The sequence below is a fragment of the Nomascus leucogenys genome, chromosome 4 (assembly GCF_006542625.1).
Source record: "Nomascus leucogenys isolate Asia chromosome 4, Asia_NLE_v1, whole genome shotgun sequence".
Classification (NCBI taxonomy): Eukaryota; Metazoa; Chordata; class Mammalia; order Primates; family Hylobatidae; genus Nomascus; species Nomascus leucogenys.
Genome location: NC_044384.1, coordinates 73,562,060 through 73,634,148, shown reverse-complemented (window position 1 = coordinate 73,634,148; position 72,089 = coordinate 73,562,060). Strand labels below are relative to the sequence as shown.

The 72,089-nt window shown below is 42.4% G+C and overlaps 1 protein-coding gene and 1 pseudogene across 1 annotated transcript; both read left to right on the top strand.

The window, feature by feature from the left end:
- The first annotated feature begins 8,433 nt into the window (after positions 1-8,433).
- LOC100587221 lies at positions 8,434-16,261 on the top strand (annotated as a pseudogene).
- Positions 16,262-29,352: 13,091 nt separating this feature from the next.
- Positions 29,353-63,865, top strand: ZNF519 (zinc finger protein 519). Its single transcript, XM_003276712.4, has 3 exons — positions 29,353-29,521; positions 37,108-37,234; positions 61,320-63,865. The coding sequence occupies exons 1-3, from the start codon at positions 29,519-29,521 to the stop codon at positions 62,810-62,812; spliced, it is 1,623 nt and encodes a 540-aa protein (XP_003276760.2). The 5' UTR covers positions 29,353-29,518; the 3' UTR covers positions 62,813-63,865.
- The last annotated feature ends 8,224 nt before the right edge of the window (positions 63,866-72,089 follow it).

Genomic DNA, 72,089 nt, shown 5'->3' with positions numbered 1-72,089 from the left:
CTTTTAGTATGCTCATTTGTGTGTGTGTGTGAGGTAAACTTGGTTGGCTATTGAAAAATGTATTGGGTAGCTACTTGATAAAACATTTCCTTCCAGTGCTTCAGCTTTCTGATGCTTAGAAAATGTGTATATTTAACATAATATGCATTATCACTTTTGAAAGTAACTAGTTATTCTAACACTTATTTGTGCTAAATTAGTAATAGGAATTTAGGAACTATCAGTCTTTTCTATGGCCTGGAGTAATTTAAATAATAGAAATTATCCGATTAGATAGAAATTCATTGTAAAATCATCAAGGTTAAAAGCTCTTCAGATTTCCTTTGACTTTTGTTTATCATTAGTTTTAAAGAAAAAAATAAATTGACATAATGGAAATTTTCACTATACATCAGGAAGGGAATTCAGTGGAAAACTAAGTGTCCTACTCCCTCTTGACCTTCAGTTTATACTTTTCTTCCTAAGTCAAGTACTACCACTAGTTTCTTAGGCTATTTCTAGAACTAGCCTATCTATCTATTGTCTATTTAAAATAACTCATTATTCACCTTTTATTTGAGCTACCTTATGGATCTATGCAGTTTTTCTGTCTCTTTTTAAAATGTTTTATGTGGTAGAATACGCATAACATAAAATTTACCATCTTAACCATTTTTCAGTGTACAGTTTAGTAGCACTATCTTTCACACTGTTGTGCAACCAATCTCCAAAAGCTTTTCATCCTGCAAAAGAAACTCTGTATCTATTCAACAGCTCTCCATTCTTCCCTACCTGCGACTCCTGGCAACCATCCTTCTATTTCTGTCTCTCTGAATTCCACTACCTCACATAAGTATTTGTCTTTTTGACATGGGCTTATTTTACTTAGCATAATGTCCTCCAGTTCCATTCATGTTGCCTTGAAAGGCAGGATTTCATTCTTTCTTTATGGGTGAAATAGTATTCATCCGTGTTGTAGCATGTCAGGATTCCCTTCCTCTTTAAGGCTGAATGATATTTCATTGTATGTATATACCAATATTCTATTTATCTAAATTTATCTGCCAATGGATTTTTCAGTTTCCACCTTTTGGCTATTATAAATAATGCTACTGTGAACATGGGTGTACAAATAACTTCAAGGTCCTGCTTTTAATTCTTCTACATATATATCCAGAAGTGGAATTGCTGGATCATATGGTTATTCTATTTTTAATTTTTTGAAGAATTTCTTTTTTAAGTCACTTTAAATGGTTTGTTCTTTGCTAGAAAATATATTTTTCGATTTTAGTGCAGAATTGTATATAATATTTATATATTTTACTTGTACAATTATATAAAGGTTGTATTATACTTCTATTTTCTCATATAATTATCTTCAGCATCCATGTTTATAACTGTTTCCTCGTATCTTTTTCCTCGTTCGTGTTTACTATTTTATTGGTCTTTAAAACCTAGACTTTGCTTTTTTTTTTTTTTTTTTTGAGATAGAGTCTTGCTCTGTCACCCAGGCTGGAGTGCAGTGGCATAATTTCAGCTCACTGCAACCTCCGCCTCCCGGGTTCAAGTAATTCTCCTGCCTCAGCCTCCTGAGTAGCTGGGATTACAGGTGCCTGACACCACACCCAGCTAATTTTTGTATTTTTAGTAGAGACGGGGTTTCACCATGTTGGTCAGGCTGGTCTCAAACTCCTGACCTTGTGATCCACCCATCTGAGCCTCCCAAAGTGCTGGGATTACAGGCATGAGCCACCGCGTCTGGCCATTTCCTAGCATTTACATTTTTCTGTTTCATTAATTTTAGCTTTCATTTTATTTATATTGTTATTTCTTGAGGCAATGGCTTGGTTCGTCTATTTTCAGTTTTTTAAAGAAAACTGTAAAGTGTAAGACTCTAAATTTTATTTTTTTAGTTATCTTTTAGAAATATTTGCCAAATCCAGTGTTGGAAATATTTCTTTCCTATGTTTTCTTCTAGGAGTTTTATAGCTTTATTGTTAAGTTTTGGTCTTTGATCTATTTTGAGTTAATTTTTGTATATGATGTAAGAGAAGGGTCCATCTTCATTCTTTTGCATCTGGATAATCAGTTTTCCTAGCATCATTTGTTGAAAAGACTGTTCTTTCTCCATTGAATGGTCTTACCACCTTTGTCAAAAATTGTTTGGTCATATGTATGAGGTTTCTTTCTAGGCTCTCTATTCCATTGGTCTGCATGACTGTGACTATCCTAGTACCACATTGTTTTGATTACTGTAGCTTTGTATAGTAAGTTTTCAAATAAGAAACTGTGAGTTCTCCAAATTTATTCTTTCTCAAGATAGTTTTGACTATTATGCAGTTCTTTGAGATTCATATGAATTTTAGGATGGGTTTTCTTTTTTTTTTTTTTTGCAAAAAATACCATTAGGATTTTGATAAGGGTTGCATTGAATCTGTATATTGCTTTGGGTAATATTGTTACTTTAACAATCTAGCAATGTGGGATATCTTTCCATTTATTTATGTTTAATTTCATTCAGCAATGTTTTGTAGTTTTTTATTGGGTAAGTTTTTCACCTCATTAATTAATTCCTAAATATTTTCTTTTTGATGCTATCATAAGTGGAATTGTTTTCTTAATTTCCTTTTTGTATTTTTCATTGCAAATGTATAGAAATCCAGCTGATTTTTGTGTGCTGATTTTGTATTCTATGACTTTGAATTTATTAGCTCCAACAGTTTGTTTTTGGTGTGTATGTGTCATCTTTAGGGATTTCTACATATATATCATCTGTGAATAGACACAATTTTGCTTCTTTCTGTCCAACTTGGATGACTTTTCCATCTTTTTCTTGCCTAATTGCTCTGTCTAGAATTTCTAGTATTATGCTGAATAGAAGTAGAAAACGTGGGCATCCTCATCCTGTTCCTGATATTAAGGGGAAAAGTTTTAGTCTTTCACTACTGAGTATGTTGTTAGCTATTGGTTTATAATATATGGCTTTTATTATGTTGAGGAAATTTCCTTTTATTCCTAGCTTGAGAATTTTTTTTACCAGGAAAGGTGTTGAACTTTGTCAAGTGGTTTTTCTGTATCGATTCAGATGATCATGTGGAGTTTCTTCTTCATTCTATTAATGTGGTGTATTCCATTGATTTTTTGCTGTTGTTGAAGCATCTTGTGCTCCTGGAGTAAGTTTCACTTCATCATGGTGTGTCATCATTTTAATAGGCTGCTGATTTTGTTGAGTTTTTCATCAATATTCCTAAGGTATATTGGCCTATAGTTTTCTTGTAGTATTTTTGTCTGGCTTTGGTATCAGAGTAATGTTGGACTCATAGAACTAAGGGGGAGAAGTGTTCCCTTCTCTTTAATTTTTTGGAAGTGTTTGAGAAGCATTCTTCTTAAATTTTGGGTAGAATCAACTAGTGAAAGTTATCTGGTCCTGGCCTTGCCTTTGGGAGCTTTTTGATTACTGATTTGATCCCCTTACTAGTTATAGTTCTATTTAGATTTTCTATTTCCTTATGAGTTAGTTTTGGTCGATTGTGTGTTTGTAGGCATTTGTCCATTTTGTCCAGGTTATTCAAATTGTTGGCATACAGTTTTAAATGGTATCATCTCATCATCCTTTTTAGTTTTGTAAATCAGTAGTGTCACCAATTTTTTTTTTTTTTTGATGGAGTCTTGTTCTTTCATCCAGTCTGGAGTACAGTGACATGATCTTGGCTTACTGCACCTTCCACCTCCTGGGTTCAAGCAATACTCCTGCCTCAGCATCCCTAGTAGCTGGGACTACAGGCATGCACCACCATGCTTGTGTAATTTTTGTCTTCTTAGTAGAGACAGGGGCTTTACCACATTGGTTAGGCTGGTCTTAAACTCCTGACCTCAAGTGATTCACCTGCCTCAGCTTCCCAAAGTGCTGGGATTACAGGCATGAGCCACTGCGCCTGGCTGTGTCACCACTTTCCTATATTTAGTAATTTGGTGTTCTTTCTCTCTGTCTCTCTTTATTTAATTATTTATTTATTTATTTATTTATTAATCAAACTAGCTAGAGTTTTCTCAACTTTTTCAAAGAATCAGCTTCTGGCTTTGTAATTTGTCTCCATTGTTTTTCTGTTCTCTGTTTTCACTCTAATCTTTACTATTTTCTTCCTTCTGCTAACTTTACTCTTTTTCTGGGTTCTTGTGGTGTATGGTTAGGTTATTGAGTTGAGAATTTTCTTATTTTTTTAATGTAAGTGTTTACAGCTTTAATTTTTTCTTTTAGCCCTGCATTCACTGCATCCTGTAAGTTTTAGTGTGTTGTGTTTTCATTTTCATTTGTCTCAAGATGGTTTTTAATTTCCTGTGTGATTGTTTCCTTTGATCTATTGGTTAAGATTCACAAATTTTCCCATATTTGTGAATTTTTTAGTTTTTCATCTGCTGTTGGTTTTTCATTTCCATTGTGATCAGAAAACATACTTTGTATGATTTCAATTTCTTTAAATGTATTAAGACTTATTTGTAGCCTAATATGTGGTCTGTTTTGGAGAATGTTCCATGTACACTTGAGAAGAACATATTGTGCTGGTGTTGGGTGAGTTTAGTTGTTAACATGTTACATTTGTGCATACGTATGGGTGGAGATGTAGATATTCATTTAGGAGAAAACCCAAAGGAAGAAATTTGTTAATGAACTGTAAAGAGGGATCAACATTCACAAGAGTATGTAATTTTTTTTTCTGAGAAACAAATTTAGAGCAATAGAGCAGCCTTGAATATATTCTTATTTAGAAGGCTGAAGTTTGAATATAGCCTGGAGTGTTAGAAAAGGATGGAACAGTTTATCATAGACCAGAGCCAAGAGAGTATAATATTTAGATTTTAAATATCGAAAAGAAGATACGATCAGCTGAATTCAAAGTTAAGCCTAGGCATGGTGGCTCATGCCTGTAATCCCAGCACTTTGGGAGGCTGAGGCAGAAGGATCACTTGAGCCCAGGGGTTCAAGACCAGGCTGGCCAACATGGCGAAACCCTGTCTCTACTAAAAATACAAAAATTAGCCAGGCGTGGTGGTAGGCACCTGTGATCCCAGCTACTCTGTAGGCTGAGGCAGGAGAATTGCTTGACCCCAGGAGGCAGAGGTTGCAAAGAGCTGAGATGGTGCCTCTGCACTCCAACCTGGGCGACAGAGGAAGACTCCATCTCAGAAAAAAAAAAAAGTTCAGAAAACAGCTCCCTTGTTTGGGAAGGACTGTTTTTGATATACCCTTAAAAATTCAATAAAGAAAATTAAAAAAAAAAGATTTTTTTAATTTGAGAAACATTTAAATGATGACCACTACTTAAATTATAAAATTGAAAACCAGAAATATAAATTATGCACTCTTTATAGTATGAGTTTTAGAGGTTGTTAATTTGCTATCATATTAGGTAAATCTGGAATAGAAGAAACTTCATATATTATCTTATCGCTATATTTGAATTCTGTAGAAGTTGTTTCTGGACAGTCTACGAAAAGCTCTTGCTGGCCATGGAGGAAGTAGGCAGCTGACAGAAAGTGCTGCAATTGCCTGTGCCACACTGTGTAAAGCAAGTACTTACATCAATTGGGAAGATAACTCTGTCATTTTCCTACTTGTTCAGTCCATGGTGGTTGATCTTAAGGTAACATGCTTATTCTTTCTCTACTACAAAGTTTAAGAAAATTAAATTAATTTTCTAACATAAGTATTATGTCAAAGAGAATTGCTAACATTAAAGTTCTGATTCTTCTTTGATAAGTTCATAGGACTTGCTTTTGTTGTTAGTGTTCATCAGTCTAAATGGACTGAGAATATGAAGAAAACACAGTTTTCTTAAATGAGCATAAATATACAGACTTGGGTTTAAAATAATGTGGCAATCAGGGCCTGAAAGGAACCTATATATGGTATAGGAAGAATTGTATCAGACTGATGAACCACAGTGTGGGTGCTTTGTGCTGCTTCTGGCAACTGAATTTTACTGCCATCTATGTGGATAATGTGTTGATGTTATTACATATTAGTAAAGAAATACTGCATGGGTATTTAAAGGCTTTTGTTTTCTGTTGGGGTTTTTATAGAACCTGCTTTTTAATCCAAGTAAGCCATTCTCAAGAGGCAGTCAGCCTGCAGATGTGGATCTTATGATTGACTGCCTTGTTTCTTGCTTTCGTGTAAGCCCTCACAACAACCAACCATTTAAGGTGAGGGCATTGGTTTTTATCTAACTATGTTTACTGGTGCTGTTATCCTTTATAAATGGAAAGACTAGAGAGATAAACAGGTTCACCTTTATCGGTATTTCTCACTATTATGTATTGATGTTCATTTCAAGACCTTAAAAACTTAATGTTTTTTAAAAAACTTTCTATTTGCTGTTCTTTTTGTCTTCATTTGTATTACTATTTTTCTCATAGAAATAATCTGCTTTTTTTCTTTTTCTATAGATCTGCCTGGTGCAGAATTCACATTCTACATTTCACTATGTGCTGGTAAATTCACTCCATCAAATCATCACCACTGTAAGTCCAATAGGCATTGCTAAACTACTATAAAAATTTTTTTCTCATTATTTTCTTTGCATATTTCTTTTTACGAAACGCACTTTTGATTTTCAAAAAGGTTCTGAATTTGGATGTATGGAATAGGAAAATTTCTCCACGGTGATTATATTTGATAATTGATAAATACTTGTATTTTTCATAGTAAGCCTTGACCGAAGGGCCCATATTAAGGAAGATGGAGTTAATAAGATGCTTTGGAAAGATAAATCTAAAGCGTTTTATTCAGATCAAAAGCCCTAGAGAAAAATGGCACTGGAAATGTAATATAAAATTTTCATCCCGAAGCTTTTCAAACATATTATTTGAATACTCTGAGCCCTTTCACAGCATTTGATACATTGACTTGCCACCTTACCATTTAAGTTAAAAGTAATAGCATTTGTGTTGTAGTCCAGTATAGCACACTGACAAAATGATGGGACTATATTTGATGGTACTTTTAAACCTTTTGATCTTAAATTTATTCATATTGTAAAATTTCATTTTTCTTAAACAAAATGAAATATTAACATACTTTAAAAGAGGTATTCACAAGATACAAAAGCATATCAAACAAAATAAGTGAAATCATTAAAAGGTACTTGGGAAACCTTCAACTCTGATGTGGCAACATTAAATAGAGAGCAAAACTTTATCAGATTTGGACTGTGGATTTTTAAAATTCTAATTATGAACAACCCAGTTTTGAAAGTTCTCAGGTGTTGGCCGGGTGCAGTGGCTCATTCCTGTAATCCCAGCACTTTGGGAGGCTGAAGTGGGTGAATCACGAGGTCAGGAGTTCAAGCCTGGCCAAGATGGTGAAACCCCATCTCAACTAAAAATACAAAAAATTAGCCGGGTGCGGTGGCAGGTGCCTGTAATCCCAGCTACTCAGGAGGCTGAGGCAGGAGAATTACTTGAACCCGGGAGGCACAGGTTGCAGTTGGCTGATATCATGCTATTGCACTCCAGCCTGGAAGACAAGAGCATGACTTCATCTCAAAAAAAAAAAAAAAATGGTTTAGTCCTTATTATGTAGTCATTGCTTCCATATTTGTGTACATTGCTATTGGTCCCATAAATTGATACATTTCTTGCAGTCTTTTTGGAAGGCTATTTGGCAGGATCTGACAGGAAGCAGTCCCATCCCCACCAGGCACCTGCTCTGGCCCCTGCCCAGGCTGGCTTGCCTAGGCTTTGCCCTCTTGCGGGTCCCCTGTCCATTCCTGATCTTCCCCAAGAACTCGGGTGCTCTGTCAGCACTCACACATGGGGATGTGTTATTTGGTCTTTCCGTGTCTTCTGCTTAATGGGTGCTCCCTCTGGTCAGGACACGTGCCCTGCTTATTGTCCTGGACCCAAAGCCATCCCCACCCATTCATTGTCCTGCTGGGAACTGTCTGGCTCTGGGCGATATGAGGAGGGACTCACTGGAGCTGGGAGGGGTTTGAGTGTAGCTGTGGGGAAGCAGAGGCTGAGCTGGGCTGCACAGCATGGAGGTCCCGCCTGACCCTCCCCGCAGGGTGCTGAGCCTGAGCTTTGTAGCTGACAGCGTGGGCTCAGCTCCTGCGCCACTGCTGCCACCAGTGGGGCTTAGGCCACACCATGGCCTTTCTGCCTCCGTTTCCCTGTCTATAAAATGGGATGAGAGCAGTGTCTGTCTCCATGTCTGTCTCAGTGGTACTTTTGGTAGTGAGGTTGGGGTGAGCCTGCTGCACATGGCAGGTGCTGCTCAAACAGAAGTGTCCTGGGGGCAGGGCCGGGGGCATGGACCCTGGGCAAGGGCCGGGCACTTGCTCTGGAGGTGAACCTGGAGGCCTGTGCCACTTGGCTCACCGGGTCATGGGTCTGGCAAGGTTGGGGCCAGGCGGCCACCCTGATGGTGACTGTGGCTTTTAGGGCGCCCGTGGCATGAGGCGTGGGAACATAGGCCACCTCACGCAGATCGCCAACGTGCTGGTGCAGAACCTGGAGCGGGGCTCTGTGCAGACGCACATCAGCAAGGTCATGTGAGGTGAGCCCCTGACCCGGTCATCCTTTTGCTGGTCATGGGCACCAGGGCTCTGAAAGAGCTGCCACCTGAGGCTCCCCTCTGCCCATCAGCAGGTGCTGATTACACTGACAGTGAAAGACCCCACGGCCATCTCTGTCCTCTCACTTCCCATGTCAGATCTGTCCTCAGGGGGACCCGGGTCTCATATGTCAGTTCTGTTGGGCAGACTTCTGTGGAGACTCTACCAGGCATCAGCATGTGGCACAAGAGACAATCCCTGCTGGGGGCAGTTGGTGACTCCGGAGCTGGTGCTCCGAAGCCATTAGCGCCGCCAGGCTCCTTGCAGCTCATGGAGTCCTGCCTGGGTGCCTACAGTCCTGGCCATGTGCCAGCTTTGCTCTGCATTCAGGTGGTTGGAGAGTCTCACATTCTCACTCAGGTGTGAGACTTCACAGCACAAGTCTCAGGGGAACAGGTAGCACCCTGTTTCTTAAGAGCACAGTGGGTTAGGTGGACACGGGAACAGCACATGTGTGGCAGAGGCAGGCCCAGCCGTGACCCCTCCTCCCTATACCGGTACAAGGTGAGGAAGCTCTGGATGGTCCTTCCCGCACCCCAGGACCATAGGGTGAGGGGTCTCCTGGGTTGGGCCCCATTAGCCCCTAGCAGGGTCAGGCCTGCGGGCCACCATCACAAATAATAAGAGCAGGGCAAGAGGAGGGCAAAAGAGATGGGTGGAGGTGGAGGCCAGGGACGGCTCCCCAGGGTGGGGGCAGTTGAGGGAGGCGAGGGGCAAGCAGGAAACTCTTGGATCATCCCACACAGTCTCCAGATTGTGAATCCTTCCAGGGTTCTGACCTCTCCGGAAAAGCAGACACGACACACCCAGGCCTGTAGGCTGCTGCTGAGTTTGGGTCTGTGAGGCAGGGTGAAGGAAGCTTGCTGCTTTCTCAGATTCTGTTCCACAGCTTCTGCGTTTCTGGGACTTTCTCAGAATGGGCTTCCACACCAACAGACTTGGAACTCGGTTGCCTACTGGGGTCTCTGTAGGGGCAGAAGTGCCCACCACCCTGCCCACGGTTGCTGCACCTCAATCTCACTGTGGCCCCAGGCCCCTCCGGACACCTGGCTATGCTGCTTCCTTCCCATCCAGCAAAGCCCCTGCTTCAGGCCCTCAGATGGGCTGATCACAGTAGCACCGCCCCATCCTCCTGGACCCAGGATGCACCTGCCGGAGCTCCTGGGTGCCCTGAGCCATGTGCACAGGGTCTCCCAGGGCTCACCAGGCAGCACTTCCCTTGCAGGGCTGCCTGTGGATTGCCATGGCTGCTAGGAGAGCTTCATGGAGGAGACGCTGACGGAGACCAACCGCAGGAACACTGTGGACTTGGTGAGGAGGCTCGGGGCTGCCCCTTCAGCGCCCGCATGGTGCTGGGACGCTGTCAGACGCTCCGTCTTTGCCCCGAGGCAGAGGCCAAGAGAGGCACAAGGGCTGCACACCTGCCTGCTCCTCTTGGACGCGGGTGCCTGAGCATACCCTGCAAGTGTGCAGTCTGTCTTCCAGGCTGATGTCTGCAACACAGACCCTGTCCTGTGCCACACCCAGGGCTGGTCTCTGAGGATCTCTGTGCAGAGCCGGTGTTGGCCCCAGGTCCCTTCCCTCCCACTCCAGGAGCTGTAGCTTGTTGGCAGAGGGCTCCATATGCCTGAGACCAACCTGCCCCCTGCACATGGATGTTGGGCTGTCACGGGGCCTTGGCCTCACCTGGGCACCTCCTTACACAGCAAGGCCTCTGGGGCCCAGAGATCTGATGAGTGACATGCTGGGTGGGGTCTGGGAGCCCTGGGCTGGGCAGGGTCTGGGGCACTGGGCTGGCTCACACACCCACCCCATCTGGCCTGTGTTTTAGGCGAGCACTCACTACCTTCACTCCTCGAGTGAGGACATTAAGGGTGCTTTCCCTAATGAGCTGTCCCTTCAGCAGGTGAGGGCGTGGCCGGCCCCTGCACCCTGCCAGACCCTTCCCGGCACCTGTGTGCTCTGCGCTTGGTCCTCCAGACTAATCTCTGATGGCATCTCACTAGCAAAGGGGAGAGGGGACTCGTCTCCGAGCACGTATGGGGCGGGGTGGGTCTGAGAGGAGAACCCGAAGTCACTCCACCTTGATGAGAGCACTGAGGACACAGCAGATAAACTCGAAAGTCAAAGAATATGGGACGTATCTCAGATGTGACCGCAGTGAGCACGCAGCCTGAGTTTTGGTAGAATCGTGAGCCCTGAACAGTCAGAGTTTACTGCCCACTTTTGCTGGAGGAGAAGCTCCTGAATAACTAGAGAGACTGTGGTTCCCAAAGACTGCACAGCCTCTAGGCCTGAGGACTGCTCTATGACCTGCATCAGTCCCTGCCTCCTTCCCTCCCTCCCTCCCTCCCTCCGTCCCTCCTTCTCTCCCAGGCCTTCTCTGACTACCAGATCCAGCAGATGATGGCCAACTTTGTGGATCAGTTTGGCTTCAATGATGAGGAGTTTGCAGAATATGATGACAACATCAAGTGAGTCCACTTGGATGCCCCCTGCACGAGACTCCCCCTCCTCGTTCCTCAAGTCCCATGGGGGCAGCTCCCTGAGGCCTTGCCGGGAAATAACAGGTGTTTCCAGTTGCGTGAGGGTACTGAGGCCCCCAGTGAGCACCAGGGGAGGAGCACTGAGGCCCCCAGATGAGCACCGGGGGAGGAGCGCCGAGGCCCCAGATGAGCACCGGGGGAGGAGCGCCGAGGCCCCCAGATGAGCACCGGGGGAGGAGCGCCGAGGCCCCAGATGAGCACCGGGGGAGGAGCGCTGAGGCCCCAGATGAGCACCGGGGGAGGAGCGCTGAGGCCCCAGATGAGCAGTGGGCGGGGCGGGGAGCGTCGAGGTCATCCCCCTTGCTCTTGCAGCGCCCCATTTCCATTTGACAGGATCACGGAGATCAGCTTCAGCATTGACACTGACGAGGACAGTATGAGCAAGCGGGGCTGTGCGGGGCCACGCAGGCACCCTTTTCCCAGGCAGCTCAGGCTGCGCCCATGGCTCGGTCTGTCGTGGGCCTGTGCGGTGGGGTCTGGGAGAAGCCCCTCTGTGGAGCTAGGAACAGTCACTTTTCTTGCCCCTCCCCGTCATGCCCTCCAGCCCATGGCGCCCACATCCTGAACTAAGCCCTTCTGGGAGCCCTGTGGGGAAAGCGCCTCCTGTCTCCCCCAGACCCTCTGGAAACTGACCTTGGCATTTTACTCTGCAGCCCAGCACAGCTCTGAGGCCTGCTGCAGCGACCACGTCCAGCACTTTGATGAGGATGAGGACATCCGGGAGGACAGTGACACTTGCTGTGCTGCCCAGGTGAAGGCCAGAGCCAGGTGCCAGGCCTGCCCATCCCCCCAAAGCCGCTGACGAGGAGGTGCAGCCCCCAGAACACCTGTCAGATGCCCAGATGCCCTGCTGTTTGTTATGCCGGCTCGCAGAGCAAGCACACCTGTCCTGCAAGCACTGGTGCCCAATGCAGTGGGTGACCCTCAGGAGCCCAGAGCTGAGGCCTGGAGCGACTCGTGCTCCTCACTCAGGACATTCTGTGCTCACCCTCAGCCCGGAGCCTGGTGGTGTCACTGACCCTCAGTGTTAGGCATCTGTCCTGGGCCACCAGGCATCTGACTCTGCATCTCCCGGAGGTTTGGAGCCCCCCATACTTCAGAGAGCTGCTCAAAGAATGGCCCCGAGTGCGGAGGCCAGGATGGGAAGGCGAGCTTGGAAGCAGACGGCGATGCGCCTGGGGCAGGTGTCCCCCAGCCCCTGGAAAGAACAAAGCCCCTCCTCTGGAGGGTGACTCAGAAGGTGCCGCTGTGGGCTAGGAGCTGGGGACGTGTGTTGGGGACAGGACATGGTACCCTGGCCTAGGGGTGTGGAGGCTTCATTTGGAGCTGAGGCATTTGGGGCTCACTGTGGCCTGAAACCCGCATCCCCAGCTCTTTCCCAACCATCCTGAGTACGGGTCTGTGCTGCCCTGTGCCTGGCACAAGCTGGTCTCCTGCCCCTGCCTCTCAGTTGTTGTCACTCAGCCACTGTCGCCAAGGCTGGTGGGTGGTGTCCACCTAGTCTCCATCGTCCACCCGGCCCCCACACAATCGGGCACAGGCCTGACGCCCACCCCAGCACGGCAGCACAGGCTGGCCTCCACCCTCACGGCTGACATCTAGGGCAGGAGCCAGTCCATCCCGAAGGCTGCACGGCTGATAAGACCCCTCTCCTTACCCCTGCCCTGGGGGAAGCACGGACGCACTCAGGACTTTGGGGAGGGGGCAGGGATCTCTGTTAGGAGATGCTGAGCTCTTAGCTGAGGGCAAAAGACAGAGCAAGGGCAACACCCTGGTGAAGCAGGAACGTCCCAGGTAGGAGGAAGGTGCCTCATCCTTGAGGCCAGGGAGGGCCCAGTGGTGCTCGGTGAGCTGCCGTCTCTGTTGGATGTGGTCCTGGGTTGGACAGGGCAGTGGCATCACCTCCACACTGTCAGCATCAGCCATGCTGGAGGCCTAGGGGCCCTCAGGTGCCTGGCTGAGCCCCGGATCATGGAGGGCAGTGGCATCACCTCCACACTGTCAGTGTCAGCCCTGCTGGAGGCCTGGGGGCCCTCAGGCGCCTGGCTGAGCCCCGGTTCACATGCCCCATGGGTGTTGGCAGCTTGTCAGGACCCTCGAGCTATCCCCTGTTATTTTCTGAGGGGCTGAGGGGCACTGCCTGGGCCTCCCTCCTGGAGCAGCCCCATGTTCCTGTCAACCTCTGTGGGGCCCCCGGTGCGGGGTGCACTGCCTCCCCTTTGCCTGCAGCACCCCAGGCAGGCCTGCCCACACCTGACCACTGTGTCTGTCCCCCAGCAGGCGCCATGTGGATGGCAGTGTTTGATGAGCCAGCGAACTCGACGCCCATAGCCCCGGGAGTGGTGAGGGACATGGGTTCCAGCATGTGGGCAGCTGGCACCTCAGCTCCAGAGGAGAAAGGCTGGGCCAGTTCACCGAATTCCAACCTTTCTACTGGTAACAAATCCATTGGCAGGAGGGGGCCGTGCCAGGAATTGCTTGTCAGGGTCAGGAGGCGCCCGTCCCCCGGGACTGACCCTGTCCTCGTCCTTGTCTGTAGCTCCTAGTCAGGGCCCAGGTGCAGCTCTCTGGTGGACATAGAACACAGCCAGGCTGAGGCAGACAGAGCCAAGGCCCCGAGAAAGCCTGTGAGTAGCAGCAGTGCAGGCGGCACCCAGCCTCCTGCAGAGGCCTAGCCTTGCCCAGTTTAAGGCCTGAGGCCAGGTGGCCCCCCTCCTTGGGGTCAGTGGGAGGAGGTGGCCAGAGCCCCGCATGCTGCTAGGTCTCTGGTGACATTGGGGTTTGATACAGCAGTGGGACTGCAGCAGCCACGTGCAGATTGGGAGGCCCCCAGCCCCCAGAGGGGAGGCAGCAAGGCCATTGGGCTGGCCCTGAGCCCCGTCTGAGCAGGTGGCACAGCCCAGGTCTGCACCCTTGGTTCTAGACAGCAGCACTGGGCCCCCAGCATTGAGATGTGTGTGGGTGGGTTGTTGGCAGGAAGCCGTTCTGAGGCCTGATCAGAGCCCCTGGCCCCCAGGCTCCTAGTAAGGCCCAGAAGCTCCCCCAGACAAGGCTGAGAGCTCCAGGCGAGCGACAGCTGGCTCCCAACACTGGTGTCTTGGGTGCTTGAAGGAGCTGTGGCAGGACCACACAAGGAAGAGTGGGCCCCTTCCTGAGCCTCTGTGTCCTCATGTGAGATTAGGGCACGTTGCCCTGTATCATGGGGGAGGCAACAGTGTTGCTTGTGTGGAGACCGCATGGAAGGTGTGTGAGCCTGTTTGCCTCGTCATGCGGTTTCCACACAGGTACTCATGTGCAGGCAACAGGCTGCATGTGAGAAGGCTACACCCTGTGGCCCCTCCTGCCTCACTGGACAGCACAGGCCTCCTACTTTGCAGTCAGCCCAGCTTCTCCATGTACCTCCGTGTACCTCCACGTGTGTCACCAGGAAGGCCCCCCTGCTGGCCTCTGACAGCAGCTCCTGTGGGGGCTCCAACAGCGATAGATGATGACCAGAAGGCAGTGAATGCCATGGATGCTGTGAACAGGGGTCCGGGATGGGAGGCCCCCCACCGCTGCCCACAGTGGCCAGGACAGAGTAGGCTGTTGGCAGGTGTGTGGGGCATGGGGGGTAGGTGGACAAGCCTGCCTGGGTGCAAAGGCTGTGGCTTCCAGGCTCTGTCCCCAGCTCTTAGCTCCCTTGGGAGCAGGCTGAGGCCAGGCCAGGGGTCTTCTCCACACTGCGTCCCTGATGGCCCTGTGACCCTTTAGAGGCTGGCTTGGGGTGGTGATGCCCAGGCATTTAAATAGAGGCAGGATGGGAAGAGTGTTGGGGCTTCCTTCTTGGACAGAACATCTGTGTTCTCTGTTGTGAGTGGTTAAGACAAGAAGACAGGGCCTGGATGTTCCACACAGTCCCCCAGGGACTTGGTGGGGGCAGCCCCTACCCCAGATCCCAGTTAGAGAGAACAGCCCAGCTCTTGGGGCTTTGGGCCTGGCTGAGCTGCCTGGGATCTGGGTACCCTGGTGGTCAGGGAGGGGCACAGACTTTAAGTCCAGCAGGTGAGCAGGCATCTGTGGGGCTCATGCAGACCTCACCTGCTGCTCCCCTTCCATGGGAGGCCTATGATTTCCAGATGCCTCAGAAGCCAGGACAGTAGGATGGGGGGCGGGGGCTTCAGGACTGCACTTGGGGCACCCAAACCCTGACCGAGAGTTGGAGGCAGCTTGCAGATGGGCAGAGGCTCAGGCTCCCTTGAGCCCCCAAGAGCCATTCCTGGGGAGAGAGTGGAGAGGGAGGCGCTACCTGTGAGGAGGCTGGAGTCTAGCTAGCCCCTCCAGCAAGCTGAACCCCATCCATCCCCCAACAGGAAGAAGGTCCCTGGCATTCTTCAGTGAACAGATACCTCTTCTGGCCTTTGGGGTCAGGGGTTGGGAGTTTACCAGGAGGGCAGGACAGCTGGGGTAGATGCCAGGGCCAGGTAAACCTGAGGGGGAAGGTAGGACTGGGCTTGAAGTGGGGAGGAGGGTGCACCCAGCAAGGGCAAAGCTGTGCAGAGGCCCTGGGGCCTGAGCTCCCAGTAGGTCCAGGCAACAATGGGGAAGTCCTTGGGCCGGATTCCTCTAGGAGGGAACAAGGTGCCTTTCACACCTGGCGGTGCATCCCAGTCACTCCTGTTTCCATGCTTGTGAAGGGCCTGCCTGGAGTGGGGTGAGGGTCCCCCAGCCTCACCCCCCCAGTGCAGCTCAGCCTGCAAGCGTCCCACCTGTCCTACCCTCCCTCCACAGGTGGGGCAGGTCTGACACCTCAGAGGACCCTGCTCACTGACCCCCAGCAGTCCTGGAGGGTCTGTGTGGTACTGGGGCTCCGGGCATCTCCCCCAGCCAGGCTGCAAGCTCAGCACCAGGCTGGCTCTCCCTGCCCTGTTGACCAACAGGCCATGTCTGTGCTCACAGCTCCTCCCCTTGTTTGGCCACGCTGCCCTCAGGGCATCTGCAGCAATTTGGGGGCACAACACGGGAAATGGGGCCAAGGCCACAGCAGTGGATGTCCCGATGCTGCAAGTCACTGGGAAGCCCAGGCCAGAGCCCCTCAGGTTGAAAGTCATACAGAGTTCCTGCGTGGGCTTCATTCCTTCTTAAAGTTTAGTCACTGAAATTCTTAAAAATCTTTATCCAGCCAGGCACGGTGGCTCACGCCTGTAATCCCAGCACTTTGGGAGGCCGAGGCAGGTGGATCACGAGGTCAGAAGTTGGAGACCAGCCTGGCCAATATGGTAAAACCCGTCTCTACTAAAAATACAAAAATTAGCGGAGCGTGGTGGCGCATGCCTGTAGTCCCAGCTACTCAGGAAGCTGAGGCAGGAGAATCACTTGAACCTGGGAGGTGGAGGTTGCAGTGAGCCAAGATCATGCCACTGCACTCCGGCCTGGGCATCAGAGTGAGACTCCATTTCAAAAAAAAAAAAAATCTTTACCCTCGGCTGAGCATGATGGCTCACAGCTGTAATCCCAGCACTTTTGGGAGGCCGAGGTGGGCGGATTGCCCGAGCTCAGGAGTTTGAGACCACCCTGGGCAACATAGCGAAACCCCACGTCTACTAAAATACAAAAAATTAGGCAGGCCCGTCTGGGAAGTGAGGAGCTCCCCTGCCCGGCCACCCATCGTCTGGGAAGTGAGGAGCGCCTCGGCCCGGCCGCCCGTCTGGGAAGAAGTGAGGAGCGCCTCGGCCCGGCCCCGCGGAAGTGAGGAGCCCTCGGCCCGGCCACCCATCGTCTGGGAAGTGAGGAGCGCCTCTGCCCGGCCACCCATCGTCTGGGAAGTGAGGAGCCCTCTGCCCGGCCACCCATCGTCTGGGAAGTGAGGAGCACCTCTGCCCCGCCACCCATCGTCTGGGAAGTGAGGAGCGCCTCTGCCCGGCCGCCCCGTCTGGGAAGAAGTGAGGAGCGCCTCTGCCCGGCCGCCCCGTCTGGGAAGAAGTGAGGAGCGCCTCGGCCCGGCCGCCCCGTCTGGGAAGAAGTGAGGAGCGCCTCGGCCCCGCCACCCATCGTCTGGGAAGTGAGGAGCGCCTCTGCCCGGCCCCGTCTGGGAAGTGAGGAGCGCCTCTGCCCGGCCAACCATCGTCTGGGAAGTGAGGAGCGCCTCTGCCCGGCTGCCCGTCTGGGAAGTGAGGAGCGCCTCTGCCCGGCCACCATCGTCTGGGAAGTAAGGAGCGCCTCTGCCTGGCCGCCCCGTCCGGGAAGAAGTGAGGAGCGCCTCTGCCCGGCCGCCCCGTCCGGAAGAAGTGAGGAGTGCCTCTGCCCGGCCGCCCCGTCCGGGAGGAAGTGAGGAGCGCCTCTGCCCGGCCACCCATCGTCTGGGAAATGAGGAGCGCCTCTGCCCGGCCACCCATCGTCTGGGAAGTGAGGAGCGCCTCTGCCCAGCTGCCCCGTCTGGGAAGAAGTGAGGAGCGCCTCTGCCCAGCCGCCCCGTCTGGGAAGAAGTGAGGAGCGCCTCGGCCCCCCACCCATCGTCTGGGAAGTGAGGAGCGCCTCTGCCCAGCTGCCCCGTCTGGGAAGAATTGAGGAGCGCCTCTGCCCAGCCGCCCCGTCTGGGAAGAAGTGAGGAGCGCCTCTGCCCGGCCGCCCCATCCGGGAAGAAGTGAGGAGTGCCTTGGCCCCGCCACCCATCGTCTGGGAAGTGAGGAGCGCCTCTGCCCGGCCACCCATCATCTGGGAAGTGAGGAGCGCCTCTGCCCGCCACCCATCATCTGGGAAGTGAGGAGCGCCTCTGCCCGGCCGCCCGTCTGGGAAGTGAGGAGCGCCTCTGCCCGGCCACCCATCGTCTGGGAAGTGAGGAGCGCCTCTGCCCGGCCACCCATCGTCTGGGAAGTGAGGAGCCCTCTGCCCAGCCGCCCCGCCTGGAAGAAGTGAGGAGCGTCTCTGCCCGGCCGCCCCATCTGGGAAGAAATGAGCAGCGCGTCTGCCCGGCTGCCCCGTCTGGGAAGAAATGAGGAGCACCTCTACCTGGCCGCCCCGTCTGGGAAGAAGTGAGGAGCGCCTCTGCCCGGCCGACCCATCTGGGAAGAAATGAGCAGCGCGTCTGCCCGGCTGCCCCGTCTGGGAAGAAATGAGGAGCACCTCTGCCCGGCCGCCCCATCTGGGAAGAAGTGAGGAGCACCTCTGCCCGGCCGCCCCGTCTGGGGAAGTGAGGAGCGCTCTGCCCGGCCGCCCGTCTGGGAGTGGGGCGCCTGCCGGCCCGTCTGGGATGTGGGGAGTGCTTCTGCCCGACCGCCCCATCTGGGAGGTCTAGCATGGAGGCCAGAAGCAATGTGGGGGCTGGACGTGGTGGCTCACGCCTGTGGTCCCAGCACTCTGGGGGGCCGAGGCGGGTTGATCACTTTAGGCTAGGAGTTCGAGACCAGCCTGGCCAACATGGCGAAACATATGAAAAATACAACAGACAAACCAACCAACCCACCCAGTGACAACAAAATAGGTCTACCCTGGAGTCATACTCTAATTTTTTCTATTTTCCTCCCTTTCTGATCCTTTATCCCACTTTCTTTTTCTTCCTCTTCCTTCTCCTTCTTCTTTGTCAAATAGAGGATTGAGTTATTATCACTGATCCAAAAAAAAAAAAAAATTAGGCAGGCATGATGACACATGCCTGTAGTCCCAGCTACTCGGGAGGCTGAGGCAGGAGAATTACTTGAACCTGGGAGCCAGAGGTTGCAGTGAGCAGAGATGGCACCACTGCACTCCAGGCTGGGCAATAGAGCGAGACTCTGTCTGCGAAAACCAAACCGAAACAAACCTTTACCCACTTTTCCTAAACAACCCCTAAAAAACTTTGCTCTGAAAAGCAGGGAATATCACTGTGCAAAGTAAGTTGCTTTTCTCCACGGGGCTATCTGTGTAAAACTTGCCACTGAGAGCTCTTCCTGCTCCGTTGTGACAGCCCAGCCTTCAGGTGAGCTTGCTTGCACTCCCACCTGATCAGAGCACGCCTCCCTGGGTCAGACACTCAATATCCTCGCCCTGCAGGAGGCCAGAGGGCCCGTCTGCTGCTCGTGGCCAGGCTGGGCCTTGGGGTGCCTGGCCCCCTCCAGAGCAAGCCCCTTAGATGCCTAGCAGAATCCTCTCTCCCCTCCTGTACCTTGGGAGGTTTCCCCACACTATGCCCAGTGGCAGGCTGAAGTTGGGATCATGGCACAGGAGCCTCTGCGGCCCTCGGAGAATGAGGTGCTTGATGATGAGCAGGGTCTGAGCGCTGCCTGGATGGAGGTTTGAGGTCATCAATGGACAGACAGCTTGTCCCAGCACTTAGAACTCAGGACAGCAGACCTGCCTAGCTGGGCACAACCTGGGCCACCCCACAGAGGGCAGGAGTGGGAGAGGCCAAAGGTGGTGATCCCAGGACATTTTTGTATTTTAGTAGAGACAGGGTTTCCCCATGTTGGCCAGGCTGGTCTGGAACTCCTGACCTCAGGTGATCCACCCACCTCGGCCTCCCAAAGTGCTGGCATTACAGGCGAGAGCCACCACACCCAGCCTATTTTTCTTTCTTTCTTTCTTTTTTTTAAATTTAAGACAGTCTCACTCTGCCATTCAGGCTTGAGTGCAGTGACAGTTTCAGCTCACTGCAATCTCCGCCTCCTGGGTTCATGGGATTCTCCTGCCTCGGCCTCCTGAGCAGCTGGGATTACAGGTGTGCACCACCACAGCCAGTTAATTTTTTTTTTTTTTGTATTTTAGTAGAGACAGTGTTTCAGCATGTTGGCCAGGCTGGTCTCAAACTCCTGACCTCAGGTGATCTGCCCACCTTGGCCTCCAAAAGTGCTGGGATTACAAGTGTGAGCCACCATGCCCAGCCCAGAGTGCAGTTTAAACCACCATTTCTGTGAAGCTTTCTCTGCCTGTTACCAGATACTACCCATACATACACTACCCACGAACAAAGAAATATGCTTTGTTCTGTGCTGCACACCACCATTGTAACAATTGTGATGATTTGCTTTACGAGTTTATCTCCCCTCTAGACTGTTGGCTCTTACATTTTTACATCTTTATATCATTTCATGAGTATTTAGCATGGTGTCGCCTTGCAGTGAACACTTCATAAATATTTGTTAAATGAATGAATTTTAACTGATTATCTTTTTCTAAGCCACATGTTAAGATGTTCTTGTCTGTCTTTCAGTTAGGACTTTATTTTTACTTTTAAGTTCAGAGCTTCTTAATGGTTGTTCTTTCTAAATAATTATTATTTAGCAACTGACTGTCATAAGAGATCCAAAATACATCAAATGTCTAACACAAAATATAAAATATGCAGTAATCTTAGCCCTCAAGGAAACCCAGATTTCCCAATTCTGAGTATATTGTTCAAGTTCCTTTTCCAGGACAGTGCAAGATTCTGCCATTTATTTTTGTCTTTGTTTTTGTTTTGAGATAGTTTCACTCTGCCATCAAGGCTGCAGTGCAGTGGTGTGATCATGACTCACTGCAGCCTCAACTTTCTGTGCTTAAGTGATCCTCCTGCCTCTGCCTCCAGAGTAGCTGAAACTATAGGCACACATCATCATGCTCCACCTAATTAATTTTTTTTGAGACAGGATCTCACTATATTCCTCAGGCTGGTCTCCAAATCCTGAGTTCAAGCAGTCTTCCCACTTGACCTCCCAAAGTGTTAGGATTACAGGTATGAACCACTGCACCTGGCCAATTTTTTTATTTATTAACAAAGTGTGTCTAAAATTCTCACTGCTGGTCGTTTGGAAGAATCTGAGAAGTAGCAGCTCTTTTCTTGTTTCCAGAACTGCATCCTCTGCTGAATAGGTCTGGGTGCCCCCAGCGCAAGCCTCACCTTATTCACTTATTGACTCAGTTATATCCTGACTAGAGAAGGGGCGGACCCATCTCCATCCTAGGAGGAGCTCTTAGTTCCTCCGAATAGGGATATCTCCCTGGGACCAGGCAGTGTGGCCGGGATGAGCCATTCATCATCAGGGAAGACACAGGCTACCTGGGTAGTCATGGTGTGGAATGCCTCCAGCACAGTGCACAGAAGCCCCTGAATCTGGGAAGAAAGCTACGTCCACATCAGGTGAAAATGCACCTCTGCCCATACCTGGACTGGGTCTTGATAACACCCTCAGAAATAGCATGCAGGGAGTCACCAGTCTTTTGAAGTGGTGGTGGTTGGTCTCTTGGTAACCAAGATCTGGGCTGCTTGCTGTGCCCAGTGGCACCCCTTGAGGGTCTCTTATGGTACGCATCACTGGTCTTCTTAATTTGCTGCTGTGTCCATCCTTGGAGTCCTTTACTTTCTTTTTCAAAGTCAAGCTGTGCTCGTATCCTAGACTCTTTCCTGTGGAGAAAGCAAGTGAGTTAAAGATGCACCACAGTAGTTCACACAGAAGCTCATTCCAGAACCTTCCCATGCACATTCAGGTGATCCCCACTTGTCTCACCTCCCGCTTGCCAGCTCCCTCAGCCTGCCTAATAAAGTGAGATTGAGTTCGCTCCTGGGTCCCCAAATGCTCTCTGAATGCCAGGATCTCTAAAATTCTTTCAACCACCAAGAAGACCCCTTCTTACCCAAGCCTTGCTTGTCTTGCTTGTCTGTTAGGATAAAAAAGCAAGACTCTACCTGCTCTATCTTGTCAGGTGTCCTTGAAATTATTTTTTTCTTCATTTTTTCTGCTCATCTGAACTGGACTCTGATTCTGTTGATAAAAAGAGTGTGTGTGAGTGCCTCCAACTGAACACCTTGGAAGCCTTAGTCCATTTCTGATACACTAGAGATGAGGTTTCCACAAAAACTCAGCTCTCCTCTGTTCTCCTGCGCCCAGAATCTGTAAAGTGCTGCATTCAAAAACGCTCTCAGTTTCTTTCCCAGGGGAGACTGTGTTAATCTATATCCTGTCCCTTCTCACCTTGGAAGAGTCAAGTCTTACTTGATCTAGCATTGCTGTTTCTGGTTTTGAGCTTAGTTTTCTTGGAATTCTATTTCCCATTTGGAATGGGGTCTGGTCCCAGTGGAAAAGGGAGTTCAGGTAACTCACCTCTCTCTAGACCCAGAGTCCCATAGTCTATTTCTGACTCATATTTGTGGGTCATTTTCTCAACTGATGCTGTTCAGCCAGCGTCAAAAGTGAGTGGGAAGAATACAGTTCCAGGAGATCATCGCCACATTTCTCAAAGCCACCTGAGGGCTATAACCCATTTCCTGTCCTCAATTACAAAATAAACTCCAACCAAAGACATACAGCTTAGTATCCTTGATTCCACCCCTCTTTGCAACCTTCATAAGAACAGCCCAAGGTCTTGCCTGAGCTTTGAGTGCAGCTCTCACTGGAATGGAAAGAGAGCATCTTGCCTTTTTCTTCAAATCACTTCTCCTCCTCATCTGAGCCGCTTTCTGCAAAGGAGATATGTTGGAAAGGGGGCTGGCCAGTGAGGTCTTGGATGGAGGCGCAGTGAGAATTTTAGTCTCCAGTTCCCCATTCCATGTTGAAGTCAAATGAAAGGTCCTCTCTCTTATACATCCAGATTCAGAGTGTAGTGTGTTATGCTGGACTTGTCTTTTTTAAGTCCCTCTTTGCTTCGTTTTTGCTTTTGTTTTTGTTTTGTTTTTTTTTGAGACGGGGTCTCACTCTGTCGCCCAGGCTGGAGTGCAGTGGCGTGATCTTGGCTCAATGTAAGATTCTCCTGCCTCAGCCTCCTGAGTAACTGGCATTATAGGCGCACGCCACTAGGCCTGGCTAATTTTTGTATTTTTAGTAGAGGTGGGGTTTCACCATGTTGGTCAGTCTGGTCTCTATCTCCTGACCTCGTGATCCACCCGCCTCAGCCTCCCAAAGTGCTGGGATTACAGGAGTGAGCCACCGTGTCCAGCCATAAGCCCCTGTTTATAAGCATGGCTCACTCTTACTGGCTGAAGAGATTGATTTCTCTTGCCTGTCGCTCTTCATATCCTCCATAAGGAATGTTTCAGGTTGTGATTATGCTGGGGACTTAGACACACATAAGGGGAGAATTTTGCAGAGTCCTGCCATAGCATCAAAAAACAAGATATAACAAAACCAGGAGGCACAGGGACTAGAATGCAGGAGGCTCATCGCCTTTTGTTTCCCAGCCCAGTTCCCATCCAGGAGTACTCAAAACTCTGCCCACGTTTAAAATGCAAAATTAAACAGACGATATATTAACAGTTGTATATGTATTTTGCACATGAAGAAAATCATTATAGTATTACAATTGTGTGTGTATATGTATATGGGTCATAATTTTTCAAACGCTTGGAAATGACAAATATTAAATTATACTTGATTGTATTAGATATATATATATATGATAAAATAAAATTCTATGATAGGGGATGTGGCATCTTGAAGGCCTAGTTGGGCTGTGTGTGCCATTAAGATACACAGGGCTGCAGAAATGTAAATCCCAAATAGAATATTCCTTTATCCCTTGAATGTTGGAAGGATAATTAGATCAAATATGATCATGTTGAATTGATCAGGTTGGAGCCAGTACTAACTCAATCAACTTCCAGTTCCTAAGGCAGCAGAAAGCCCAGCTGGAGAGGGAAACTTCTGCTCTATCCCACCCTCTCTCGTTCATCCTGGGAGCCACACTGTGTTCTGTAGAATTTCCTCAGGATTCACAATCTGAGCTGATAAACTTACCTGGATTGTCACAACCCTTACCATTTTGGTATTTTCTTTTTGTTTCTCCGTTTAAAATGGGTTGTGAATATTACTAATGCATCATAAGTTTTCAGACACCCAGTATGTCCCTTGTCTGGGTCCCGTCCTAGGAAATCAATACCTAAATTCAAAAAATCATCCTAACATTAATCTTTGAAAGCTGCCTGTGATGATTTGGACTCACTGACCTCCCTTCTCCTCAACCTACAGAGAAAGCGAAAGAGCTACCAAGTCTTAGGGCACATGGACAGAACCAGAAGATACCCAGTGAAGTGCTAGGATAGGGTACAGTCCCATAGCTTTTGGGCCAAATGAGAAGGAAAAGCAGAACCTGGGACCAAGAAAGCCCCAGCAGCTCCAGACTCCAGGGCTCTTTACCAAGACTGACGGGAGGAACTAAGGCAAAGATGAGACACCTGTCACCAAGACACTTGTCTTGGCTGTTTCCACCTCTGACTCAGTTGTGTTGCTGTGAATGCAAAACTGGCTCTCTGGCTCCCAAGAATGTATAAATCCAGGACAGAAAACCAAGCATTTGGGCACCAGGCAAGAGGTCTTTCCAGATTCCCCAAACAGACTTTTCAGAATTCCCCAAAGATACTGAAACTCAGACCCATTCTGACCCCACCCCAAAAAAGTATCATAAATGGAATCCAGGAGCCACTCAGAGTCTCCAGCCTCCTCTTTGCTGAAAATGGACTTGGACCTGAAAAGGCACCCCATTGTCCACAAGGACACAAATTCAGATGCTGAGCACTGGCTTCCTGCCTTCCGATGACAGATCTTACCTGAGTCCCATCAAAGCCCATACTGTTCCCCAATCTCCACCATCCAGACATTAGGAACAATCCCTCAGAATTGTCTTAATGAGATGGGACAAGGGGTGGTAGAGGTCCAGGTTCAGAATGGTTGCCTCATCTTTCCCTTCTGAGAAGTCTATACCTGCTGGTCTGAGCCTTCATCCCTTACATGGCTTAGCCCATGTCCCAGGAAGTGCCCCCTAAAAGAACCTTCTAGTATTTTTCTCCCCTGAAGAGAGGGTCCATGAGACACTCTGTGCCAGGAAATATATGACCTCCATTCTCACATGACTTGATTGACTGATAAACTGATACCGTGAGAAAGAAAAAGATGCAGGGAACATCTTGTGTCTGGTGAATCTGCACTCCTCAGCTGTGGTGCCTGTGCAAATCGTGGAACCCAAAAGAATATTGGGTGGTAGACACACAGACCCTACCTAATAAAATTATGTAAGTTTAAGTTTAATATAGATGGAACTTATAATGTCATATAAAATGTTGTTACTTATTTTGTAAGAAAGCTGAGTTAGATTTTGTAAAGACATTAAATATAATTTTAATGGGAAGCTATGAAAATTATGTGCATTTGGTGTGTAAATGACTGCATTTTGGGTAATTCAGTAAAGGCCACCTATGAATGTGAGTCATTAGTAACCAAATCTCCTATAGATAGCATATTGCATATGCATTTTAATGTATTCTTTTACCTGAGCTCAATTTTTCTTAATTTTATTCATCAAGTTTTACACCCTTTAGATAAAAGACACCTTGTAGTTACCATGTGCTCTATGGATCTGTATTTTGTCAGAAATACAGATTTTCAGGCAAAACCCAAGTATATTGTATCAAAATCAGGTTTTTAAATAATATTCCCAGGTGATTCACATGCATATTAATAATTGTTAAGTGGGGGTAATTCTATAATTAAAAGGGAAAAGGTTATATGAGTGTATTTATTTGTCAAAAAAGTACAGAAAAGATTGTATGTTTCAATGTATATACATTTTATCTCATAGAAAATAACTAAAAACAATAATAAAAAGGGGATGGGGAATGAGTTGAAGTTAAACAGAAATGGCACATAATTAGTAGATGTTTAGGCTGAGCATCAGTCTATTATACTACATTGCTTATTGTATATATGTTTAAAATATTCTCTAATAAAATACTTGTATAAAAAGACAACCTTTATCTACAACGTTAGCTCTTAAGATTGTGGTTACTTTTGGAGGGGAGGAAAAGAGAAACTGGTTTGCGTGGCAGAAACAAGGCTAGTTCTACCCTACGGCTACACAAATATATTTGCTTATAATAATTTACTGAGCATTATGTTAATGCTTTGGACATATATTTCTGTATGCATGTCATTCAATAAAAATTTAAATATTACATATTTAATCTTAACAGAATAATAGCAATGTTTGGTATTGTTTTGTTTGAAAGTGGGGCATTTAGTGTCAGACATCATGAGATGGATATTAATATTCCAAGGTATTTATTCACATCCCAACTCTTGGGGGTCCCCCTCGATCTTTCATTTTTACCTCCATTGAGTAAGTAGCATGGTTGTAGTTTTGGGGAATGCAGTTTTTTACAGCAAAATCCGTCCTCCACGATAGTACTTACCACGGCCAGGACACTTAGCACAGGGCCCTGCGCATAGTGTGCACTCAGCATGTGTGGAACTGGTTTGAATCAGAAACAAAACAAGTAGCAGAGGTCAGTTCTGCAAAGGATAGAAAGTAAGTAATCAAGACTGAAAGGCCGCAACTCAGCAGCAAACAGTTTTATGTTAATTTGAGAAATAATTTCAACTGGCTTTCCAAAAGATGTTAGTTTAAAGCAGTAATATGGGAGTTGAGCTGTGTGCTGTAATCACCCAAGAGCTTTAAATCACACTGTTGCCTAGGTCTCACTCCAGAGATTCTGACTTAATTATTCCATTGCAACTTGAGTTTGAAGACTTTAAACACTCCCCTACAAGGTTACTGAAATATGCAGCCAAGGGTGAGAAGCATTGATTCAGGGTGAGGAATACATTGGTTGTGTGTGATTTTTATCTGTGCTTTAGGGATTTGCCCCATAGCTGCTCCTGAATGTAGGGTCTTAGAAAACATCTTTACCCTTCAAAGCATACTCTGCTGGTTGGCTAAATTGCAGCAGGAAAAAAATAGCAGCAACTCTATCTTTATGTCACTTGCCTTCAGAGCAAAAGGTTGTTCAGGCACAGTAATTTGAGTTAGTCTGTGTTAAAAATCATAAATAGCCTAGGAATACAAAAAAAAAAGAGAAAGAGTTTGCAGATATGTGGAGTGCATTATAGGTGTTTTCAAATGTCTCCTATGATGAGAAATTAAAGATAGAATGTTGTGCATTAATTTCCTAAACTCAGTGCTCAGCCATTTCCTCAAATTGTTTCCAGTTTTTCCAAGAGACTTCAGAAGCATTCCCTGGAGTGAATTATTTCCATGGTGAAGAGTACTAGATGGACAGGATGAGAATCTCAAAGAAATCTCGCTTCTATTTCAGAAGTGCCACTATGCAGCACCCTGAAGGAGCAGGAAACCTGGCTGAGGAGTGTGGTCTATAGAGGTGCATGGGCTTCAGAGTCAGGCGGAGTTGATCCTGAGTCCCAGCCCAGCTGGATTAGAAGCTGTGGGACAGTTATATAAACCTCATCTGCAAAAAAAAAAAAAAAAAAAAAAAAAGGGCATAATAAAACTGATTGAAAAAAACAGCAAATTTTAAAAATTTCTTTTTGTATTCATGCCTTGACAATGGATTTTATAGTGGTTTCCATCAAGAGACAGGATTTGTTTTCCATATCTTGAATCTTTATGGCCTTATCTGCACAGGCCAAAGTTGTGCCTATGACAGTGGGCTAGTTTGGGACCTGGGCTCAAAAAGTCTCAAATGCTTCCATTTTCTTTTTCAGAACCCTTCCATCTCCATGAGAACAAGCCCATTTTAGGCTGCTGGGCAAAAGCCAAAATGTCCCCGTTGACAGACAGCAGCTCACTTCCAGAAGCAGAACCACTTAATTCACCAGCCATTCACCACTCATGCCTGAAGGAGCCATTCTGAGCCCTGAAGAATAGTCCAGCTGAGCCCAGCCTAAATTTTTAACCAGCTCAATCATGAGCTAGTATGTTTTGGGATTGTTTATTATGCTTACTAATATATACACCCATTAAAGACAGGATGCCAGGATGCCGGGACAGATTGATTACAAATAACCTGCAAATGCTTGGCACCCTGTAAGTACTGATTTTCTTTTCCCTTTATTTAAAGTTAGATTTGTTGTTAGATAGTATTGAGTTATATGGAAGTGCAGGTAGATGTGAATGCATACGACTGCTGCTTAAACGCACGCAGTGCCCCACACCACAGGAGAAAAACACACAGTTATACCCAGACAATTAGGTCCAAAGCCAAAAAACAAAATAAGGAGTTTGCCTTTAATCTATTCCCTCCACATTTAAACTCTGGAGGTCAAGGCTGTCAAGAGATCTGAAGACATGGTGTTCTACCCTCCTGGGGCCCCATCATTTTTTGTTTACTGTTTGATATTTGAAAGGAAGAGAAACTCCCATCGAACAGCAACTGGGAGACAGTGGTCTCCATGTGGACACTCTGCTTGCAGCCCCTGATCTCTCCAGGGGCACTGACCCTCCCATCCTTGAGCCTTAGGAGGAAAGTTGGTAGAGAGAGGCCGGTAGTTGGTAGAGAGAGACCCCACTTCCAGCAGAAAACAGGTGTTCAGGCCTTCACCTTCCCTGAGATCAGAGCATCAGAGCCCTCCTGGCTGCTGGTTTGAAGTAAAATGTGCTGCAAACATAAAATACCGAGCGAGTTTAGAAGATTCAGATCCAAAATAATTATTTATAATTATTTGTTGACCACACATGCAAAATAATATTTTGGATATGGCTTAAACATTATTACAAACAATTTCATTTGTTTCTTTTTATTATTACTATTATTTTTGAGATGGAGTCTTGCTCTGTCACTCAGGCTGCAGCGCAGTGGCACAAACTCAGCTCACTGCAACCTCCACCTCCCGAGTTCAAGCAATTCTCCTGCCTCAGCCTCCCAAGCAGCTGGGATTACAGGCACCCGCCACCACGCCCGGCTAATTTTTGTATTTTTAGTAGACAGGGCTTCATCATGTTAGCCAGAGTGGTCTCGAACTTCTGACTTCTGGCCTCTCAGAGTGCCGGCATTACAGGCGTGAGCCACCGTGCCCGGACTCTTTTTATTATTATTATTTTTGATCTGGCTAATAAAACATTTAAAATTCACGATAGTTAATGTTTTATTTTTTAGAGGATTGCTTCTCTCTTGGAATCTCAGGTGTCCCACTCCAAAGACCAGCGGCCAGAAAGGTTATGAAATCTGAAATATTAAATAATTGTCATTATATTGTTTCCATTTGTGAACAACGTGTGTGTGTGTGTTTTATAAACGAACATAACCTTCCTAACGTTACACACCACAAGGCTAAAAAATGACCCCTGGACAGAGCCACGCGCAGCACAGAAAGCCCTGCCTGAAAGTGACTGGAGCCAAGAGCCTGTCACTCTCGCCTCATTCAGTACAGTGTATGGTCGCATCTTCTGTCACTCAAGGCCTGAGGGCGCGATGCCTGGAGTACCATCCAATCAGGGCGTTGGGGTGGGAACTGTCCAATCAGGCGCGCAGCCAGGGAGGAAGGGGCGGCTTCCGGAATCTGGCGCGGCCTTTGTCTCACTTCAGCCAGAGTGCGGGGTTAGGGCTGCATTTGCTCTGTGTCCTTTGCTCCGGGAGGCCTCGGTGATTCTGCTACTGCCTCCATCGCTCTGTGACCTGCTGGCATTGAATGATTTATTGCTAAGACTCCAGGACACCCCTGAAGCCGAGAAATGGTGAGTGTGGGGGGCAGGGCGTCCCGAGACTGGGGAGGGGGCTCCTTGGAACCTGCTGGACATAGCAGTGGCGGTACCTAGTCTGCGAGTCGAGTCCTCTGCAGCTCAGCCCTCAGTCCCCTCCGGTGCAGGGACTCCGGGCGTCCTGTCCCGTCCCTGCACGGCGGCTTTCTCCCCAGCCTGTAGCCCTCTTTGCGCAGCTTTGCGCCCGCAGCCCTGCATCTTCCCCAGGTTGTGAGGTGATGAGGCGAAAGTCATCGGAAAGACGCCGACTCGGTCTTCCTGCGTGGAAGGAGCTGTGGTCCATGGGGTACCCCGTCCCTACCTTACCTTGTTCAGAATTAGACTGAGGCACCATTAAAACATAGACAGCTTATATGAGTAAACAGTGATTAATTAATGGGACAGCGCTCAGCAATGGTTTGTGGTTTTGGGGCTACTAGAAGGTCTTGAAAGGCTTGTATAAGGTGTGTGAGGAAGCAAAGACAATTAAATAATTGGGTACAGTTATGTAGTCGCTTTATTTGGAGTGTCTGGGTGGAAATTTCGTGATTATATAATCAGGGATTCATTGGAGGTTTGTAGTTGGTTAAGCTTGAATTTCGTTTCCTCCTAAGGTAGTAACTTAGAAAAAATGCATTTGAGTTAGATTTCTTTTTTTACATAGAGATCTAGACCACTAGAGCCACTTCACTCTAATTGATTGCTACTTAATTATTTTAACTTTAGTCAAAGACACTGGTTTTCTTCTGCATTTTCCAAATGTGTGGCAAGCAGGGTCTCACATCCAGTACTCTGTTCTGCCAGCCTAACTTGGCTTGAAGTAAAATCTTAAATTTCCGGTTTCTTGCTGACATTCCCCAAAGCCAACTTCTACCCTCCCATACATTATCAACTATTTTTGTCCTTTATTGCACATTTCAGAAACAGTATTTTAATTAATCACTTTTTCACAGAGCAGTGGATGGCAATTTGTAAAATACTTGTTTTCTAGTTACAAATATTTCATATGAGAGAAAAGCAGAAAATAATCCCCTGGCACTCAACTGTAAAAAATCTTTCTGCTGTTTCTCCTTGTATCCTCTCTTAGCACAAACGCCTTATTAGGACATCTTGGGGTTGAGGTTTTCCTTGGGAAACTTTATGGGGCAATGTTTCCTTAGCCACATTTGGGCCTTTTTCTAGTCCTGAGTTTTAGAACTGTCTTGAGATGGCCCAAGATACAAACCAGAACCATGTCTTTCGGGAGTTCTGGTGAATATCAGCCCTTTGGTAATCTTCCAGAGGACACACTGAGGGATGGGAGTGCAGCTTCTCAAAGGAGCAGCTGAATGCCCTGGGAGTGAGAGAAATATCCAGGCTTACCCTTCCTGTAAAAACAGAACCGCTTGGGATTTTAAGATTTTTTTTCCCCCAACCCCAGCTTTCATTCCATGGAAACACATTGCTTGTCAGCCAATCAGATGCTGGTATTCAGAGAAAAAGATAGACTATTCCTGTCTTCTGAATTGTCTTATATTTGCGAAGGGAGAGAAACTAACCTGAAGGACAAGAAAAACCCACCCCAGGGAGGCAGTGCAAGAACCTGCAAAACAAAAAGCGGAGTGGGGCGCAGTGCAGTGTCTCCTGGGAGGGTGGGCATTGAGCACTTCAGTGAGGAGTATGGGGGGGGGTGAGAGAAAGTCCCAAGGGATAAGGTGGCCTGATTTGACACTTGAGTCAGATGTCCCTGTTCCAGAAAGCACTGCCACTCCCTGAGTTTGTCCCCCTGTATAGATTTGTTCACTTATTTCAACTTCAGTTTTTTTTATTAACTGTAAATCGGATCTCAAAGGATAGGCAGAAAAGTTTTTTAAAAAGTTGGAAAGAGCAAATAAGATTGGAAGGAAGGTGAGAGAGGGTGGGCAGAATGAAGGGTGGCAAAATCATATTCTAAATTAGAGAGTGTTCATCCCTGAAGTCACCTTGTTCTTAGGAGGTTAATAAAGAGAGATTGAATGTTGAATCAGGCTGAGAATAGGTCAAAGTTCAGGGATCTGAACAAATAGGCTTTTTTTTTTTGACCGCCGAAGATGAAATTGTTCAGCCAATTGTTTATGAGAAAAAAATGGAACTATGCGGTCCGTGTCTGACTCTGTGATAGGTTTTTTGTTTTTTTTTTTAAAAAGAGTATTATTGAAGTCATAATGGGAAGGTTATTTATTTTTATTTTTATTTTTTATTTTTTTTCCTTGAGACGGAGTCTCACTCTGTCGCCCAGGCTGGAGTGCAGTGGCAGGATCTTGGCTCACTGCGAGCTCCGCCTCCTGGGTTCACACCATTCTCCTGCCTCAGCCTCCCGAGTAGCTGGGACTATAGGCGCCCACCACTACGCCTGGCTAATTTTTTTTATTTTTAGTAGAGACGGGGTTTCACCGTGTTAGCCAGGATGGTTTCAATCTCCTGACCTCGTGATCCGCTGCCTTGGCCTCCCAAAGTGCTGGGATTACAGGCGTGAGCCACCGCGCCCGGCCGGTGTTTCTTTTTAGTAGAATTACCTACCTGCCCCAACTTTCACCACCACTTTTTCTTGCCCTATGCATCTCTTCCATGTGGCTGTTCCTGAGCTGCATCTTCAATAATAAACTGGTATATGTAAGTACAATGCTTTGCTGAGTTCTGTGAATAGTTCTGTCAAATTATTGAGCTTGAGAAGGGGAATGCGGAAGCCCTTGATTTGTAGGAAGTAGTTGAGAAATAAAGTGGGTATTCAGCGGCATGTGACTGGCATCAGCAGTGGGGACAGTGTTATGGGACTTAGCCCTGAACTTGTGGGATCTATGTTGTTGGACAGCTAGTTGGTGTTGGATGATTGGTTGGTGTTCGGCAAACTCCTCACGTTTTGTGTCAGAAGAAAGACATCACTGGGGCCTGGTCTGCAAGGAGAGTCCAGGTGTCTGAGGGAAGTGAGGCTTTGTTCTGCACACAGGCTTGTTGTCACCCTGTGCATTGTCCTGTAATTCCAGGTCCCCTCCTAATGTGAGAGGGAAGGAAAGCTTAGAGTGAAGGAGCTCTGAGAACCTATTCCCTCCCCCTGACCCTGCTGCCAGCCCCCACATGCTTCTAACCCACTCCTGAACATACCCACTAAAAATTGATCTGGCCACACTCCTCCCACGACAAGGTTTTACCCTCAGGAAGTGTGCTCACAACAGCTTGCCTCCTAGAGTTTTCTGCCAAGAACATACACAGGTGCCTAGAAGACTCCTGGCTTATCTCAGCTATAGACACTGACTCTCTATCGGGAACCTGTTTTTTTCACCAACCCAGGTTTCTTGGACTACCTAATCATAATCTCTTCTGATTGTATGAACACAGGAATAAGTCAGAGCATAGCACTGCCCGAGCCTGTATCTGTAGCACAAACCAGTTCCTTAATCAGTTCTGCCCTGCATCCCCATCCATAGTTCTTGATGGCATCTTTCTCTTTTTTGCTTTTTTCTTCCCCACAAATCCTCTTTCATGTGTACAAAATAATAATAAATTATTTCCTTTAAACATTACCAATTAGAAAACCAAGATGACATCCCAAATTATAATAAGCTGTGTATGACAAATGGTACACTTGAGAACTAATTATGTTGACCTTTCTCTGCAATCTCTTAGTATATGCACATCACATTTTAGTTTAATTATATAACAAAACAGTTCTCGTGCTGTTCTGTTATGGTGGAGAGTTTTGTTTTCTTTTTTTTTTTTTTTTTTGAGACAGAGTCTCGCTGTGTCGCCCAGGCTGGAGTGCAGTGGTGTGATCTCGACTCACTGCAAGCTCTGCCTCCCAGGTTCATGCCATTCTCCTGCCTCAGCCTCCCAAGTAGCTGGGACTACAGGCGCCCACCACCACGCCTGGCTAATTTTTTTTTGTATTTTTAGTAGAGACGGGGTTTCACCGTGTTCGCCAGGATGGTCTCGATCTCCTGACCTCATGATCCGCCTATCTCGGCCTCCCAGAGTGCTGGGATTACAGGCGTGAGCCACCGCGCCCGGCCAGTGGAGAGTTTTTTAGGGTCGGAAATGAGTTTGCTTTCAGTTACGTTTTCCACACTGTCCAGCATTACTACATGTTATACACAGGGTGCCCACCAGGCTTCACTTTAGAGGGAAATTTCTTTCTCAGGATTCCAGTCACAACCCACAATTGTGCAGCAAAGTGCCCTCCAAATCTTCAAACAGAATGGTCTCTCTTTGGAATCTACAGTTCCTTCTAGAGCAGGTAGAGTAGATTTTTACAAAAATAACTTTTCAGGACAGCAGTCAAGTATTCCACCTCTGTTAGTGCTCCTGGCATCTTCACATCTGACAGATTCAGAGATCATGGGGCCCATAAACCCCATCAGGATCACACATGTGCATTAATTAAACCTGAAAACTTCAACTCCCTCCCACCTCCCCTTGCCCAAATGCCCACAAATGTGCCACTGTTCACCAGCTCTTCAAGACCTAAATGTGCAGCTCCAGATTCTGAATTTATGTCCTGGGATTTGAGAGAAGAAAAGGTGTTGAAGGAGCCTTCATGAGAGGATCTTTCCTCTGGTTTTACTCTGCTTGCTGTAACCCCCAAAAATGCAGAGACACATTGATCCCACCTAGAATCTGCACATAAAAGCTGGCCTCTGCCTAGGATTCACAAGACAGGGCCAGACTTTGGGTTGAAGATGTAGAGAAAACTCACAGAAGACATTTTCTGCATCATGAGAGGTCAACATAGACATCTTAAGTGTCAATTTCAGAGTGGTGCCCTTTGAGTTTTCCACATCTTGTCCAGTGACCTGCTGCAGCTCTGTGAGAGGCTTCTGGTGTCAACAGAATCCTGTAAGTTAAGCACCTTAGCAGTGGGAGGTCAGAGCTACAAAATAACCAGAGCCATAATCACAACTGTGCCTCCCTATAAACTGTTAGTGGAGTAGAGTATTTTTGTTCTTCCCCTTACCTCAGACTTAGCTGGTCAGGGACAGGGGATATTACAGCTAGATTCGGGATCTGTCGCTCCACCAGGGCAGAACCATTTTCTATAATATTTGCACCCCACAGAGCCTGAGTGTCTCCTGCCTGGATCATTATGAAGGCATCAGCCCATAGTCACTGGGAACACACTCTCACCAGCACCTGTGAATTTTGGAGACATTTGAGAATGTTCTGTGCAAATCGGGGTCAGTCTGACTACAAGGTTTAATTCTGCCCCCGTTTTAGAGGAAGAGAAATGGCTCATCCAGGGTTTGTTCCTCCCCCCATGGAAATAATTTCCTTGATTTGTACCCAGATGGGAGTTGCCTCAGTTTTCTGGTTCTTTGGTGAAAAATGAGGAGATCTGGAGACTCAAACTGGTCAATAAGCTAATTGCTTCTATTTCATATGTCATTAGAAAAAGAGGTGAAGCAGTCGTGGCCCCTACCATGAAGGAACTTGCAATCTAGAGCACATGAATAAGTGGTTGAATTCAGCATTGTGTGTTAAGCACAAAGATGGAAGGTGTAGAGGAGACTTAAGCTTCATTTGGATCACATCCCTTGTTTTGAGTTTTGATGCCACCAACTGAAGGTCTGTGCATGGACAGAAGAGAAGTTATTATTTGTATTGTTTTTACCTTGCTAAGAATAAATATTTAGCTTCTAATATAATTGCTGTATGAAAACGTAAGGGTTTTGGTTAGATTCCTTCTAATCGTATGTTACAAAATAGGGAAGTGGCTAAAATAGATTAAAATTGCACAAACTCTGAAAATCAAATTTCTCTTGGTCAGGCTTAGAAAAGACAAAACTGAAAATTCTTAGCGGCATGGAGATCTGTCCCAACCCTGCACAGATCCACCCTCTACTGCTAAACTTTCTCCAGGTCTGATCCCACACTGAAATCTCTCACAGAACTGCCTAGAGGAGATCAGAGTTCGGAGTGACTACCCCTACTGCCTCTCCAGAGCTGGTGCTCACAATTTCCTGAAACCCAAAAGGAGATAAAAGGGGAAAAACTACATACTTTAGGGCCTTAAATTCTTTCTTAAAAAATTAGGCTGGGTGCGGTGGCTCATGCCTGTAATCCCAGCACTTTGGGAGGCCAAGGCGGGCAGATCACTTGAGGTCAGGAGTGCAAGACCAGCCTGGCCAACATGATGAAACACCAGCTCTACTAAAAATACTAAAAATTAGCCAGGCGCAGTGGTAGGCACCCGTAATCCCAGCTATTTGGGAGGTTGAGGCACGAGAATTGCTTGGACCTCGGAGGCGGAGGTTGCAGTGAGCCGAGATCGCACCATTGCACTCCAGCCTGGGCAATAAGAGCGAAACTCTTAAAAAAAAAAAATTAAAACCAGTGTTTCTAGAGACATCCAGTGTTTCTAGAGACATCCAGTGTTTCTAGAGACATCTCATCCAGCAACCTGTTCTCCATTCCTGCAGTTTCAATGATTTCTTCACAAGTCTCAAAGTAAATACAAACACTGGATTGCAATTAACAGTTCCTTTCTGTATCTCTCCATCTGTCTATAATGAACTATTATTCTATGCATTTTATTTTTAAAATAAATCATAGGAAAACAGAAGAAATAGAAATGCCAGGACCTGCATTTAAATCCTGGGAAGTGTGGGACAATTAGTACCCACCTCTACAGAAACCTGTTATGAGAATTAACATATAATGTGAGCTTTCCAGCACAGTGCTCTGTGACATACTCGTGAGCACATAGTACATGCTCCATAAACATTGCATTAATGCTTGTGCACATGTTTTTCAGCTGCAGACTTACTCAGACATTACCATTATCTCCAGCCTGTGTAAACTATGTAAAAGGGCCTGCAGAGAATGCCAAGTTTCAGGATGATGATTGGTGGTGTTTTTTTTGGATGAAGGATATGTGTGTTGTGATAAGGGTGTTGGGATAAGGGATTCTGTGTGTGCCTGCTTTCTCTAGCTGAGTGGTACTATAATGAGTCTAGGAGGAGGAATATCAGCATTAACAGGAGACTTGTTATAAGAAGCTAATTTATGGACCCTTTTTAAACCTGCAAAATTTTGTAACAGTGAGTCCTAGAATACCAAATAATTTATATGCACACTGAAGCTTGAGAGGCAGTGCTTAGTTAAGTGCCTCTCAGTGCAGTCTTTCAATAGGATCACATGGAGAGTTTGAAGAGAGACCATCACCTGTGCCCTCCCCAGAGATCTTGTGTATTGTTCTGGGTGAAAACATCCCTGTTTTTTAAATTAAGTTCCTCACATGATTCTGCGGTGAGGCCAGGGTCAAACATGAGGGCTTCCAGATACTTTAATGAGAGGTGAGTTCACTCGTTGTTCCAGAAGGAGGTCACAGGGCCTGCTCTGCTTGGTTTTGGTAGGGGTCGGTCAGTGCAGCTCGTATTTCCATTGCAGCAGCAGAAATTGCTTGCATGGCACCTTTTCCCTCAGAGTTATAGAATGCTTTAGAGAACATTACTGTGTTAAAAGTTATTTTATCAGATAATCCTAGTCAGCCACATAAGTCAGAACTAGTTATTTTAACTCATTTCATCTCTAGTCAAATTAAGAACTCTGTCACTTGGTATATGTGTTTTCAGGAACTCTTAACATTCAGGGATGTGGCCATAGAATTCTCTCCAGAAGAGTGGAAATGCCTGGACCCTGCCCAGCAGAATTTATATAGAGATGTGATGTTGGAGAACTACAGAAACCTGGTCTCCCTGGGTGAGAATAACTTTAATACATAATTCCTAATACTCCCTCAGAGTTTTATTTTCTTTCTTTGTAGACTGTCTCTTGAGAGCTTCTGCTTTGCATGAATTAATTTCAGTTCTTTTCTTCAAGAAAAAATGGGAGTTTGCTAGTGTAAAAAAGAAAATATTTTTTTTTTAATTGAGACAGAGTTTCGCTCTTGTTACCCAGGCTGGAGTGCAATGGCGCAATCTTGGCTCACTGCGACCTCCACCTCCTGGGTTTAAGCGATTCTCCTGCCTCAACCTCCCGAATAGCTGGGATTGCAGGCGCCCACCACCACATCTGGCTAATTGTTTGTATTTTTAGTAGAGACAGGGTTTCACAATGTTGGCCAGGCTGGTCTCGAACTCCTGACCTCAGGTGATCCACCCGCCTGGGCCTCCCAGAGTGCTAGGATTACAGGTCTGAGCCACCATGCCCAGCCAAAAAGAAAATCTTTAAGATGATTCATCTTTACATAAACCTTCTCTTTTTTTGAGCTAATTTGTTTCTTTTACTCTAGATTAGTGGTAGTTTTAGAAATTGAATGACATAAAATATTGTTTCCCACACCTTTACATTCATTTTGTACCACTTATTTATTTATTTATGTATTTTGGAAACAGAGTCTCACTTTGTCACCCAGGCTGGAGTGCAGTGGCACAGTCTTGGTTCACTGCAACCTCTGCCTTCTGGGTTCAACCACTTCTGCCTCAGCCTCCCAGGTAGCTGAGACTACAGGCATGCACCACCACGCCCAGCTAATTTTTTGTATTTTAGTAGAGACAGGGTTTTGCTGTGTTGCCCAGGCTGATCTTGAACTCCTGAGCTCAGGCAGTCCTCCTGCCTCGGCCTCTCAAAGTGTTGAGATTACAGGCGTGAGCCACCATTCCCGGCCTTGTACCACTTATTTTTGATTTGGTAGTACTGGGTAGTGGAACTTAGAACCTGCAGATTTAAAATACTTAAATATTCTAAAGATTCTGTCAGGAAACAATTTTTGGATTAATTTTCTAGAATCACTTGTAATTTCTCTTTTCTGCTTAGCATAGTACTAGGTTGGTAATTGGAGAATCCCCAGCAACAGTCATGTTGGTTTTTTTTTTTTTTAAATAAAACAAATGTTGCTATCTCTAACCAGACCTGGTCACCTGTCTGGAACAAAGAAAAGAGCCTTACAGTTTGAAGATAGATGAGACAGTAGCCAAACCCCCAAGTAGGTGAGGGTGAATGAAGGAGATGACACAGGCAAGGGGACCAAAGGTCAAGAAGGAAGCCAGGCCTTAAAATGTAGTTTGGGCACCACATGTTCTCACTCATGGGTGGGAATTGAACAATGAGAACACATGGACACAGGAAGGGGAACATCACACACCGGGGCCTGTCGTGGGGTGGGGGGAGGGGGGAGGGATAGCATTAGGAGATATACCTAATGTAAATGATGAGTTAATGGGTGCAGCACACCAACATGGCACATGTATACATATGTAACAAACCTGCATGTTGTGCACATGTACCCTAGAACTTAAAGTATAATTTTAAAAATCACTTGGAAATGTGAATTTTCAGAAAGAAAAAAAAATGTAGTTTGGGAAGCTTTGCTCCAATGAAAATAATTTCTGAAAAGGTTGTGTTTTTTGTTTTGTTTTGTTTTCATATTCACAGATAGGGACATCTTCTGTCTCATGCTCTTAAATCTTCTAAGAATTTTTTTTTTCTTTAGTGATCTCCCTTCAAGTTTACAGTGAGACCCAATGTCCACTTTATCACTTATAAAGGGCTGCATGATCTGTCTGCTTTTCCATTGGTTTTGGATACATAGAAATATTTGTATTTTTGAGGAGTTCTATGTTAAAGTATCTTTTTCAGATATTCTTTTTGCATCATGTCTAAAATGTGTAAGGTGAGTAGGGGACATACTGGGATTTGGTTCAGAAATCCCAGGAACACCAGGGACAGATGTTGCATCTTTTCTGCTTAATAATTTTTAATCCTGTAGAGGTTGCAAATGTGATTCTACAAAAATCCTTACTCAGCAATTTTATCAGAACAATAAGCATTTTTCTAAATATGAAAAAATGTAATGTTATTTTACCTCAAAATGTTATTGCTTTAGAATAAACTGAGATTTGTAATTTAAACTCTATATGTGCAAATTTTCAAATGATAGTTTAAAGAATGAGTGTCGAACCTTTTGGCTTCCCCGGGCCACATTGGAAGAAGAAACATTGTCTTGGGCCACACATAAAATATACAAACACTAATGATAGCTGATGTGCTAAAAACAAAAAAGGTTCGTGCAGTTTTCATGATATTCGTCACCACACATAAACAAAAAGTCTTCTCATTCAAAGAGTTGGTTGGATACCACTGATTAAAAGTATCTACTCACCTTCTAGATTTTTTAAATGCCCTGTGTCATTAATGAGCTTAGAACATTGCTAAGCAAATATTAAGCCATCTATTATCTTATTTTTTAATAACTATTATCTTATAATTTTGTCTTATTTAGTAGGGAGCCTGCTGGGACTATGTCATTGAGATATATCTATATATATAAATGTATAAGGTGATACACATACACATACCTATATAAATCGTATATGTGTATAGTCAGTTCTTAATGTTGATAGTTCTTAGAAGCTGTAACTGTAAGTGAAGTAACATATTGTTTAAGAAAATGAATTTTACCATAGTTTAATTGATACAAAAGAAAGGTATTTGAATGGCATATAGCAATGTTGTTTCATTTAAAAAAAAAGCCCACAGTTTTCAAGAACCTATTTTGAACATTAAGTGAGGACTTACTATATGACTGTGTTTGTGTGACATGGATTTTTCAGATAAATAAAAATTGTATAACTATATATTTAATGTGTACAGTGTAATGATTTGATATGTGTATACATTGTGAAATAAAATATAGTCAAGTTGATGAACACGTCTATTACCTCACATGGATAACCTTTTTTTTATAGTAAGTATACTTAAGGTCTACTGTTGTGGCAAATTTTAAGCATGTGTTACAGTATTACTTACTATAAACAATGCTATTTTGCTAATCTAATGCTAATGTACATTAGATTTCTCAGACTTGCTCAATTTGTAACTAAATTTGTACTCTTTGAACAACATCTCATATTCCCACCCTCAGACACTTAACAACCACCCTTCTACTCTCTGCTTCTATGAGTTTACATTTTTAGATTCCCCGTCTACTTGAGAACATACAGTTTCTTTGTCTTTCTGTGTTTGCCTTATTTCATTTAGCATAATGTCCTCCAGGTGTATCCATGTTGTAGATGGCTAGATTTCCTTCTCTCTTATGGCTGAATAGTATTCTTCTCTGTGTGTGTGTGTGTACACACACACACACACACACACCATATTTTGTCTGTTGTAAACAATACTACAACGAACATGGGGGCTGAAGATCCTTTTTTAAAGTGCTAATTTTACTTCCTTTGGTAGTAGTATGCCTAGAAGTGATATTACTGGATTATATGATACTTCTATTTTTATTTTTTATTGGTTTTTATGATGACTTTATCAATTTACATCTCAGCAACAGCATACAGGATTTCCCTTGTATGTATATCTTCTTTGGAGAAAAATAATCTTTTGCCTATTTTTTGAATAGGTTATCATCATCATTGTTTTGCTTTGAACTGCAGAAGTTTCTTACACATTTTGGATATTAACATCTTATACATGGCTTGCAAATATTTTTCTATCCTGTAAGGTTTTAAAAAATTTTTTTTTTCCTTTCCTGTGCAGAAGCTGTTTACTTTGATGCAGTGCCACTTGTTTATATTTTCTTTCGATGTTATGCTTTTGGTGTTATATCTAAAAAGCTGTTGCCAAGACCAATATCAACAAGGTTTTCCAATATGTTTTCTTCAGGAGTTTTAAGGTTTTATGTCTTACATTTAAGTCTTTTATTTTTAGTTAATTTTAGGGTATGGTCAAAGAAAATAATTATATTCTTTTGCTTGTGGATATCCAGTTTTTCTGGCACCGTGTATTGACAAGACTATACTTTCTGCGTTGTATATTCTTGATGCTCTTGTCAAAGATTAGTTGACCTTGTATGCATGAATTGCTTCTGGGCTCTCTATTGTGTTGCACTGGTTTTTGTATCTGTTTTTATGCACATACCACACTCTTTTCATTACTATAACCTTTAAATAAAGTTTGAAATTAGAAAGTATGATGCCCCCAGCTTTGTTCTTTTTCAATATTGCTCAGGTTATTTCAAGTTGTTTTAGGTTACACTTAAATTTTACAATTTTGTTTTCTATTACTGTGAAAAATTCCACTAAAATTTTGAATCTGTAGATCACTTTGGATAATATGGTACTTTGACAGTATTAATTATTCAAATGGAATATGTTTCTATTTATTTGGGTCTACGTTAATGTCTGTCATCAATATCTTACTGTATTTAATGTATAAATTTTTTATATCATCAGTTAAATTTATTTTGATTAAATTTCTTTATACAATTGTAAATAAAAATTGTTTCTTTTTTTGCGGAAAGTTTGTTGTTACTGTATGGAAATGCAACAAATACTTGTATGTTGAGCCTGATGCAGTGCCGCATTTCTGTAATCTCAGTGCTTTCAGAGGCTGAGGCAGGTGGATCATTTGAGCCCAGCAGTTTGAGGTGAGCCTGGGCAACAGAGTGACACCCTGTCTCAAAAAACCCCACAAGTATTTGTATGTTGATTATCCTGATACTTTAATAAATGCATTTATTAGTTCAAACAGTTTTTGTTGTTAGAAAGGGTTTATATGTGTGATCATATCATCTACAAACAGTAACATTTTTACTTCTTTTCCAAACTGGAGAGCCTTGTTCTCCTTTCCTTGCCTAACTGTTTTGATACAAACTTTCAGTAATATGTTAAGGTAGAAGCATTGAGAGTGGCACAGTGTAACTACCCATGGCCCTGGAGGCAGACCTACAGACCTTGGCCTCAGCTGTGGTCCCTGAAGCAGCCCTGTTTCTGAACATTTGAAGGATCTAACAATGGTTACAGTTTCTGTAAACTGTTTTTGGCAGGTAAAGATCTCCTTTTGTTGGGTTCCTAGGCTGATGAGATTACCTCTGGGGTTGCAGAGAAGAAGGGTTATAAAGCTGGGTCACAAGGATGCTGCTGGGTCACTGTGGGGTCTGCCTTTGATGGTCCTGTTACCAGAGATTAGGATAGTCATGGATTCTTTTTGGGACCTGGAAAGATTAGATTTCCTTTAGGACATTAATCTATATGGCAGGCACTAGGGTAGAGATTTCCTTGTGGACATTATACAGCAGGCACTAGGGTAGGGTTTTGAAATTTGTCTGCATATGATGGGCCAAATACCAGGTGTATGAATGGGTTTCTCTTCTACTAGCTACCTGGAAGCAGTTTTCACAGGTCTCTAACTGGGTGCCTATAACTGGCCATGGACTGTGGCTGTGAGTGCTAGAACTGAGTTACAGGGCTGCTTCCGGGACCACAGCTGAGGCCAAGATCTACAGGCCTGCCTCTAGGGCTATGGCTGGGTGTGTCTTCCTGCATTTCTCTTGATGGGAGGACTGTTTCTGGACTATAGCTGAGAGGAGTTTGAGACAGGTTGCAGAACTGCTTCAGAATCCTCAGTAAGACCAAGTTTGGTGCGCCATTTCCTTTTCTGTAGCCATGTCCATGGGCTCTTGAGTTTGCCACCTGGGTGAGGGCCTGCTTTTTCCAAATGACCCTCCTTGATCTTTGGCTCCACAAAGGTTTCACAACCCCAACCATTGGCAGTCATCTTTCTACTGCCTGTTTCTGTGAGTTTATGACATAAGATATCTTATGTAAGTGGAATCATACACTGTCACTTCATTAGTGTCTTATTTCACTTAAAATAATGGCTTTAAGATTTATTATTGTAGCATCTGACAAGATATTTTCATTTGAGGCTAAAGAATAATTCATTGTGGCCAGGCGTGGTGGCTCACCCCTGTAATCCCAGCACTTTGGTAGGCTGAGGCAGGTGGATCACAAGGTCAGGAGATAGAGACCATCCTGACTAATACGGTGAAACCCCGTCTCTATTAAAAATACAAAAAATTAGCCGGGCGTGGTGGCGAGCACCTGTAGTCTCATCTACTCAGGAGGCTGAGGCAGGAGAATGGTGTGAACCCGGGAGGCAGAGCTTGCAGTGAGCTGAGGCCGTGCCACTGCACTCCAGCCCGGACGACAGAGTGAGACTCAAAAAAAAAAAAAGAATATTTCATTGTATATATAAGGCACATCCTTAAAAATTACCTATTCATTGAAGAACATTTGAGTTTTTTCACTTTTTGTCTTTTGTAAATGATATAGTTTGGATCTGGGTTCCCATTTAAATCTCATCTAAGATTGCAGTTTCTAATGTTGGAGGTGGGACCTGGTGGGAGGTGATTGGATCATAAAGTTGGTTTCTCATGGTTTAACACCATTCCCTTTGGTTCTGTCTGTGCTGTAGTGAATGAGTTCTCCTGAGATCTTATTTTTAAAAAGCATGTGGCACCCCTGCCCTCACTCTGTCTTGCTCCTGCTCCCACCATGTGAGAAGACTCACTCCCCCTTTGCTTTCTGCCATGATTGGAAGCTTTTTGAGGCTGCCACAGAAGCAGAAGCTGCTATGCTTCCTGTACAGCCTGCAGAACCATGAGCCAATTAAACCTGTTTTTTTTTAAAATACCCAGTCTCAGGTATTTATAGCAGTGCAATAATAAACAAATGCAGTGAATATTGCTGCAATGAATATGGATGTGCAAATATTTCTTTCAAGTATACTCTGCATATTTTGAATAGATGCCCAGAAGTAGAATTACTGGGTCATATAATGACTATTTTTTGAGGAAACTCCATACATTTTTCAAGTAACTGCATCACTTTTTCCCCACCAACAGTGCACAAGGGTTTCAATTCCTCTATGTTCTTGACAACATTTGTTATTTTTTGTTTGCTTGATATTGGCCATCCTAATTAATGCACAATAATATCTCATTGTGGTTTTGCTTTACATTTTTCTAAAGACTAGAAATGTTTTCAGTAATTGCTATGTGTATTTCATCTTTGGAGAAGCATTTTCATCTCTTGTCCATTTGTTAATCATGTTACTTACTCTTTGTTGTTGATTTTTCAAAGTTTATATATTCTGGGTGTTAACTTCTGTCAAACATACAATTTTTTATTTTTTCTTCTGCTTACTTCACTGTTTAACATGCAGAGATAAGTTTAATGTAGTCCCATTTTTCTGTGTTTTTAAATTTGTTGCTCATGTATTTGATGTTATATGCAAGAAAACATTGCCGAGACCAATGTCATAATCTTTCTCCCTATATTATTATTATTATTTTGAGATGGAGTTTTGCTCTTGTTGCCCATGCTGGAGTGCAATGGCATGATCTCGGCTCACTGCAACCTTCCCCTCCTGGGTTCAAGCGATTCTCCTGCCTCAGCCTCCTGAGTAGCTGGGATTACAGGCATGTACCACCACACCTGGCTAATTTTTAAAAATATTTTTAGTAGAGACAGGGTTTCACCCTGTTGGTCAGGCTGGTTTTGAACTCCTGACCTCAAGTAATCTGCCTGCCTTGGGCTCCCAAAGTGCTAGGATTACAGGCGTGAGCCACCACACTCAGCCACTCCCTATATTTTCCTCCAAAAATTTTAGAGTTATAATTCTTACATTTAAATATTTAACTCATTCAAGACAGTTTTTGTGTATGGTTTAGGGGAAGGATCCAACCTCAGTTTTTCCCATGTGGATATAGAGTTTTCCAACACCATTTTTTGAAGAGACTATCTTTTCCTTAATATGTTGTTATAGCAACCTTGTTGAAGATCATTTGACCATATACGCAATGCTTTGTTTTTGAGTTCTCCGTTCTGTTCCATCATCTGTCTTCCTGCATGTACTGCACTGTTTTTATTTATGTAGCTTTGTAATCTATTCTAAAAACAGGAAGTGTGGTGCCTCTAATTTTGTTCTTTTTTTCTAAGAATGCTTGGGCCATCAGTGGTCCTTTGAAAGTCTGCGTAAATGTAATAATTTAAAAAAATATTTCTTCAAAAAGTATCTTTTGGATTTTCATTGAGACTACATTGAATTTGAATATCACTGGGGATAGTATTGTCATTTAACAATATTAAATCTCCTGACACTTAAAGAAGAGTATCTTAAAGAGTGTGTTAAGTTTCACAGATTTTTCAATTTGGCAATTTTGCTTCTGCTTTTGATTTCTAGTTTTATTCCATATGGTAAGAAAGGATACATTGTATGATTCAATCTTTAATGTGTACTAGGCTTAATACCTTAGTGAAAAACTAATCTGTACAACAAACCCCCATGACACAAGTTTACCTATATAACAAACCTGTAAATATAACCCCAAACTTAAAAGTTAAAAAGAATAAGAGTTGCTTTGTGTCCTAACAGGTTGTCCATGAAACAACAACCACCCATTTTCTCCACTTAGCCCCTGACACAGTTCAGTCTGTTTTCTGTTTCTAGGAGTTTAACTACTTTAGGTATCTTACATAAGTAAAATTGTATAGTATTTGTCTTTTTGTGCCTGGCTTCTTGCACATAAAGTCTTAAAAATATATTTATTATGAATATAAGAACATTTTCTGCTTTTAAAAAGCCGAATAATATTTAATTATTTGTGTATTTGCAATTGTCTTTATTCATTTATTAAGTTGGTTCTTTCCACTTACTTCTGTAAATAATGCTACAGTGAATATGGATGTGCAGATTACTCTTCATTTGATAATATATGCAAGGGATTATTGATGTGCTCTGTTCTGTTTCACTGGTATTGTCTTTTTTAAATCCGGTTATAAACTATTTTGATTACTATAACTTTATAATAGGTTTTTAAAATCAGGGTGTATGCCTCCAGTATTTCTCTTATTCACAATTGTTGAACACTTGTGGTCTCTTTAGTTCTGATATAATTTTTAGGATTGCTTCTTATATTGATGTAAAATATGTATAGCCGTCATCCAGAGTATACCACCATTTCCTTCAGCACTCTGTCAGGGGAGCCAAACCCCATCTTTGGATAGGCCCTCAGAAACCAGAGATGTGGACACATACTCCATACTTCTTTCTCTCCTGAGGAAGAAACATAGAGTTGGGAGTTTCTCCTGGTTGTACCATGCTATACTGGGAGAAGATAAGGCTGTGCTGGGCACATGTAATAAAATTTTCCTTCTCTTCTACATGCTTTTGGCATGGATAAAGCTACAGCAACTGAAATAATACAAATTCTTAACTGTGTTTTGGAATTCTAACAAAGGCAATGTGATCAACATGGTGTTAAGTTCATATATCTATGAAGAAATGAAGACCAGTGGTCTTTTTTTAAGCTTTGCAACTTAAATTTGTATATTTTTTATTTTTAAATTTTATTTTTTAATTTTTATGAGTACGTAGTAGTAGCTGTATGTATCTATGGGTTACATGAGATATTTTGAGGTAGCCATGAAATGCATAAAAATCACATCAGGGTAAATGGTGTATTCATTACTTCAAGTATTTAATCCTTTGTTTACAATCTAATTACATTCCTTTAGTTATTTAAAAATATACAATTAAATTGCTTTTGACTATAGTTACTCTGTTGTACTAGCAACTACTAAATTTTATTCTAATTATTTTTGTGCTCATTAACCTTCCCCACTTGCCACCAACCCCCCACTATACTTTCCAGCCTCTGGTAACAATTCTGCTCTCTCCCTCCATGAACTGAATTAATTTAATTTTTAGCTCCAGCAAATGTGTGAGAACATGCAAAAGAAACTGGAGGAATCATAGTATTTGACTGTAATTGATACTACAGAGCTATAGTAATTAAAACAGCATGGTATTGATCAGTGAAACAGTAGAGAGAATGCAGAGATAAATCCATATAGCTATAGCAAACCTATTTTTGACAAAGGTTTCAAGAATATATATCGAGGAAAGGAATTTATTGAATAAATTGTGCTACAGAAACTAAATATCCATATTCAGAAGAATGAAACTAGACCCCTATCTCTTGCTATATTAAAAAATTAAATCAAAATGGATTAGAGACTTAACTAAGACCTAAAACTATGAAAGTACTATTAAGAAAACATTGTAGAAACTCACCAGGAAATTAAATGGGGTAAAGATGTCTTGAATAATACCCTGCAGGCACAGGCAACCAAAGCAAAAATGGACAAATGGAATCACATCAAGTTAAAGAACTTTTAAACAGCGAGTGAAACAATCAACAAAGTGAAGAGACAACATACCAAATGGAAGAAAATATTTGCAAATGGCCCATCAGAAAAAAAAATTGATAACCAGATTATGTAAGGCACACAAACAACTCTATAGGATAAAATTTAATAATCTGATTAAAAATGAGCAAAAAATGTGAATAGACATTTCTCAAAAGAGGGCATACAAATAACAGTGCATGTGACAAGGTGCTCAACATGTGATCATCAGAGAAATGCAAATCAAAACGACAGTGAGATATTATCTCATCCCAGTTACAATGGCTCTTCTCCAAAAGTCAGGCAATAACAAATGCTGGTGAGTATCTGGAGAAAAGGGAACTCTAGTACTCTCTTGGTGGGGATGTAATTATTACAGCTACTGTGGAGAACAGTTTAGAGGTTCCTCAAAAAAAAAAAAAAAAAATAGAGCTACTGTACTGCCTAGCAACCCCACTCCTAGGTATGTACACGAAAGAAAGGAAATCAGGACATCAGAGAGATATTTGCACCTCCATTTTTATTGTAGCTGTGAACACAAAATATCTGAGACAGGTCTCATCCAATTTAGGTAGTTTATTTTGCCAAAGTTAAGGATGCACACCTATGACGCAGCCTCAAGAGGTCAGGGCACAGCTTGGTTTTATACATTTTAGGGAGACAAGAGACATCAGTATGTGTAAGTTGTACATTGGTTCAGTCTGGAAAGGTGGGACAACTCTAAGCAGGGAGGGAGTTTCCAGGTCATATGTAGGTGTGAGGCAAACATAGGTAGGTGTGCATTCTTTTGAGTTTCTGACTAGCCTTTCCAAAGTGAGCCGAGGGATGACTGAATAGAATGGGAGGCAGATTTGTCCTAAGCGGTTCCCAGCTTGACTTTTCCCTTTAGCTTAGTGATTTGGGGGTTCAAAGATTTATTTTCCTTTCACACAGCATTGTTTACATTAGCCAAGATTTAGAAGTAACCAAAGTGTCTATCAAAAACAGATGAATGGATAAAGCCAATGTACATACACACAAAGGAGTACTTTTCACTTATAAATAATAAGATCCTGTTATTTGCAACAACATGGATGGAACTGGAGGTCATATGTTAAGAGAGATAAGCCAGCCACATAAAGGCAAAATTTTTTCTTGCAAGACCTTTGACTCTTCTGAGTCTTTTTTGGTTCTGTCCACCTTATAGGATTGTTTTTCCTATTTCTGTGAAGAATATCATCGATGTTTTGATAGGGTTGTATTAAGTCTGTAGATTGGATTGGGTAGTATAGATACTAAAAATACTGATTTTTCTTATGAACAAAAAATATATTTTCTTTTTTGTCTTTAAATTTCTTGCATCAATGTTTTATAGTGTTCATTGTAGAGATCTTTAATTTCTTTGGTTAATTCCTAGGTATTTTATTTTAATTTGTGGCTATCGTAAATGGTATTACTCTCTTCATTTCTTTTTCACATTGTTCACTGTTGGCGTATAAAAACACTGCTAGCTTTTTAATCCTATATCTTGACTAAATTTATGAGTTCTAATAGTGTTTTAGTGAATTAGGATTTTCCAAATGTAAGAGCACATCATCTGCAAGCAAAGATAATTTGACTTCTTCCTTTCCAATTTGGTTGCCCTTTATTTTTTTCTCTTGTCTAATTGCTCTAGCTGCCATATGTTGAATTAACAGTGGTGAAAGTGTGCATCCTTGTCATGTTCTCAATCTTAGGAAAAGCTTTTCATTTTTCCCCATTTAGTATCATACAATGTGAGTGTCATATATAGCTTTTATATGTTGAGGTATGTTTCTTCTATAGTTTTGAGGGTTTCTGTCATGAGGGGATATTAAATTTTATCAAATGATTTTCAGGATCAAAATGATCCTGGTTTTTGTTCTTTCTTTTGTTGATATGATGTATTACATTAATTGATTTGCATATGTTGAAGTATCTTTGCATCCCTGAGATAAATCCTACTTGATCATGAGGTATAATAATCTTTTTAATCTATTGCTGAATTTTACTTGCCAGTATTTTTATTAGAAATTTTGCATCTATAATAATCTTTTTAATATGTTGCTGAATTTTACTTGGCCAGTATTTTTATTAGAAATTTTGCATCTATTGCTGATATTAGCCCATAGATTTTTTTGATATGCGTTTGTCTGGTTTTAGTATGAGAGTAATGCTTGCCTTACAGAACAAGGTTGGAAGTATTTCCTCCTCCTCTGTTTTGGAATAGTTTAAGTCAGATTGCTATTAGTTTTATACATATTTGGTCGAATTCAGTGAAGCCATCAGATTTCAGGCTTTGCTTTCATAGGAGGCTTTTTATTATGGATCTCAACATGTCTATTCAGGTTTCGGATTTCTTAATAATTCAATCTTGTTAGGTTCTATGTGTCTAGAAATTTATCCATTTGTTCTAGATTTTCCAATTTATGGCATCTATCTGCTCATAGTAGCCACTAATGATCTTGAATTCCTGCAGTATAAGTTGTAGAGTTGAAATGTCTCCTTTTTCATCTTTGATATTATTTATTTGAGTCTTTTTTTTCTTTTTTCTTTTCTTTTTTTTTTTTTTCTTTTGAGTTGGAGTCTCACTGTGTCACCCAGGCTGGAGTACAGTGGCTTGATCTTGGCTCACCGCAACCTCCTTCTCCTGACTTCCAGCAATTCTGCCTGCCTCAGCCTCCCAAGTAGGTGGGATTACAGGTGCCCACCACTGTGCCCAGCTAATTGTTGTATTTTTTAGTAGAGACGGGGTTTTGCCATGTTGGACAGGCTGGTATTAAACTCCTGACCTCAGATGATCTCCCTGCCTCAGCCTCCTAAAGTGCTGGGATTACAGGCATGAGCCTAGAAAACAACTTTGCATTTTATTGACCTTTTGTATTTTATTTATTTCAAATTCATTTATTTCTGCTTTGATCTTTATTATTTCTTTTCTTCTAATTTTGGTTTCATTTGCTCTTGTTTTTCTAGCTCTCTTAAGATACATCATTAGGTTTTTTCAATGGTTTTGGAAATACAGGTGGTTTTTTGTGACATGGATAAGTTCTTTAGTATAATTTCTGAGATTTTGGTGCACCTGTCACCTGAGCAGTGAACACTGTACTTAATATGTAGCTTTTATCCCTCACCCGCCTCCCAGCCTTCTCCCTCAAGTCCCCAAAGTCTATTACATTACTCTTATGCCTTTGCATCCTCATAGATTAGCTCTCACTTATAAGAACATGTAATATCTAGTTTTCCATTTCTGAGTTATTTCACTTAGAATAATAGCCTTCAGCTCCATCCAGGTTGCTACAAATGACATTTTATTTGTTAAGTGTTCCCATTTCACCACAACCATGCCAACATCTGTTGTTTTCTTGACTTTTGAATTATAGCCATTTTTGTACGAGTAAGTTGGTATCTAATTGTGGTTTTCATTTGTATTTCTCTGATTAGTGATGTTGAGCATTTTTAGGTTATTGTTAGGTGTTTGTATATCTTCTTTTGAAAAATATATATTCATTTTCTTTGCCTACTTTTTGATGGAATTATTATTATTTTGCTGATTTATTTGAGTTCTGTATAGATTCTGGATACTAGCTTTTTGTACGTAGTTTGCAAATATTTTCTGCTACTCTGGGTTGTCTGTGTACTCTGCTGGTTATTTCTTTTGCTGTGCAGAAGCTTTTTAGTTTAATTAGGTCCCATTTATTTATGTTTGTTTTTGTTACATTTGCTTCTGGGGTCTTAGTCATGAATTTTTTGCCTAAGTCAGTGTCCAGAAGAGTTTTTTTATATGTTACCTCTTAGAATCTGTATGCTTTCAGGCCTTAGATTTAAATCTTTGATCCATCTTGAATTGATTTTTGTATAAGGTCAGAGATGGGGATCCAGTTTTATTCTTCTGTGTGTGGCTTGCCAGTTTTCCTAGCAACATTTATTGAATAGGGTGTTGTTTCCTCAATTTGTTTATTTCTATGCCATGTTGATTATTAGTTAAGATGAGTTGCCTGTATTTGGCTTAATTTCTGGATTCTCTATTATGCTTCATTGGTCTATGTGTCTATTTTAATACCAATACCATGCTGTTTTGGTAGCTATAGCTTTGTAGTATAATTTGAAGTAGGGTAATGTGATGCCTCCAGATTTTTTATTTATTTTGTTTTGGTTAGTATTACTTTGGCTACGTAGGCTCTTTTTTGATCCATATTAATTTTAGGATTGTTTTTTATAGTTCTGTGAACAATACTGATGGTATTTTCATGGAAATTGCATTAAATCTGTCATGAAGTTGTTTATTTGAATTTTTTGTGTAGACACTTTTAGTTATAAACTTTTAGTACTGCTTTTACTATATATCCTAAGTTTTCATTTATTTCCATGATCACATATTTCAGAAATATTTCGATTTATTTATTAATTTCCTCATTGACCCACTGGCCTTTCAGGAGCATATTGTTTAAATTCTATGTGTTTGTATAGTTTCAAAACTTTTTCTTGTTATTAATTTCTAGGTTTTTTCATTGTAGTCAGAAAAGATGGTTGATATTATTTTAATTTTTAAAATGTTTTAAGACTTGTTTTGTGACCTAACATATGGTCTGTCAATGAGAATGATTCATGCACTGCAGAGAAAAATGTGTATTCTGAAGCCATTCAATAAAATGTTCTGTAAATATCCATTATGTCCATTTGGTTTATAGCGCAGATTAGGCCTGATGTGTCTTCATTGGTTTTCTGTCTGGAAGATTTATTCAATGCTGAAAGTGGGGTGTTGCAGTCTCTGGGTATTATTATATTGGGGCCTGTCTCTCTCTTTAGCTCTAATAATACTGGCTTTTTTTTTTTTTTTATTATACTTTAGGGTTTTAGGGTACATGTGCACAATGTGCAGGTTTGTTACATATGTATCCATGTGCCATGTTGATTTCCTGCACCCATTAACTCATCATTTAGCATTAGGTGTATCTCCTAATGCTGTCCCTCCCCCCTCCCCCCACCCCATAACAGTCCCCGGAGTGTGATGATCCCCTTCCTGTGTCCATGAGTTCTCATTGTTCAATTCCCACCTAGGAGTGAGAACATGCGGTGTTTGGTTTTTTGTCCTTGCGATAGTTTACTGAGAATGATGTTTTCCAGTTTCATCCATCTCCCTACAAAGGACACAAACTCATCATTTTTTATGGCTGCATAGTATTCCATGGTGTATATGTGCCACATTTTCTTAATCCAGTCTATCATTGTTGGACATTTGGGTTGGTTCCAACTCTTTGCTATTGTGAATAGTGCCGCAATAAACATACGTGTGCATGTGTCTTTATAGCAGCATGATTTATAGTCCTTTGGGTATATACCCAGTAATGGGATGGCTGGGTCAAATGGTATTTCTAGTTCTAGATCCCTGAGGAATCGCCACACTGACTTCCACAATGGTTGAACTAGTTTACAGTCCCACCAACAGTGTAAAAGTGTTCCTATTTCTCCACATCCTCTCCAGCACCTGTTGTTTCCTGATTTTTTAATGATGGCCATTCTAACTGGTGTGAGATGGTATCTCACTGTGGTTTTGATTTGCATTTCTCTGATGGCCAGTGATGATGAGCATTTCTTCATGTGTTTTTTGGCTGCATAAATGTCTTCTTTTGAGAAGTGTCTGTTCATGTCCTCTGCCCACTTTTTGATGGGGTTGTTTGTTTTTTTCTTGTAAATTTGTTTGAGTTCATTGTAGATTCTGGATATTAACCCTTTGTCAGATGAGTAGGTTGCAAAAATTTTCTCCCATTCTGTAGGTTGCCTGTTCACTCTGATGATAGTTTATTTTGCTGTGCAGAAGCTCTTTAGTTTAATGAGATCCCATTTGTCGATTTTGGCTTTTGTTGCCATTGCTTTTGGTGTTTTAGACATGAAGTCCTTTCCCATGCCTATGTCCTGAATGGTATTGCCTAGGTTTTCTTGTAGGATTTTAATGGTTTTAGGTCTAACATTTAAGTCTTTAATCCATCTTGAATTAATTTTTGTATAAGGTGTAAGGAAGGGATCCAGTTTCAGCTTTCTACATATGGCTAGCCAGTTTTCCCAGCACCATTTATTAAATAGGGAATCCTTTCCCCATTTCTTGTTTTTGTCAGGTTTGTCAAAGATCAGATAGTTGTAGCTATGCGGCATCATTTCTGAGGGCTCTGTTCTGTTCCATTGATCTATGTCTCTGTTGTGGTACCAGTACCATGCTGTTTTGGTTACTGTAGCCTTGTAGTATAGTTTAAAGTCAGGTAGCGTGATGCCTCCAGCTTTGTTCTTTTGGCTTAGGATTGACTTGGCGATGCGGGCTCTTTTTTGGTTCCATATGAACTTTAAAGTAGTTTTTTCCAATTCTGTGAAGAAAGTCATTGGTAGCTTGATGGGGATGGCATTGAATCTATAAATTACCTTGGGCAGTATGGCCATTTTCACGATATTGATTCTTCCAACCCATGAGCATGGAATGTTCTTCCATTTGTTTGTATCCTCTTTTATTTCATTGAGCAGTGGTTTGTAGTTCTCCTTGAAGAGGTCCTTCACATCCCTTGTAAGTTGGATTCCTAGGTATTTTATTCTCTTTGAAGCAATTGTGAATGGGAGTTCACTCATGATTTGGCTCTCTGTTTGTCTGTGATTGGTGTACAAGAATGCTCGTGATTTTTGTACATTAATTTTGTATCCTGAGACTTTGCTGAAGTTGCTAATCAGCTTAAGGAGATTTTGGGCTGAGACAATGGGGTTTTCTAGATATACAATCATGTCATCTGCAAACAGGGACAATTTGACTTCCTCTTTTCCTAATTGAATACCCTTTATTTCCTTCTCCTGCCTGATTGCTCTGGCCAGAACTTCCAGCACTATGTTGAATAGGAGCAGTGAGAGAGGGCATCCCTGTCTTGTGCCAGTTTTCAGAGGGAATGCTTCCAGTTTTTGCCCATTCAGCATGATATTGGCTGTGGGTTTGTCATAGATAGCTCTTATTATTTTGAGATACGTCCCATCAATACCTAATTTATTGAGAGTTTTTAGCATGAAGGGTTGTTGAATTTTGTCAAAGGCCTTTTCTGCATCTATTGAGATAATCATGTGGTTTTTGTCTTTGGTTCTGTTTATATGCTGGATTACATTTATTGATTTGCGTATGTTGAACCAGCCTTGCATCCCAGGGATGAAGCCCACTTGATCATGGTGGATAAGCTTTTTAATGTGCTGCTGGATTCGGTTTGCCAGTATTTTATTGAGGATTTTTGCATCAATGTTCATCAAGGATATTGGTCTGAAATTCTCTTTTTTGGTTAAGTCTCTGCCAGGTTTTGGTATCAGGACGATGCTCGCTTCGTAAAATGTGTTAGGGAGGATTCCCTCTTTTTCTATCGATTGGAATAGTTTCAGAAGGAATGGTACCAGTTCCTCCTTGTACCTCTGGTAGAATTCAGCTGTGAATCCATCAGGTCCTGGACTCTTTTTGGTTGGTAAGCTATTGATTATTGCCACAATTTCAGAACCTGTTATTGGTCTATTCAGAGATTCAACTTCTTCCTGGTTTAGTCTTGGGAGGGTGTATTTGTCGAGGAATTTATCCATTTCTTCTAGATTTTCTAGTTTATTTGCATAGAGGTGTTTGTAGTATTCTCTGATGGTAGATTGTATTTCTGTGGGATCGGTGGTGATATCCCCTTTTTCGTTTTTTATTGCATCTATTTGATTCTTCTCTCTTTTCTTCTTTATTAGTCTTGCTAGCGGTCCATCAATTTTGTTGATCCTTTCAAAAAACCAGCTCCTGGATTCATTAATTTTTTGAAGGGTTTTTTGTGTCTCTATTTCCTTCAGTTCTGCTCTGATTTTAGTTATTTCTAGCCTTCTGCTAGCTTGTGAATGTGTTTGCTCTTGCTTTTCTAGTTCTTTTAATTGTGATGTTAGGGTGTCAATTTTGGATCTTTCCTGCTTTCTCTTGTGGGCATTTAGTGCTATAAATTTCCCTCTACACACTGCTTTGAACGTGTCCCAGAGATTCTGGTATGTTGTGTCTTTGTTCTCGTTGGTTTCAAAGAACATCTTTATTTCTGCCTTCATTTCATTATGTACCCAATAGTCATTCAGGAGCAGGTTGTTCAGTTTCCATGTAGTTGAGCGGTTTTGAGTGAGTTTCTTAATCCTGAGTTCTAGTTTGATTGCACTGTGGTCTGAGAGACAGTTTGTTATAATTTCTGTTCTTTTACATTTGCTGAGGAGAGCTTTACTTCCAACTATGTGTTCAATTTTGGAATAGGTGTGGTGTGGTGCTGAAAAAAATGTATATTCTGTTGACTTGGGGTGGAGAGTTCTGTAGATGTCTATTAGGTCCACTCTATGTAGAGCTGAGTTCAATTCCTGAATATCCTTGTTAACTTTCTGTCTCGTTGATCTGTCTAATGCTGACAGTGGGGTGTTAAAATCTCCCATTATTATTGTGTGGGAGTTTAAGTCCCTTTGTAGGTCACTGAGGACTTGCTTTATGAATCTGGGTGCTCCTGTGTTGGGTGCATATATATTTAGGATAGTTAGCTCTTCTTGTTGAATTGATCCCTTTACCATTATGTAATGGCCTTCTTTGTCTCTTTTGATCTTTGTTGGTTTAAAGTCTATTTTATCAGAGACTAGGATTGCAACCCCTGCCTTTTTTTGTTTTCCATTTGCTTGATAGATCTTCCTCCATCCCTTTATTTTGAGTCTATGTGTGTCTCTGCACGTGAGATGGGTTTCCTGAATACAGCACACTGATGGGTCCTGACTCCTTATCCAGTTTGCCAGTCTGTGTCTTTTGGTTGGAGCATTTAGCCCATTTACATTTAACGTTAATATTGTTATGTGTGAATCTGATCCTGTCATTATGATGTTAGTTGGTTATTTTGCTCGTTAGTTGCTATAGTTTCTTCCTAGCCTCGATGGTCTTTACAGTTTGGCATGTTTTTGCAGTGGCTGGTGCCAGTTGTTCCTTTCCATGTTTAGTGCTTCCTTCAGGAGCTCTTTTAGGGCAGGCCTGGTGGTGACAAAATCACTCAGCGTTTGCTTATCTGTAAAGTATTTTATTTCTCCTTCACTTATGAAGCTTAGTTTGGCGGGATAGGAAATTCTAGGTTGAAAATTCTTTTCTTTAAGAATGGTGAATATCGGCCCCCACTCTCTTCTGGCTTGTAGAGTTTCTGCTGAGAGATCAGCTGTTAGTCTGATGGGCTTCCCTTTGTGGGTAACCCGACCTTTCTCTCTGGCTGCCCTTAACATTTTTTCCTTCATTTCAACTTTGGTGAATCTGACAATTATGTGTCTTGGAGTTGCCCTTCTCGAGGAGTATCTTTGTGGCGTTCTCTGTATTTCCTGAATCTGAATGCTGGCCTGCCTTGCTAGATTGGGGAAGTTCTCCTGGATAATATCTTGCAGAGTGTTTTCCAACTTGGTTCCATTCTCCCCATCATTTTCAGGTACACCAATCAGACGTAGGTTTGGTCTTTTCACTCAGTCCCAAATTTCTTGGAGGCTTTGTTCATTTCTTTTTATTCTTTTTTCTCTAAACTTCCCTTCTCGCTTCATTTCATTCATTTCATCTTCCATCAGCGATACCCTTTCTTCCAGTTGATCGCATCTGCTACTGAGGCTTCTGCAATCTTCGCGTAGTTCTCGAAACTTGGCTTTCAGCTCCATCAGCTCCTTTAAGCCCTTCTCTCCATTGGTTATTCTAGTTATCCATTCTTCTAATTTTTTTTCAAAGTTTTTAACTTCTTTGCTATTGTTTTGAATTTCCTCTCGTAGCTCAGAGTAGTTTGATCGTCTGAAGCCTTCTTCTCTCAACTCATCAAAGTCATCCTCCATCCAGCTTTGTTCCGTTGCTGGTGAGGAACTGCGTTCCTTTGGAGGAGGAGAGGTGCTCTGTGTTTTAGAGTTTCCAGTTTTTGTGCTCTGTTTTTTCCCCATCTTTGTGGTTTTATCTACTTTTTGTCTTTGATGATGGTGATGTACAGATGGGTTTTTGGTGTGGATGTCCTTTCTGTTTGTTAGTTTTCCTTCTACCAGACAGGACCCTCAGCTGCAGGTCTGTTGGAGTTTACTGGAGGTCCACTCCAGACCCTGTTTGTCTGGGTGTCAGCAGTGGTGGCTGCAGAACAGCGGATTTTCATGAGACCACAAATTCAGCTGTCTGATAGTTCCTCTGAAAGTTTTGTCTCAGAGGAGTACCCGGTTGAATGAGGTGTCAGTCTGTCCCTACTGGGGGGGTGCCTCCCAGTTAGGCTGCTCAGGGGTGAGGGACCCACTTTAGGAGGCAGTCTGTCCGTTCTCAGATCTCCAGCTGCGTGCTGGGAGAACCACTACTCTCTTCAAAGCTGTCAGTCAGACAGGGACAATTAAGTCTGTGGAGGGTCTTGCTGAGTTTTTGTTTGTCTGTGCCCTGCCCCCAGAGGTGGAGCCTACAGAGGCAGGCAGGCCTCCTTGAGCTGTGGTGGGCTCCACCCAGTTCGAGCTTCCTGGCTGCTTTGTTTACCTAAGCAAGCCTGGGCAATGGCGGGCGCCCCTCCCCCAGCCTCGCTGCCGCCTTGCAGCTTGATCTCAGACTGCTGTGCTAGCAATCAGCGAGACTCCGTGGGCATAGGACCCTCCGAGCCAGGTGCGGGACACAATCTCCTAGTGTGCCGTTTTCCAGGCCCGTTGGAAAAGCGCAGTATTAGGATGGGACTGACCCGATATTCCAGGTGCCGTCTGTTTCCCCTTTCTTTGACTAGGAAAGGGAACTCCCTGACCCCTTGCGCTTCCTGAGTGAGGCAGTGCCTCGCCCTGCTTCGGCTCGTGCACAGTGCGCTTCACCGACTGTCCTGCACCCACTGTTAAGCACTCCCTAGTGAGATGAAACCGGTACCTCAAGCAGAAATGCAGAAATCACCCATCTTCTGTGTCGCTGGGGCTGGGAGCTGGAGACCGGAGCTGTTCCTATTCGGCCATCTTGGCTCCACCCCCTAATAATACTGGCTTAATATATCTGAGTACTCCAGTGTTAGGTGCATATGTACATAACATTCTTATATCCTCTTGATGAATTAACCTCATTTTTTTTTTTTTTTTTTGAGACGGAGTTTCGCTGAGTTTTGCTCTTGTTGCCCAGGCTGGAGTACAATGGTGCAATCTCGGCTCACTACAACCTCTGCCTCTGCCTCCGAGATTCAAGTGATTCTCCTGTCTCAGCCTCCTGAGTAGCTGGGATTACAGGCATGTGCCACCACGCCTGGATAATTGTTTTGTTGTTGTTGTTTTGTATTTTTAGTAGAGACGGGGTTTCTCCGTGTTAATCAGGCTGGTCTCAAACTCCCAACCTCAGGTGATCCGCCCACCTCGGCCTCCCAAAGTGCTGAAATTACAAGCGTGAGCCACTGTGCCTGGCCCTCATTATTATTATATAGATAACCGTTTTTGTCTCTTCTTATAGTTTTGTCTTTAGATCTATTTTGTCTGACATAAGTATAGCTACTACTGCTTTTTTTGTTTGTTTTCATTCACATGGAATTTTTTTTATCTTTTTAATCTATGTGTTTATAGGTGAAGTGTGTTTCTTGTAGGCAACAAATCACTGAGTCTTTTTTTTTTTAATCCATTTAGCCACTCTATGTCTTTTGATTGGAGAGTTTAGTCAATTTACATTCAGTGTTGTTATTGATTATATAAAGATTTACTCCTGCCATTTTGTTGTTTTCTGGTCTTGCTGTCAACAGCAAGAGGGCACCTGAAAGCGGATAGCCATCTGTGAGGCTGAGTCCAGGATTTTTATGGATTTAGAATGGGGGAATGCATGCTGACTGGTTCATGGGTGGGCTTGGAAAAGGCACCATTCAATTGATTAAAAGGAATCATTCTCAAAGAACCAATAGAGAGAGTGGGTTAGGGATGGAAGTTCTCACTCCAGTCCATGAATTCTTTCTGGAACTGGTAGCTCAGTTATCAGGCTTTAGACTGTCCTTTCCTTGAAGGTCGAGTTTCACGAAGGACCCATCCCTGTCTGCGTAGGAGTTTGTCTTCTGTCACTATCAGTAGGACTGCAGTGGGTCAGACCTGAAACCAGCACAGCAGTTGATCACACCCAAGGTGAGCTGTAACAACTACCTGGTACCACCAGTAATTGCTCAAGGTCCTGGGGCTTTATAATCTGTAGGTGGTAAGCCAGCCAGTCTTGTATCCTTTCCTTCAGAGTAGTGAGTTCCCTCAGGCTCTGGGCAAGCCCATCGGTGCCATCCAGGAGCCAGGGGCCAGTCAATAACCTTAGGAGTCTACTTCGTTTTCTGTTGTACTGTGGTAGAGCTAGCAATTAAACCGTAAGATTCAGTTCTTCCCATTTTTCCCTCCTTATTCCACAGGCAGAGGAGCCTTATCCCATTGCTACCATCACCACAGGCCCATGGGGAATACCGCCAGGCTACCACCGATGTTCCCTTAAGATGCAAGGCTCTTTAGTTCACTTGTAGTGAATGATGCTTGGCCTGGTACTCACCCTTTTTGTCAGTGGTGCCCCTTCTGTCTCAGTGCAGGTCCAGAAGTGCCATCCAAGTGCCAAGGCCTGGAATAAGGGACCCCAAGAGCCCACATGGTGCTCTTCCTCCCTTTGGTCATGCTGGGACCTAAGTTGCAAGATGAAATCCTCTGTAGTTTTTCCTCTACCTTTTTCAGTGACTCCCTGTAGCCGCCACAGTTGTGAATGTGCTAAGTCTCACCTGATTCTAGCAAGCCTCAGAGTCCCAGTGAAAGCTCACAGCAAACTACCTGGTTATCACTGCAGGTTATTCCAGGCCGAGGGCTCTTTACTTAGCAGTTGATGGGTCTTGTCAGTGCCAAAATTTTTCATTCAAGGCAGCAGATTTCTTTCTGGCCCAGCGTGTACCTAGAAATTTTAACTAGGAGCTAGTGGCTGAAAAGAGGTTTCACAACTCTGACTGGTGGCCTTGCTGGTATCCAAAATGCAAGACAAAGTCCTGTTTACTCTTTTCTGTCTTCTTAAGTAGATGGACGTGGTCTCTTGAATCTGTGAGCTGTGCAGCCTTAGTTTGGAGGAGGGGTGGTGTAAGCACTCTCTTAGCCACCCCAGCTTGTATCTCAGTAGGCAATGTGGACCCCAAGTCCACTGGCTCTAAGCCCAGTTCAGCACTAGGACTCACCTGGGAGTTGCAGTCCTTGTGACCTAGACTGCCTTTCAAGTTTGTTTAGGGTCCCAGAGCACTTTAGACTATGTCGATGAGGCTTGCCAGAACTCAAGTTTCAATCACTGGGAAGGGTGATTCCTCTCTGCCCAGGGCCAGTTGAAATACTTCCTCTGTGGGCAGGCATCAGCTGAGTGCATTCCAGTTTTGCTTCCTGCTGTGATAGGGCAGCACTGAGTTCAGTGCTCACAATCCCAGTGCTCTCTGTCTCCCAAGTGTACAGCTTCTATCTACATAGTATGTGATAGCTGCCAGGGCATGAGTGAGGGGTGGCATTAGTGATTCAAGATGGTCTTTCCTACCCTCTTTTAGTGAGTAGTACAAGGTTAAAACCGGGTACTGTGAGTGCTCACCTTTATTCTTATGAAGGTTTTTTTTTTCTTTTTCTTTTTTAATAGATGGTTGTTAAATTGGTGACCTTGCAGGGGAAATGATCACTGGAGCCTTCTATTTAGCCATCTTGCTCTGTCCTTTCTTGGTTTTCTACTATGGCATTGTGCTGATGTTCTCAGCTTGGTAAAATTTCATATTAGATTTGTAAAGTATATTCAACTGAAATCAGTATGTAGAATAATTAGTTATTTTTACTTCTTTCAGCTGTGTATTCTTATTACAAGCAAGGCATTGTACCAGAGCAAGGCATAGAAGATTCATTCAAAAAAGCAACACTGGGAAGATATGGGAGCTGTGGCCTTGAAAATATATGCTTATGGAAAAACTGGGAAAGTGTAGGTGAAGATGAAGGACAAAAAGAATGTTATAATCTATGTAGCCAATATTTGACAACTAGTCATAACAAACATTTAACTGTGAAAGGAGACAACGAACATAGAATATTTCAGAAGAAGCCTCAGTTTCTGTCAGCTGCTCCTACAGAACCATGTATTCCTATGAGTAAATATCAACATCAATTTTTGAAATCTGTCTTTTGTAATAAAAATCAGGTAAACTTTAACCATGACTCAAATATTAGTAAACATCATAGTACTCATTTTCTAGAAAACTATTACAATTGTAATGAATGTAAGAAAGTATTTTACCAATCCTCAAAGCTTATTTTCCCTGAAAATATCCATATTCAAGAAAAGCCTTACAACTCTAACGAATGTGGTGAAACTTCTGACCCATTCTCAAAACTTACTCAACATCAAAGAATTTATATTGGAGGGAGCTCACAAAGATGTAATAAAAAATGTATAATAGTCTTTAGTCAATCACATCTAAAGAGACGTAAGATAATTAACACTGGAGAGAAATCAGTGAAATGTAAAGAATGTGGCAAAGCTTTTACCAGGGGCTTACATCTTGGACATCAGAAAATTTATACTGGAGAGAAACCTTACAAATGTAAAAAATGTGACAAAGCCTTTAACAAGAGCTCACACCTTGCTCAACATCAGAGAATCCATACTGGAGAGAAACCTTTCAAGTGTAAGGAATGTGGCAAAGCTTTTAACAGAGGCTCATACCTTACTCAACATCAGAGAATCCATACTGGAGAGAGAGCTTTCAGATGTAAAGAATGTGGCAAAGCCTTTAACAGGGGGTCATACCTTACTGAACACCAGAGAATCCATACCGGAGAGAAACCTTTCAAATGTAAGGAATGTGGCAAAGCCTTTAATAGAAGCTCATACGTTACTCAGCATCAGAGAATGCATACTGGAGAGAAACCTTTCAAGTGTAAGGAATGTGGCAAAGCTTTTAACAGAGCTTCACACCTTACTCAACATCAGAGAATCCATACTGGAGAGAAACACTTCAAATGTAAAGAATGTGGCAAAGCCTTTAACAGGGGCTCACACCTTACTCGACATCAGAGAATCCATGCTGGAGAGAAGTCTTTCAAATGTAAAGAATGTGGCAAAGCTTTTATCTGGGGCTCACACCTTACTCAACATCAGAGAATACATACTGGAGAGAAATTCTTCAAATGTAAAGAATGTGGCAAAGCTTTTACCAGGAGCTCACACCTTACTCAACATCAGAGAATTCATACCGGAGAGAAACCTTTCAAATGTAAAGAATGTGGCAAAGCTTTTAACAGACGCTCAACCCTTACTCAACATCAAATAATTCATACCAGGTAGAAACCCTGCAAGTGTAAAGAATGTGCTAAAACCCTGAACTGGTGCTCACACCTTACTCAACATTAGAAAATCAATACTGGATAGAAATCCCATATGTGTAATGATTTTTGAAACATCAAAATGAAGTCTAAATAAAAATCAGAAGTATCACTTTAGGAAGAACTAAGGTGCTAGCACTTCTGTAAATTACTCTGAATCTGTGTTTATTATAACAAATAATTCAAACTCACTTAGATAATTAAATTGTATGTATAAAAAGAGTGACGACATTGATGGAGAGGCATAATTATATTGTGTTCACTTATTTTTGTAATCACAGTATTCATGATTGAGAAAGTATTATTGATGTAATTAAATTCAAATTAACCTTTTTTATCCCACTGTGGTTGATTATTGCTGTCTCTGACATGAGAGTCCCTTCTATGTTAGGTAGGCATCATTCACATGTCTCATTCACATGTCATCATTCACATGTCTCATGACATCATTCACAAGTCTCCCATGGAAGACTAAGAGCATTGGCATATAGGATGTATGATGAAATCTAAATGGAGTTGCTCTTTTTGTTTGACTTACAACAGTGAATATAAGTCATATATGAGTTAGGTGTTCAGAATATTATTGTTCTGCATTAAAGTGTGAGACAGAAACACTGAGTTTTAGATATGAATAGTTTTACCAACTACCCATTAAAAAGTCTTGCTAGTCCATTAATATTCTAATGTATCTTCATAGCAGCAAGTTAGAAGTCCTGAATATTACTGTGATAACAATAAAGAAATCATCACAAATATCAGAGAATGGTGCAAATAACTTCTCTCTGGTAGAACATAGATTATTAATTCAATCCTCTAAATGCTTAGGCTCAGTTTAAGAAAAGAGAGAACACATTTTTTTTAACATAGGTCATGGTATCAGAATAAGAATGCTTTTTGAATGTTTGCAGTCTGTAATTTTGATGATTGAGGAAACAGCAGATTTTGAAATGCTTTATTCAGTCTGTAAACTTAATTTGTTTTTAAGAATAAAATGAAATGTCTTTTAATTTGTTAACGCTGTTGCTTATTGAATAATGTCTTATCCTGACAAAAATGTTAACTTATTCCACCTTGCCCAAGATTCCAGGTAGTAAATGGTAATGATATACTATTGGGTATATCTAGTTCATGCTGTCTTTAGCATTTTTTACCCTTAGTGGTATTAAACTCCAAATAGTTTGGAGAATGTTGATTCCATAAGTTATTACTTGTTACTCTAACAAATTCCCTAAGGTGTGATGAGTAGTTAATTAGCCCTTAGCTATTTTTGCCAAACATGAGGTTATTAATTTAAAATTGTTTGTTTTTAATGTAGGTGTTTACTGCTATGAATTTCTCTGAACAGTTTGCTGCATCTCATGTTTTGATATGTCATAACTTCATTTTCATTTATCTGAAAATATTTTTCAGTTTCATTTTTTCTTTAACACATTAATTAGGAGTATTTTTAATTTCCGTATATTCATGAGTTCCCCACATTTTCTGCATTCATTTATTTTTAATTTCCTTTTACTAAAGTCAGGGAAAATACTTTGGATTATTTTGATCCTTTTAATTTTATTGACGTTTGCCTGCTCTATGGCCTAGCATATGGTCTATCCTGGAGAATGATTTATGTGTACTTCTAATTTTGAGTGGAAAATTCTGTAAATTTGAGAATTCTATCAGTTCGTATTTGTTTACAGTGTTCAAGTGTTATGTTTTCCTGTTGATCTTCCCACTTTTTCTGCCCATTATTTACATTGGAGTATAGAAGTTTCTATACTTCTGATAAACTCCGAATAATGGATTTGATTATTTAATCTATTCATAGCCTGTAATATTATCAGTATAGTGGAATTTGCATCAGTCATTTTGCTTTTTATTTTTATGTCTCATGTATTTTTCTTTATTCTTCGTTTACTGCTTTCTTATTACTTTCCATGTAATCTTTTAATTTTTATAATTGTTCATGTTTTTGAAGTTACTTCCTTGTTTTCTCTAGCCCTTATATACCTTATCAGAATCTGCTTTATATTTATATTAACTTAATTCCAATGAGATATAAAATATTACCACTATATAGCTTTTTTCCCCAATTTGGATTGAATTTTTTAAATATTGTCTTAATTTAGTTTTATTGTTTTATTAAAAAAGCTAAACTTACAAAATTGGTTGTATATTAGTTTAGGTGAGATTGTTTTGTAATGAGAAAATAATTTACAACATATAGAGAATAAATAATTATTATTTTAAAAAGTACTCTACATTTTGTATCCTTACCATTTCCTTTGATAGTTTAAAATTGTAATTCTCTAAATAAGATATATATTCATAAATGTGACTTGTAAATGTTGAAATTTATATGTTTGCTTTTTCTGCATTCAGTAAGGGTAGTATTTTCCAGCCTCTATGCCTCTTTAAAGTGAAAGACAGGGCCAGGCAAGGTGGCTAATGCCTGTAATCCCAGCACTTTGGGAGGCCCAGCTGGGCGGATCACCTGAGGTCAGGAGTTCGAGACTAGCCTAGCCAACTTAGTAAAACCCTGTCTCTATTAAAAATACAAAAAATTAGCTGGGTGTGGTGGTGGGCTCCTGTAATCCCAGCTACTTGGGAGGCTGAGGCAGAAAAATCACTTAAATCTGAGAGGTGGAGGTTGCAGTGAGCCGAGATCATGTCACTGCACTACAGCCTGGGCAACAGAGTGAGACTCCGTCTCTAAATAAATAAATTCAGCCTGGGCAACAGGTGAGACTCCATCTCTAAATAAATAAATAAATGAATGAATGAATGATAGGATGGGATTAAAATAGTTTGAAAACACAAATTAACAAAATGGTGTTAACAAAGATTGTTCATTTGTGGTCTACCAGGGCATAAAATTCTCAAAAAACATAATCAGTAGGAAACCTCTTTGTTCCTGAATATTAGAGAATATTATATGTCTTAAAATTATTCATGTTAAAAAGCTCTGCCTTTCATGCATTTAGGAGAAAAAGTCAGAGGGCAGGGCCCCCCCACTGATTCTTAGCAGAGCACCTGAAGTCCAAAAGATGTATCTCTATTTTCTCACAAACTCTGTATTGGACACAGTTACTCTGCTTCTAATCTACATGTTACAGTGATGCACAGAGACGTGGTGATAAAATAAATTGTAAGCTTTAAAAGAGAAGTGTTATGCACGTGTGTGTGTATGTGTGTGTGTATGTATATGTGTAGACAGCTTTGTCATCTTGGCCAGAGTGCAGTGTCACAACTAGAGCTCAGTCCAACCTCAAACTTCAGAGCTCTCAGCCTCCTTAGTAACGGGGACAACAGGTACATGCCACTACACTGCCTAGTTTAAAAACTTTTTTTTTTATAGAGATAGGGTTTCACTATGTTGCCCAGACTGATCTTGAATTACTGTCCTCAAGTGATCCTCACACTTCAGCCTCCTAAAGTGTTGGAATTACAAGTGTGAGCCACCACACTCAGCCTTCTCATATATTCTTTACTCTGAGATGAGAAAAACATATGCTAGGAATTTTTAGAGCTTTCCAAATTTTGTAGCATATAACTTGTGATCAAGCCCCTCTAGTGTTTTTTTGTTTCCTGTCTCTGCAGGAGGCACTTCCACTTCTTTTTTGTTTGGTTTTCCCTCTCAGGGAGCTGAGAATTAAATGTTTTGAGATCATCAGTAATTTAATTTATCTTAGCAAACGTTGCCTTTCCAGGTGCACACTTCACTACGTTAGATTTCCAAAAAATAAGATATTTTATTCAGCTATTATCTTATCGTTTTATTGTCATTTCTGCATTTTACAAGGTTTTTATTAAACTCTTGAGATAGAAAATGTACATTTTTTTCTGAAATTGTGAGCTTTATTTCTCAGGTTGTCAGCTGTTGCAGCTGAACCAATCAATCCTGCTTCACATGCCACCTGAAATTTTCATAATTACTTTTATGTTGTATATAATCAGTCAAAAGTCTTACAATGCTATTCATAGAATATGGTGAAAATAGTGGTGACTAAGAAATTATAATAGAACAAGCCCAGTATGCTATTTTATTATGTAGATTGTACATAACTTTAAACTAGGCAGTAAAAATCTGTGGACAAATCATGTCATTTAAAAATATCTCTACAAATTTGGTATTATAAAAACAATGAAATAGATTTTATCAAACTTTTTCTCTAAATTAGAATGTTCTCATGCATTAGCACTTGAGTCTTTGTAAATGACTAGTAACTTCCATTACATGCTCTTTGCTTCAGACATCTGATCTAAGCCTGCAGAATTTGTGATCTTTTTTATTGGTCCATGTAATGATGTTACCTTTTCACCGTTATTCATGAGTGTGTATGTGTGTGTGTATGTATATATGTATGTGTGTATGTGTATGTGTGTGTGTGTGAATATATACACACACACACACACATATATATATATGCTTAGGGGTTTACACTATTTAGAAGGAAGCACAATGAGGATAAAATTGACCTGCATTGTCTGCCTCTTAAGAGTGCTCAGCGACTTTCTTAGGCCCAGCCATAGCCCGTTTGCCAGGTGTTATGTTGAGAATTCAGGTGTACATTCTGGTTTATAATTTAATATATAATTTAGGACTCAATTTTCTTTTACACTCTGACCAACATATATAACCTTAACATTATTTTTATTTTTTTGAGACAAGTACACACTCTGTCATCCAGGAATGAGTGCAGTGGTTTGATCATGGCTCTCAGAAGCCTTGACCTTCTAGGCTCAAGTGAACTTGCTGCCTCAGCCTCACGAGTAGCCAGAGCTACAGGCTTATGCTACAATGCCTGGCTAATTTTTGAAATTTTTTTGTGACGATGGGGTCTCACTATGTTGCCCAGGCAGGTCTAAAACTCTTGGGCTCAAGCAGTCCTCCCACCGTTGCCTCCTAAAATACTTACAGGCATGAGCCACAGCACTCGGCCTTTATAAGACCTTTGGTATTTTTTCTTTTATTCTGTTTTCCCATGTTTGTAACATGTTGTTCCAAATTATACAATAGTTCTATGGTAGTTGTGGCAGATACATGACATAAAATACGGAAACATACGTTACATTTAAATTTGGGATAAACAACAAATAGTTCTTTTAGTATAGCTATGCAATGTTTGTATGGTTTTAGTATAGTTTTAATGTTTTAGTTAAAATGTTGTAATATTGTAATGTTTTAGTATAGTTTTAGTATAGCTATGCAATGTTTGTATATTTGTGTATAATATGTGTAAGCAGTTATTGGAGTATATACAAATAACAATCGTTTACCTGAAATTCAAATAGAACCAAGTGTGTTACATTTGTCAACCCTTGTTCATGGGAGCCACTGTTCTTTTCTCCAGACTCAACATTAATACCTGAAAACCTTCGTTAGAGAAAAAAAAGGTTGATAATTAGCAGATACATTCTTTTGCAGTATGCAGTAGTCATTAGAGAGGGTGTGGCATTTATTAAAGTGTGTGATCTGGATACCTTATGGGGAGAAAAAATTAGAATTCTTACCTATGCTGTTTTATCTAATTATGTTATCTCTTTCTGTGATATAATATGTGCAGTATATTAGTAAAAGTGATTTCTATGTAAGTACTAAGTAGTTATTTGTATATTAATTGTCCATGTTTATTTTCTGGAACTAGACTGCGATACTTAATATGTGGAGATTATCATGGCTTTAATTTGATATTATCCTGGAGCTTCTTTTAGGTTTAACGTGACAAAAGAACCATATCATGTTGACGGCACCAGTGTATTTTGGTGGCAACTATCCATTGTTTGGTTCTGGACATTGAGATAAATGTGTACCTATACTAGATTATGTGTTAGGAGAAAAAATAAAAACTGATACATAAGCTATACAATTTCCTTTGTATAAACTCATCCACATCAGGTGGTTTAAAACTGGTTAGCAGTTTTCTAACTCAGATGTTAATTTCTGAGTATGAGGTAAAAAATACTGTCAAATTATCTTCATTATGTTACACATTTATATTTATGGTCTGTGCGTTAGTACCATCACAACTCACTGGCTCACTGTAGCCTCAAGTTCCTGTGCTCAAGTGATCCTTCCATATCAGCTTCCCATGTAACTGGGACCACAGGTACATGCCACCAGGCCTAGCTAATTTCTTTTTTATTTTTGATAGACACAGGGTGTCGTTGTGTTGCTCAAGCTAATCTCAAACTGGCTCAAGCAATGTCCTTGCCTCAGCCTCTCAAAGTGGTGGAATTGAAGGCATGAGCCACAACACCTGGCCAGAGCTGTATTATTCTAAGCTGTGGGCTGAATTAGTTGGATACAATAGTGATGACTGTATTCAGGGCAAATAAGAAAGTAATTGCAGAATTATTCAATAATTTTTTTTTTTTTTTTTTTTTTTTGAGACGGAGTCTCACTTGTCGCCCGGGCTAGAGTGCAGTGGCACGATCTCGGCTCACTGCAAGCTCCGCCTCCTGGGTTCACGCCATTCTCCTGCCTCAGCCTCCCGGGTAGCTGGGACTACAGGCACCCACCACCACACCTGGCTAATTTTTTGTTTTTTTAGTAGAGACGGAGTATTGCCATGTTAGCCATGATGGTCTCAATCTCCTGACTTCGTGATCCGCCTGCCTCGGCCTCCCAAAGTGCTGGGATTACAGGTGTGAGCCACCGCACCCAGCCCTCAATAAAATTTTATGGAGGGTTCTCATACAGAGATAATCATGATTAAGATATGGAGAATTATCTTTACTATTAGAGACCTTAGTGTTTTTCCAAGGCATGGAAGAGTATTTCTGTATAAAGTGAAGCATCAAGAAAATTATCACTTAATGCAAATTCATAGATCCCATAAAGTAGAAAAAGGTAGTCCATGTCCTTTTAGCATTTAAAGCTGGATTTTAGCAATTTCCTCCTGAGATGAAATAAAGCTTTCATGAGGTTTCTCTGGGATAAAAACAAAACTTGAACAGAGCCAGAATTAGTTTAAGGAGGTTCGTTTAATAGGACTTGTGGTAGGTGGAATAATGCCACGCAAAGGTGCCCATGTCTAATCACCAGGTTCTAGGAATATATGGTATATGACAAAGGGGAATTCAGGCTGCAGATGAAATCAAAGTTGATAACCAGCTGACTCTAAAACCAAAAGATTAACTTGAATTACAGATTTGGGCCTAATGTAATTACAAGCATTCTTAAAAGTGAAAGAAATAATAAGAGAAACTGAGTGCTATGATGTGAGTCAGTCAAACTTTTTTTTCAACTTTTTCTTTTGGTGATTATTTTCCTTTAACATAAAATAAAATTTGCATATGAGTTATTGCTACATAATTATACTCTTCATTAAGAAATGCTTTGTAAAAAGTGAGCCGATTTTTTCTTGATTAATCCTATCATACAAATTCTTCAAAATACAGTCTCAACATTATTTTATACATCAAATTATATATACATACATGCACACGTACACTATATGTATCAAGGATTTATATGATAGGTTTAAGAAAAAAATTAGTGGAATAAAATAAGTAATGATGTTTGTGATAATTTTGGCCATAGAATACATAATATAGATGATGTGAAGTACAAAATATGTTTTTTGTACTTTATATTTTGATGTACAAAATATGTTTCTCTTTGCAGTTTAGATGATTACTTTCCACTTGTGTTCCTATCAAAAATGCCTCTCTTTTCTAAGCTGGTATTGGCATCTCAGCCAACACTTTTCTCCTTCTTTTCCGCATCTTCTTTTCTGCTTTTTCTGGATCTCAGGCCAGAGCGCGCTTACCTACCAGTCTGTCATGTGGCCCTTGTCCACATGGTGGTCCTTCTCACCACAGTGTTCTTGTCTCCACAGCTCTTTGAATCACTGAATTTTCAGAATGACTTCAAATATGAGGCATCTTTCTACCTGAGGAGGGTGATGAGGGTCCTCTCCATTTGTACCACCTGCCTCCTGGGCGCGCTGCAGGTCGTCACCATCAGCCCCAACACTTCCTGGTTGGTGAGGTTTAAAGGGAAATCCACCATTTTTACCTTCCATTTATTCTCATGGTCTCTCAGTTTTCCTCTTAGTAGTAACCTCATCTTTTACACTGTGGCTTCTTCCAGTGTGACCCAGACCAATCTGCATGTCAGTAAATACTGTTCACTTTTCCCAATAAACTCCATAATCGGAGAACTGTTTTTCACTCTGTCATTATTCAGAGATGTTTTTCTTAAACAAACAATGCTGCTCTCAAATGTCTACATGATCACTCTCTTGTTCAGGAGCTAGAGGAGATCCTGGTACCTTCACAGCCCCAGCTGCTACCTTAGAATCTTTCCAGAGGAAAGGGCCATCAGCCCATCCTGCTGCTGGTGAGTTTCTTGGTGGTCAGGTACAAGATGGACTTCATCATCTCAACCTCCTCAACCCTGCTATGGGCATATGACCCTGTCACCCTGGGTGTCCAGAGGCTAGTGGGCAGTGTCTATAGCATTGTCAGGTTTTTGGTGCTACTGAGATCTGATAAAAGGATAATCAATGTGATGTAAACTATAAGAGATGTTTTTAAAAGGTTAATTTTATAAATCCTGTGATGAGTTAAATTATTCACAGTGTTGATTATAGAGAATAATCCAAAGTTAAAATAATTGGATAATTCATTTTTATGTAGGATAAAAGTAGTAGGAGATTATTTTTTGAAGATTTAAAATTATATTCACAGTGTAATTATTTGCATTAAAATAATTTTAAGTGTTTTGAAAAGCAAGTATTGATATAATTAAACTTTCAAATAACTTAGTGCTTTGCCTTTATTCCTAATGTTTATGTGGAAGCATGTGGTCAATTTTTGTTGCATTACAGCTCTGAGAGGTCCTTCTATATTAGCTGGTCATCATTTATATACTTCTCCATAAAAGATTAAGATATATGAAGAAAATCTAAGTGGAGAGGCTGTTTGTGGTTAAGTGATAACAGTGTTGTAAGTGTTGCGTGAGGTAGGTGTTCAGTGCAATATCCTCTGCATTTTATTAATAAACACTGTAAAATTTAGAAGAAAATTGTTTCACCAAATGCACATTAAGCTAATAAAATAGAGTGGATTTTGATACGTCTCTTAGATTATTTGTAAACTTTATTTGTTTTAACAAATAAAAAATGTTTTCAAATATGATAAGGGTGTTGTACATTGATTGAAGTGTCATCCTGCTGCCAACATTAACTTATTCTACCTTACTCAGGCTTGTAGGTAAAACATGGTCAGACTATACCATTGAGTAA

Excerpts from the sequence above, each read along its gene's own strand:
- ZNF519 (XM_003276712.4), top strand. Across the intron at positions 37,235-61,319 it reads CAGAAACCTGGTCTCCCTGG|CTGTGTATTCTTATTACAAG; the intron begins GTGAGAATAACT and ends TACTTCTTTCAG.